This window comes from Lissotriton helveticus, chromosome 10 (assembly GCF_964261635.1).
Source record: "Lissotriton helveticus chromosome 10, aLisHel1.1, whole genome shotgun sequence".
In the NCBI taxonomy this organism is placed as follows: domain Eukaryota; kingdom Metazoa; phylum Chordata; class Amphibia; order Caudata; family Salamandridae; genus Lissotriton; species Lissotriton helveticus.
In genome coordinates, this window is record NC_136071.1 from 536069626 (window position 1) to 536141714 (window position 72089).

At 44.8% G+C, this 72089-nt stretch overlaps 1 long non-coding RNA gene across 1 annotated transcript; it reads right to left on the reverse strand.

Moving 5' to 3' along the window:
• Positions 1-28395: 28395 nt before the first annotated feature.
• Positions 28396-53829, reverse strand: LOC144785384 (uncharacterized). Its single transcript, XR_013601846.1, has 3 exons — positions 53718-53829; positions 42656-42773; positions 28396-28466 (listed from the first exon to the last, which is right to left on the reverse strand). It is a non-coding gene; the product is annotated as an uncharacterized LOC144785384 (long non-coding RNA).
• Positions 53830-72089: the final 18260 nt, after the last annotated feature.

Here is a 72089-nt window from a genome sequence, read left to right on the forward strand (position 1 = left end):
CAAATAATGGCCTAGGTCCTTTCATCTCACCACCTTAGTCTTCAGTTGGGCATCCTGTCTACATTGCTCCCTTTTCTATACCATGATACATGTATCCTATTGCGCACTAGGCAACTGATGGGCCCTCATGTCAGATGACATCCTGCTGTAGCTTTGTGATGTAATGGCACCACTTGACCAATCGCCCTGGGTGAAGATTACACCGGAGGACCAGACATCAGCAATTACACACTAGGTAACTATCTGGGAATATGACTGGGCAGCAAGTATGAGGTGTAATGGGAAAGTACACTGCACCATTGAAAGCATTGGGCTCCTATTTAAAGAGGGCTAGAGTTAGAAGAAGCAACTGATTAGCCCTCATGTCAGAAGACATCCTGCTGTAGCTTTGTGATGTAATGGCACCACTCGACCAATTGCCCTGGGAGACCATTACACAGGAAGGCCAGACATCAGCAATTACACACTCGGTAAGTATCTGGGAATATGACTCCACAGCAAGTAGGAGGTGTAATGGGAGAGTACTGTGCATTATTGAAAGTATTGGGTTCCTATTTAAAGAGGGCTAGAGTTAGAAGAAGCAACTGATTGGCCCTTAATGCAAAAGACATCCTGCTGTAGCTTTGTGATGTAATGGCACCACTTGACCAATCGCCCAGGGTGACGATTGCACCGGAAGACCAGACATGAGCAATTACACACTAGGTGAATATCTGGGAATATGACTGCACAGCAAGTAGGAGGTGTAACGGGAAAGTACACTGCACCATTGAAAGCATTGGGCTCCTATTTAAAGAGGGCTAGAGTTAGAAGAAGCAACTGATTAGCCCTCATGTCAGAAGACATCCTGCTGTAGCTTTGTGATGTAATGGCACCACTCGACCAATTGCCCTGGGAGACCATTACACCGGAAGGCCAGACATCAGCAATTACACACTCGGTAAGTATCTGGGAATATGACTCCACAGCAAGTAGGAGGTGTAATGGGAGAGTACTGTGCATTATTGAAAGTATTGGGTTCCTATTTAAAGAGGGCTAGAGTTAGAAGAAGCAACTGATTGGCCCTTAATGCAAAAGACATCCTGCTATAGCTTTGTGATGTAATGGCACCACTTGACCAATCGCCCAGGGTGACGATTGCACCGGAAGACCAGACATCAGCAATTATACACTAGGTAAATATCTGGGAAAATGACTCCACAGCAAGTAGGAGGTGTAATGGGAGAGTACTGTGCATTATTGAAAGTATTGGGTTCCTTTTTAAAGAGGGCTAGAGTTAGAAGAAGCAACTGATTGGCCCTTAATGCAAAAGACATCCTGTGGCTTTGTGATGTAATGGCACCACTTGACCAATCGCCCAGGGTGACGATTGCACCGGAAGACAAGACATCAGCAATTATACACTAGGTAAATATCTGGGAAAATGACTCCACAGCAAGTAGGAGGTATAATGGGAGAGTACTGTGCACAATTGAAAGCATTGGGCTCCTATTTAAAGAGGGCTAGAGTTAGAAGAACACAGTTTCTAAACAGCAGTCCATCTTGAGTATCAGAGTCCCACTCATAGAGAGCAGGGAAACAGGTTAAATAGCTTCCATCCAACTGAAAGTAAGTCAACTGCTCTAACCTAAGACACCTCATTCCAGCCTGAAAGATGGTAATTACCTCGGAGGACATATTGCCTGCACAAGTATCTAAAGAAGATTTTGTCAACCACATAGACAGTCATAGTCTTGATAAACTATCATGATGGCCATAGCGTCATCCATATTGCTACCGTTTTAGAAGATTATATTTATGGGGAAGACCCCACTAAAAGGCACTGAGAGCCATCTGATGCTATGAACTTTTTATTAATGGCAAAATGATTAAATGAGATTTTGACTTACCATATATATTGATCGAGGCATGGAGAAGGCTGAGGAATGAGCATTCTTTTTTTTTTCTTTCTCAGCAAGCGGAGAAAAATTCCTCTGCAACATTGCCTCTGCTGGCCATTCAGTATAATCTGCAGATGGAAAAGTCCACTGTTAGTCAATTTTTATAACTTGAATATTTCCAAACCAAATGCAACACTACCAAAAACATGATTTTTATGAAGAGTCAATTATTAGTACTATGGCCTATCTAATATTGTGAAAATCCAAAGCTCACTAAAAATTATAATCTCAATTTAGATTTCAACCTAGCTGACTTCTTTCAATCCTATGCCTCATTTGCTAGTACTCTCTACACAACTCTAGAACCTATATGAGGACTTAGATAGAAAGATCTCTTTGGCAGCCAAGAGATCGCGTACCCTTCTCACAAGAATTATTTTAGGTTATGGTACACTATAGCAATTCAGTGATCTGATAAGGTAAGGGAGGAAGGTTTATGCTACGGTTAGTGGGAATAATAAAAACTATGAATAACAGATTCTAACATCTTCATTTTAGCACATCCCTATCAGTTAACCTATAGAGAACACCAGAATGTTATGATCAACCACTCCTTTATACAAATGTATAAGTCTCAAATAATGGCCTAGGTCCTTTCATCTCACCACCTTAGTCTTCAGTTGGGCATCCTGTCTACATTGCTCCCTTTTCTATACCATGATACATGTATCCTATTGCGCACTAGGCAACTGATGGGCCCTCATGTCAGATGACATCCTGCTGTAGCTTTGTGATGTAATGGCACCACTTGACCAATCGCCCTGGGTGAAGATTACACCGGAGGACCAGACATCAGCAATTACACACTAGGTAACTATCTGGGAATATGACTGGGCAGCAAGTATGAGGTGTAATGGGAAAGTACACTGCACCATTGAAAGCATTGGGCTCCTATTTAAAGAGGGCTAGAGTTAGAAGAAGCAACTGATTAGCCCTCATGTCAGAAGACATCCTGCTGTAGCTTTGTGATGTAATGGCACCACTCGACCAATTGCCCTGGGAGACCATTACACAGGAAGGCCAGACATCAGCAATTACACACTCGGTAAGTATCTGGGAATATGACTCCACAGCAAGTAGGAGGTGTAATGGGAGAGTACTGTGCATTATTGAAAGTATTGGGTTCCTATTTAAAGAGGGCTAGAGTTAGAAGAAGCAACTGATTGGCCCTTAATGCAAAAGACATCCTGCTGTAGCTTTGTGATGTAATGGCACCACTTGACCAATCGCCCAGGGTGACGATTGCACCGGAAGACCAGACATGAGCAATTACACACTAGGTGAATATCTGGGAATATGACTGCACAGCAAGTAGGAGGTGTAACGGGAAAGTACACTGCACCATTGAAAGCATTGGGCTCCTATTTAAAGAGGGCTAGAGTTAGAAGAAGCAACTGATTAGCCCTCATGTCAGAAGACATCCTGCTGTAGCTTTGTGATGTAATGGCACCACTCGACCAATTGCCCTGGGAGACCATTACACCGGAAGGCCAGACATCAGCAATTACACACTCGGTAAGTATCTGGGAATATGACTCCACAGCAAGTAGGAGGTGTAATGGGAGAGTACTGTGCATTATTGAAAGTATTGGGTTCCTATTTAAAGAGGGCTAGAGTTAGAAGAAGCAACTGATTGGCCCTTAATGCAAAAGACATCCTGCTATAGCTTTGTGATGTAATGGCACCACTTGACCAATCGCCCAGGGTGACGATTGCACCGGAAGACCAGACATCAGCAATTATACACTAGGTAAATATCTGGGAAAATGACTCCACAGCAAGTAGGAGGTGTAATGGGAGAGTACTGTGCATTATTGAAAGTATTGGGTTCCTTTTTAAAGAGGGCTAGAGTTAGAAGAAGCAACTGATTGGCCCTTAATGCAAAAGACATCCTGTGGCTTTGTGATGTAATGGCACCACTTGACCAATCGCCCAGGGTGACGATTGCACCGGAAGACAAGACATCAGCAATTATACACTAGGTAAATATCTGGGAAAATGACTCCACAGCAAGTAGGAGGTATAATGGGAGAGTACTGTGCACAATTGAAAGCATTGGGCTCCTATTTAAAGAGGGCTAGAGTTAGAAGAACACAGTTTCTAAACAGCAGTCCATCTTGAGTATCAGAGTCCCACTCATAGAGAGCAGGGAAACAGGTTAAATAGCTTCCATCCAACTGAAAGTAAGTCAACTGCTCTAACCTAAGACACCTCATTCCAGCCTGAAAGATGGTAATTACCTCGGAGGACATATTGCCTGCACAAGTATCTAAAGAAGATTTTGTCAACCACATAGACAGTCATAGTCTTGATAAACTATCATGATGGCCATAGCGTCATCCATATTGCTACCGTTTTAGAAGATTATATTTATGGGGAAGACCCCACTAAAAGGCACTGAGAGCCATCTGATGCTATGAACTTTTTATTAATGGCAAAATGATTAAATGAGATTTTGACTTACCATATATATTGATCGAGGCATGGAGAAGGCTGAGGAATGAGCATTCTTTTTTTTTTCTTTCTCAGCAAGCGGAGAAAAATTCCTCTGCAACATTGCCTCTGCTGGCCATTCAGTATAATCTGCAGATGGAAAAGTCCACTGTTAGTCAATTTTTATAACTTGAATATTTCCAAACCAAATGCAACACTACCAAAAACATGATTTTTATGAAGAGTCAATTATTAGTACTATGGCCTATCTAATATTGTGAAAATCCAAAGCTCACTAAAAATTATAATCTCAATTTAGATTTCAACCTAGCTGACTTCTTTCAATCCTATGCCTCATTTGCTAGTACTCTCTACACAACTCTAGAAACTATATGAGGACTTTGATAGAAAGATCTCTTTGGCAGCCAAGAGATCACGTACCCTTCTCACAGGAATTATTTTAGGTTATGGTACACTATAGCAATTCAGTGATCTGATAAGGTAAGAGAGGAAGGTTTATGCTACAGTTAGTGGGAATAATAAAAACTATGAATAACAGATTCTAACATCTTCATTTTAGCACATCCCTATCAGTTAACCTATAGAGAACACCAGAATGTTATGATCAACCACTCCTTTATACAAATGTATAAGTCTCAAATAATGCCTAGGTCCTTTCATCTCACCACCTTAGTCTTCAGCTGGGCATCCTATCTACATTGCTCCCTTTTCTATACCATGATACATGTATCCTATTGCGTACTAGGCAACTGATGGGCCCTCATGTCAGATGACATCTTGCTGTAGCTTTGTGATGTAATGGCACCACTTGACCAATCGCCCTGGGAGACAATTACACCGGAGGGCCAGACATCAGCAATTACACACTCGGTAAGTATCTGGGAATATGACTCCACAGCAAGTAGGAGGTGTAATGGGAGAGTACTGTACATTATTGAAAGTATTGTGTTCCTATTTAAAGAGGGCTAGAGTTAGAAGAAGCAACTGATGGGCCCTTAATGCAAAAGACATCCTGCTGTAGCTTTGTGATGTAATGGCACCACTTGACCAATCGCCCAGGGTGACGATTGCACCGGAAGACCAGACATGAGCAATTACACACTAGGTGAATTTCTGGGAATATGACTGCACAGCAAGTTGGAGGTGTAATGGGAAAGTACACTGCACCATTGAAAGCATTGGGCTCCTATTTAAAGAGGGCTAGAGTTAGAAAAAGCAACTGATTAGCCCTCATGTCAGAAGACATCCTGCTGTAGCTTTGTGATGTAATGGCACCACTCGACCAATTGCCCTGGGAGACCATTACACCGGAAGGCCAGACATCAGCAATTACACACTCGGTAAGTATCTGGGAATATGACTCCACAGCAAGTAGGAGGTGTAATGGGAGAGTACTGTGCATTATTGAAAGTATTGGGTTCCTTTTTAAAGAGGGCTAGAGTTAGAAGAAGCAACTGATTGGCCCTTAATGCAAAAGACATCCTGTGGCTTTGTGATGTAATGGCACCACTTGACCAATCGCCCAGGGTGACGATTGCACCGGAAGACAAGACATCAGCAATTATACACTAGGTAAATATCTGGGAAAATGACTCCACAGCAAGTAGGAGGTATAATGGGAGAGTACTGTGCACAATTGAAAGCATTGGGCTCCTATTTAAAGAGGGCTAGAGTTAGAAGAACACAGTTTCTAAACAGCAGTGCATCTTGAGTATCAGAGTCCCACTCATAGAGAGCAGGGAAACAGGTTAAATAGCTTCCATCCAACTGAAAGTAAGTCAACTGCTCTAACCTAAGACACCTCATTCCAGCCTGAAAGATGGTAATTACCTCGGAGGACATATTGCCTGCACAAGTATCTAAAGAAGATTTTGTCAACCACATAGACAGTCATAGTCTTGATAAACTATCATGATGGCCATAGCGTCATCCATATTGCTACCGTTTTAGAAGATTATATTTATGGGGAAGACCCCACTAAAAGGCACTGAGAGCCATCTGATGCTATGAACTTTTTATTAATGGCAAAATGATTAAATGAGATTTTGACTTACCATATATATTGATCGAGGCATGGAGAAGGCTGAGGAATGAGCATTCTTTTTTTTTTCTTTCTCAGCAAGCGGAGAAAAATTCCTCTGCAACATTGCCTCTGCTGGCCATTCAGTATAATCTGCAGATGGAAAAGTCCACTGCAATTTTTATAACTTGAATATTTCCAAACCAAATGCAACACTACCAAAAACATGATTTTTATGAAGAGTCAATTATTAGTACTATGGCCTATCTAATATTGTGAAAATCCAAAGCTCACTAAAAATTATAATCTCAATTTAGATTTCAACCTAGCTGACTTCTTTCAATCCTATGCATCATTTGCTAGTACTCTCTACACAACTCTAGAACCTATATGAGGACTTAGATAGAAAGATCTCTTTGGCAGCCAAGCGATCGCGTACCCTTCTCACAAGAATTATTTTAGGTTATGGTACACTATAGCAATTCAGTGATCTGATAAGGTAAGGGAGGAAGGTTTATGCTACGGTTAGTGGGAATAATAAAAACTATGAATAACAGATTCTAACATCTTCATTTTAGCACATCCCTATCAGTTAACCTATAGAGAACACCAGAATGTTATGATCAACCACTCCTTTATACAAATGTATAAGTCTCAAATAATGGCCTAGGTCCTTTCATCTCACCACCTTAGTCTTCAGTTGGGCATCCTGTCTACTTTGCTCCCTTTTCTATACCATGATACATGTATCCTATTGCGCACTAGGCAACTGATGGGCCCTCATGTCAGATGACATCCTGCTGTAGCTTTGTGATGTAATGGCACCACTTGACCAATCGCCCTGGGTGAAGATTACACCGGAGGACCAGACATCAGCAATTACACACTCGGTAAGTATCTGGGAATATGACTCCACAGCAAGTAGGAGGTGTAATGGGAGAGTACTGTGCATTATTAAAAGTATTGGGTTCCTATTTAAAGAGGGCTAGAGTTAGAAGAAGCAACTGATTGGCCCTTAATGCAAAAGACATCCTGCTGTAGCTTTGTGATGTAATGGCACCACTTGACCAATCGCCCAGGGTGACGATTGCACCGGAAGACCAGACATGAGCAATTACACACTCGGTAAGTATCTGGGAATATGACTCCACAGCAAGTAGGAGGTGTAATGGGAGAGTACTGTGCATTATTGAAAGTATTGGGTTCCTATTTAAAGAGGGCTAGAGTTAGAAGAAGCAACTGATTGGCCCTTAATGCAAAAGACATCCTGCTGTAGCTTTGTGATGTAATGGCACCACTTGACCAATCGCCCAGGGTGACGATTGCACCGGAAGACCAGACATGAGCAATTACACACTAGGTGAATATCTGGGAATATGACTGCACAGCAAGTAGGAGGTGTAACGGGAAAGTACACTGCACCATTGAAAGCATTGGGCTCCTATTTAAAGAGGGCTAGAGTTAGAAGAAGCAACTGATTAGCCCTCATGTCAGAAGACATCCTGCTGTAGCTTTGTGATGTAATGGCACCACTCGACCAATTGCCCTGGGAGACCATTACACCGGAAGGCCAGACATCAGCAATTACACACTCGGTAAGTATCTGGGAATATGACTCCACAGCAAGTAGGAGGTGTAATGGGAGAGTACTGTGCATTATTGAAAGTATTGGGTTCCTATTTAAAGAGGGCTAGAGTTAGAAGAAGCAACTGAGTGGCCCTTAATGCAAGAGACATCCTGCTGTGGCTTTGTGATGTAATGGCACCACTTGACCAATCGCCCAGGGTGACGATTGCACCGGAAGACAAGACATCAGCAATTATACACTAGGTAAATATCTGGGAAAATGACACCACAGCAAGTAGGAGGTATAATGGGGGAGTACTGTGCACAATTGAAAGCATTGGGCTCCTATTTAAAGAGGGCTAGAGTTAGAAGAACACAGTTTCTAAACAGCAGTCCATCTTGAGTATCAGAGTCCCACTCATAGAGAGCAGGGAAACAGGTTAAATAGCTTCCATCCAACTGAAAGTAAGTCAACTGCTCTAACCTAAGACACCTCATTCCAGCCTGAAAGATGGTAATTACCTCGGAGGACATATTGCCTGCACAAGTATCTAAAGAAGATTTTGTCAACCACATAGACAGTCAAAGTTTTGATAAACTATCATGATGGCCATAGCGTCATCCATATTGCTACCGTCTTAGAAGATTATATTTATTGGGAAGACCCCACTAAAAGGCACTGAGAGCCATCAGATGCTATGAACTTTTTATTAATGGCAAAATGATTAAATGAGATTTTGACTTACCATATATATTGATCGAGGCATGGAGAAGGCTGAGGAATGAGCATTCTTTTTTTTTTCTTTCTCAGCAAGCGGAGAAAAATTCCTCTGCAACATTGCCTCTGCTGGCCATTCAGTATAATCTGCAGATGGAAAAGTCCACTGTTAGTCAATTTTTAGACCTTGAATATTTCCAAACCAAATGCAACACTACCAAAAACATGATTTTTATGAAGAGTCAATTATTAGTACTATGGCCTATCTAATATTGTGAAAATCCAAAGCTCACTAAAAATTATAATCTCAATTTAGATTTCAACCTAGCTGACTTCTTTCAATCCTATGCCTCATTAGCTAGTACTCTCTACACAACTCTAGAACCTATATGAGGACTTTGATAGAAAGATCTCTTTGGCAGCCAAGAGATCGCGTACCCTTCTCACAGGAATTATTTTAGGTTATGGTACACTATAGCAATTCAGTGATCTGATAAGGTAAGAGAGGAAGGTTTATGCTACAGTTAGTGGGAATAATAAAAACTATGAATAACAGATTCTAACATCTTCATTTTAGCACATCCCTATCAGTTAACCTTTAGAGAATACCAGAATGTTATGATCAACCACTCCTTTAAACAAATGTATGTCTCAAATAATGCCTAGGTCCTTTCATCTCACCACCTTAGTCTTCAGCTGGGCATCCTATCTACATTGCTCCCTTTTCTATACCATGATACATGTATCCTATTGCGTACTAGGCAACTGATGGGCCCTCATGTCCGATGACATCTTGCTGTAGCTTTGTGATGTAATGGCACCACTTGACCAATCGCCCTGGGTGAAGATTACACAGGAGGACCAGACATCAGCAATTACACACTAGGTAACTATCTGGAAATATGACTGCGCAGCAAGTAGGAGGTGTAATGGGAAAGTACACTGCACCATTGAAAGCATTGGGCTCCTATTTAAAGAGGGCTAGAGTTAGAAGAAGCAACTGATTATCCCTCATGTCAGAAGACATCCTGCTGTAGCTTTGTGATGTAATGGCACCACTTGACCAATCGCCCTGGGAGACCATTACACCGGAAGGCCAGACATCAGAAATTACACACTCGGTAAGTATCTGGGAATATGACTCCACAGCAAGTAGGAGGTGTAATGGGAGAGTACTGTGCATTATTGAAAGTATTGGGTTCCTATTTAAAGAGGGCTAGAGTTAGAAGAAGCAACTGATTGGCCCTTAATGCAAAAGACATCCTGCTATAGCTTTGTGATGTAATGGCACCACTTGACCAATCGCCCAGGGTGACGATTGCACCGGAAGACCAGACATCATCAATTATACACTAGGTAAATATCTGGGAAAATGACTCCACAGCAAGTAGGAGGTGTAATGGGAGAGTACTGTGCATTATTGAAAGTATTGGGTTCCTTTTTAAAGAGGGCTAGAGTTAGAAGAAGCAACTGATTGGTCCTTAATGCAAAAGACATCCTGCTGTAGCTTTGTGATGTAATGGCACCACTTGACCAATCGCCCAGGGTGACGATTGCACCGGAAGACCAGACATCAGCAATTACACACTAGGTAACTGTTAGACCTAGGGAATCCTAGACTACATAGGGTAGCCTGGCACAGAGGGGAAACAGCTAACCTCCAAGGCTTTTGTGTAGTACTTACAGAACCCACTCACAGTAACTCAATGTCTTACCGCTAAAATAAATGACGCCACACCAATATAGAAAAATATGGACTGCTTTATAAAAATTTCTATGTACCTTAGCAGTATCAAATTTCTGTTCATTAAACAGCTCCGAATTTGTTTATCAGCGTATGCACAATTTTTGTACAGCATCAATTATTCAACACATTACTGTTAGATTGTAGAACAATACTTTTTAACACCAATTCATAGGATTCCAACTAGTCTAAAGAAAGAATCCGGTTCCTTCAGGTTTTAAATTCCTTAGCTTAACTCAGTAGATTAAGATTCCCCAATTTCACTGGGATGTCTCTAATAGCAATTGTTTACCACACAGATTTTCTCAGCTTGTTTAAATACTGTACACTGGCAATAACAGTTCCCACATAGGCAGGGCAGATTAAACTGGCATCAGGTTACTGGGGGACTTCTGTCTAGCTTACTCGGTTGAGTTAACCAATCTAGTTACCCAGAAAACTGCCAACCTTTACACTTCTGTTTTCATCCCTCCTTCTCCTTGTTCACGAGGGTTTCCCCCTCCCAATGGCTTCCCTGAATCATGTTATTGACCAGCCAGTGGTTGCCCTAGTTTGTTCAAGTTTTCAATGTCACAGGCTCATTTACGCTTGGTCCAGCTTAACACTCGCTGGTGCACTCCCTGCTGCACAGAGTTCCTTTGCCTTGTTTGCCCACCAGGGACCGTGGCGCAGGCTTCCCGCCCCTTGCCAGCCCCGGTTCCCTGCTTACTTGTTGAAAGGGAGTCTGTATGCTCCAGTTCACCGTCCGCTGTCACCAGCGCTGCTGATCCGCATCCACTCCCCTCTCAGGCCAAACCGCTCCTTCACAAGGCCTGGGGGAAGGGGAGGACGCTCTCGCTGACGACGCGCTGACTACACCTCACCTCAGCTCTTCTCAGCGGTGCCGCAGCCAGGCTTGCCGTAGTCCTGCACTTCCGCCTCTGCACGGGAGATTAGTGTCTCCTCTGCAGCGGCGCCGTCTGCCTCAGGACGCTGACAGGCGCTCCTCCGGATCCGCCCGCTAGCAGGATACACTCCGCTGTTGCTCTGCCCCTCTCTCCTGGGGGTAGTGACTCCCTCGCCCTAAGTCCATCGCAAGACTGGGCTGCCAATTTCTCCCTTACTCCTCAATCCCGCTCCACACTCAGGCTCACACCTCGGGCAGCTCTTGTCGGGACAGCGCCTCACAGCCTGCAAGAGATTAGTGAACACTACGGGGTTTCAGAATGGGAGGTTCTCAGTCCTGACGAGGGTTGTGAAACTTCCTCAGATCTCGGGGCTCGTTGTCTCTATCGGGTCCCGGCAGTTCCCCCTGCCCAGCCCACCAGTAGACTTGTGAGATTACCCTCGAGTTAAGGGGTGGATTTTAGAAACTCGCGTGGACCTTTTGCCCAACTTAAACGAGTGTAAGACAGTGGGGCCAGGTCCCTGGTTAGCGGGTCGGTGGCAGCAGTAAGGCAGCAAACCCTAAGAAAGGAAGTCAACCCTCTGTGCGTCCTAGCACTCTAGCGCCACAGCCTGAACTCCAACTGCTCTCAGGTCACCCCTAGTCACCTCTCTACAAAATGGCCGCCCTGGCCACTGGCCTTTTATAACCTGGTCTCAGACCATTGGAACCTGCTAGAGGGTTCCAGAACTTTTCCTATACAGTCCAATGGGTCTTTCTCACTGAAGTGTCCGTTATGGCAGTTGCTGGACACCATTTTAGGTCTCAAGGTTTTCTCTCAATTTTGATGAGGAAGGCTAGGCCTCACAAAGTAAGGAAAAAGAATAGCGTCAAGGAACACCTAGCCCCCCCCGTCAACATTAAAAATTCCTGGTGAATAATAAAAGTAAGGAAAACACGAGGAGGTCAAGGGTGACAAAATAAATAATAAGTGTGAGGGAACTCACAGGGGCAGACAGGTCTAACACCCGTCCCCCCCAGCTGAAAGTGGGGAGAGCTACCCAACCCCTTGGGAGTTCTCAGCACTAAGGCGGAAATACCTAGAGAGACCGTCTGCATTGGCATGGTTCACTCCAGGCCGATGTTCCACCCGGAAGTCCATTCCCTGTAGGGAGATGGACCATCCTCACAACTTGGGATTCTCCCCCTTCATTTGCATCAGCCAACGAAGGGGCCGGTGGTCGGTCTGAACCAGGAAGTGCGAGCCAAATAGGTATGGACGCAACTTCTTCAGAGCCCAAACCACCGCAAAGGCTTCCCACTCTATAGTACTCCTGTAGTAATAAATCACTACTAGATGAGGGTTCCAAGATAAGGTTTATTAGAAATAGATAAGACAAGTGCTCCCGGCTTGGCGGCTTAATCTCACCTCTAACATTCTAACCCGCACTCCAGGATGTAGCGCGGATCATACCAAGTGGTCAGTGAAAGGAAGGGGGGAAACGGGGAATGGGGGAAAGAGTAAGGTTACAACACACCTCCCTCACTAGGGAAAATGGGGAACGAAGAGCGGGGGACTCCACGCAAGGGGTGCGGGAAGGATGGGAGAAAAAAAGGGAGAGGGAGATTGGTACAGCACAGCAACATTGGGTCGAAGGCAGAGGACCCCATGCTATAGTCTAAATAAAAGAACAATAAAGACTTCACCCTTAACTGTGATACATCAGCTATGAACAGTTTGTTTTTGATTGACATGGCTAGGGAACATAGTTATTTGATCCCTAGGCATGTCCTATTAGGATTTCATGAGTAGCCCCTGTCCACATATTTATCTGCAGGAAGCAGGATAATGCTCTTTAACATTCAGGATGCAGTAGGTGAAGTTATCAGATTAAATCAACCGACGTTAAACAACTGTAACTGTCTGGTGCAACGAGGGTGTGCACCGTTATGGTGTGGGCAATACAATTCAATGAATGCACGGGGTTGCGCTTAAGGCATCCTGACATGAGTGGAACACAGGTATATATATATCACATCCTTTTCACCCTTGGCTCCCCTATGTCTGAGCTTGCCACACAGTCTATTTCTCCCTTGGATTCCCAACTCCTCATGCTAGAATTACCATCCCCTTCCGGAAGATTGAGAAAGGCTGTACTGTTCTTTTCCCTAGGCAGTAGCTTGGGCCAGGACACACCCCGAAGACTACCTCTGACAAAATAAGCCTCTCTTTCCATGTCCTTATCCATGCCTGGACTAGGCCTTCTTCTGCCCTCATTTCCTTGGCCATAACCAGTATTACAACCTTTATAGCATTTGGTTTCCAACTGCCCCCGATCACTTGCATTAGCCTCATAAGCCATAAGTATGTCCTCCTGTTCCCTCTTGGGCTTGCCATAAAAGAACTTATCTGTGTTTTCTGGACCATTACACTTCGGCTCCCTCCAATGATCATAGAATGGACCCCTTTTCCCTTCCATGACTTTCAATGGAGATCCTTTTAGGTTTCTCTGCGTTTTCTTACTCTCACTCTCCATCATACCATAATCGAACCCTTGTATGTATAAATCTTTGTTCTCTCCTTTTGACTCCATGTAACTTGAACCCCTCTCTCTTTCCAGGTCAAAATTGTCCACATACTCCTCTGACATCTTGGTCCTGAACCCGGCCGACTCATTTCTTTGCCGCATTTCCATGACTTTCAATGGAGATCCTTTTAGGTTTCTCTGCGTTTTCTTACTCTCACTCTCCATCACACCATAATCGAACCCTTGTATGTATAAATCTTTGTTCTCTCCTTTTGACTCCATGTAACTTGCACCCCTCTCTCTTTCCAGATCAAAATTGTCCACATACTCCTCTGACATCTTGGTCCTGAACCCAGCCAACTCATTTCTTTGCCGCATCTCATTGCACTTGGACTGGTTACTCTTATACATCTGCCATCCTCGTTCTTTGGCTGTGGTATTTAAACACTCCACCTCCCTTTCAAAATTTCCATCTGTCTCAACTTTTTGTTTCCTACTGTCCTTTCTCTCTAGTTTCTTACGTATTTCTCTTTCCTCCACCTGACTTTGATACACGTTTTGTCTCTTGTTATGTTCATCCCTAATAGGTTCTTTTCCCCACTCTTTTTTTCTTGCAGCTCTTTCAAATACTGTATAACTCTTAGATGGCTGCATGCGACCATTAACAGTTTCACCTCTAGTATCTTGTATGCTTTGAATCCGTGCCTGCTCATTCCTGTGTCCTTTTATTTTTTTCTCCAATGCAATCCTCAACTTCTGTTGATCTCTCCACCCTAGCATGTTGACACCACCTTCCGTTATGTATATAGTACTCCTCGTATTGTTTTTTTTATAAACTACGTCCATGACTCTGTAGCCAATAGCCTGTATATCCTTCCCTGCATACGTTTTCAGGACTACGTTGGCCTCTTTCAATTCATTACCGTATTTTTTTGCAAATTTTCTGTCCCAATCACTCTTGCTTACCACACTATATCTTGAACCAGAGTCTGTGATCATTTCTGTCTCAATTTCACCTATAATAACGGTACATCTCTGAAATATCTTACTGGCATTAACTTCCTCTTTGCCCTCCATTCTTTCCTTGAACCCTTCATCACTTTGTGCCTTTCCACACGTGGCTTGTATATAATATTCATCCCACACATTCAATATGTTCTCATAAATATTTCTATCAGTTCCTTCCATGAATACCTTCTCCATATTGTGATACATTTTCCTTCCTCCCGTACCTAAGCTGTGAAGTAAAATTTCCGCCTTTACTTCCGGTGAAAGAGATGCTTCCTCTTCCTCCCAGACGGACAAATAGTTTTCAAAATACACTTTCCACTCCCTCCAATCTGCAATGTTATTATTAACCTCCTCCATGAACGGCACAGGTGGAGGGAGATTGTACATTCGGCCCCACTCCATGTTTAGTGCGCTGCAATACACCAGAATTACACAGGAAGATGCCACCACCCCAGAAATACAGCGCCACGGTACCCAAACTGGACACTGCGGAGCACCGAGCTAAAGAAATTAACCACGTTGCCCACTTGTACCACCCGGGATATTAAGCACTAGTGTTTGACAGGTAAGGGGATTCCGACAAGGCTTCTAGAAAGAGTGCTAGGATATCCCTTCAGAAAAATGACATGAAAAAAATAAACCCTGGCTGGTTTGCTGATGTGGGATGATCTGGTTAGTGACCACAGAGGACAGGGGGGTGGATGGTGCTATGGCGTACCCTTAAAAAGAATAACGGCTCTCAGCCCCACCCTCTTCCTCAGAGAGGTATGGTATTTACTGTGCTGTTTATATTGCGTAAGTATTGACAGAGGCTCGTGAAATGTGAGGAGACGTGACTGAAATGCGCGCTGCTTCGCGCTGAGGTACTCGCAGAGTGTAGAACTCCTCTCACACCACGCGTTGCAAGCTCCGAGTTCGTTAGCTGTTCATCAGTAGACGAGCGGTGCACAGCATGTGTCCCGATCTTTCACCAATTCAGCCGCCCGCCCTTAAAGCGATCGCCTCCCTAACGTCGTCCTCGCCTTCGCGCTCTTCACCTCTGCGCCAACTGTGCCCAATCAGACACACGAACTAGGTCTGAAGCGCGCTGATCCTTAGAGTCGAACCGCAACTCCCTTCAAAGCTTAAGGGCTGGTCGGAAGCGAGGTGCCCGACACGACACCCGAATTTAATTCCCAACCTCCTTGACAGTTTTCCTTATGCCAATACACGAGGATAGAGACAGGGTAACTGCGTCTGATTACTCTACTAGAGGTGCTTAGTTTTCCGCTTTCACAAGGGGTAGGTGGTCGCTTCTTATGTCACATCACCGCATTGGCTCCAATAATATTACTTTCATTTCTTTCTTCTTTGACAGCAATGAATTCACCCCAGGGAGAAGACAACCACTGTCCCTGGCGCAGTTTTCCTTTACTCCCTTCCTCAATAATCTCAGATAATTATGTCACTCAAAGTACTGCCACGGTTAATCTTCAGTCACTGGAACAAAAGCTCGCTAAACTTTCTGTCCCTCAGATATTTTCTCATACAGCTACAATGCACTGCCACCGTACAGTTTCATAAGTCTTCGACACAATATGTTCCGTTCAGCGCTCCTCTTAGTGTTTCAAAGGCTCAACGCAAATATGCAGTACAGCTTGGTCCCCTACGGTTAATCTTCCTCCCAAATAAATATAAGAATACTTCCAGATTCTCCGAGACTTTTAATTACTCGCCTCCATTAATTCTGGGAGTTAGGGGTTAATGGCTTCCCAATGCTGTCACTCACTAATGCCTCGAACACTTGGCGCTCACCTCAAAACAGTTTCTTTCACGTTGTTATAGAAGTGACTTCATTCCTTGCTCCGCTCCCTTCACCTCACGCAGCTTCAAGGGCTCTCCTCATAGACTTGTGCGACTCCCTCGGAACCTCCTGGAATACTTCCACCTCTCTTTATTTTCTCCAAAGTTCACACAGGAAGTAGTTTAGGCTACGAGGTCCTCCTTCTAATGCCCGTTTACAGGACCGGAACTTCCCGTCGACAACTCTGCGTTTGCTCGGAACAAGACCTGCTCCGTCTTCTTCTCACAAGAGTTCCCTGCTTTTCGCAGACAGCATGACAGTCCTCACAAACCACGGAGGGGACTAAGCATGGTGCCAAGGGAGGCCCCCTCAAAACCAGAAGCGGAACACTGCTGCCATGAGTCGTCCGCTTCACATCGACCTCGACAGCTTCACTCCTTCACTCACGCTCATTACCGGCAACTCGTTAGACCGAATTTTCATTCATCAACTGGGTGAGTCTTCCTTGTTAACTTTCCTCCGCTCAAGCATCAAATCTATCCAGGGGGGAGGCACCACACTGACCCTGGCTCACCATCCCGTCCTCGTCGCCATAAATGTAGTAATAAATCACTACTAGATGAGGGTTCCAAGATAAGGTTTATTAGAAATAGATAAGACAAGTGCTCCCGGCTTGGCGGCTTAATCTCACCTCTAACATTCTAACCCGCACTCCAGGATGTAGCGCGGATCATACCAAGTGGTCAGTGAAAGGAAGGGGGGAAACGGGGAATGGGGAAAAGAGTAAGGTTACAACAACTCCACCTCTGTTCCCTGGGGAGTAGTCTCCTGGATAGGAAGACCACGGGTTGATCCAAGCCCTCATCATTTAGTTGCGATAACACCGGCCCAATGCCATGTTCTGATGCATCTGTTTGGACAATGAACTCTCGGGAAAAATCAGGTGCCCTAAGTATTGGAGCAGTACACAATGCTTGTTTCAAAGTCACAAAGGCTCGCTGACAAGCCTCCGTCCAAACTACCCGTCGGGGTTGTTTCTTAGAAGTAAGTTCAGTGAGGGGGGCCACAATGGTGCCATACCCCTTCACGAAGCGACGGTAGTATCCAGTGAGGCCCAGGAAGGCTCGGACCTCAGTTTGAGTCTTGGGGGGCTCCCAGGCCATGATAGCCTCGATCTTTGCTTGGAGGGGCTGCACCGTTCCCCTGCCCACCAAGTGGCCTAGGTACACCACCGACCCCTGCCCAATCTGACACTTGCTGGCCTTGATTGTCAAGCCAGCCTGCTTCAGGGCCTGGAGAACAGCTTGCAAATGTTGCAAGTGGTCCTCCCAACTGCTACTGAATACAGCAATGTCATCCAGATAAACAGCAGAGAAAGCCTCCATTCCAGAGAGGACCTTGTTCACCAGCCGCTGAAAAGTGGCAGGAGCGTTCTTGAGCCCGAAGTGCATCACACAGAACTGGTAGTGACCCTCAGGCGTGGAGAAGGCTGACCTTTCCTTTGCTCCATCAGTAAGGGAAATCTGCCAGTACCCTGAAGTGAGGTCAAAGGTACTCAAGTATTGGGCAGCTCCCAGCCGGTCAATGAGTTCATCCCCCCTTGGGATCGGATGCGCATCAGTCTTTGTTACTGAATTCAGCCCTCGGTAATCCACACAGAACCTCAATTCGGGTGTGGCGCCCGGCGGGGCAGCTTTTGGTACCAAAACCACCGGACTGGACCAAGGGCTACTAGAAGGCTCGATCACTCCTAGCTCCAGCATCTTAGCGACTTCGCTATGGATGCTGGCCTTCACCTTGTCGGACAGCCGGTAGATCTTAGACTTCACAGGTGGGCTGTCTCCTGTGTCCACATCATGGGTACACAGGTGGGTTCTTCCCGGGACAAGGGAGAACAGTGAGGAAAATTGCTCCAGGATCTGGCGGCAATCTCTCTGCTGTTCAGGAGTCAGGGATGGTGAGAGATTCACTCCCTCCACCGATCCATCCTTTTCTTGAGACGAGAAAAGATCAGGGAGAGGTTCGCTTTCCTCTTCCTCTGCTCCATCGGTCACCATCATTAAGACAACCTCGGGCCTCTCATGGTGTGGCTTGAGGCTATTGGCATGAAGCACCCGGTGGGGCTGTCTCGGGGGCTTGAGGTCCACCAAGTATGTGGCCTTACCCTTTTTCTCCAATACCTCAAAGGGGCCTGTCCAACGATCCTGGAGGGCATTTAGCTCTCCAGGTTCCATCACCCACACTTTTTGTCCAGGCTCCAGTTCCACTGGGTGAGCATTGTGGTCATACCACTCCTTCATTACTGCTTGGCTGGCTTCCAAGTTGTCAGAAGCTTGCTTCCACAACTTGGCCATTTGGCTCCGGAAGGCCAGCATGTAGCTCACCACGTCCTGGGGAAGCTTCCTGGGAGTCTTTTCCCATCCGTCCTTCACCAGGCTGAGAGGACCCCGTACAGGGTGCCCATACAGAAGTTCGAAGGGGCTGAAGCCCACTCCCTTTTGTGGCACTTCCCTGTAAGAAAACAAGAGACAGGGTAGGAGGACGTCCCATTTCTTCCGCAGGCTCTCAGGCAGACTTCTTATCATGCCTTTCAAGGTCTTATTAAACCTTTCCACAAGACCATTGGTCTGTGGTTGATAAGGAGTGGTAAACCGGTAGGTAACACCACACTCCTTCCACATAGCCCGCATGTAAGCTGATAGGAAGTTGGTCCCCCTGTCGGACACAACCTCCTTGGGGAAACCCACTCGGGTGAAGATCCCCATCAGGGCCCTTGCCACTGCAGGTGCAGTGATGGTCCTCAGAGGAATTGCCTCTGGGTACCTTGTGGCATGATCCACTAGAACCAGGATGAACCTGTGACCAGCTGAAGTCGGTGGATCTAATGGCCCTACAATGTCGATGCCCACCCTTTCAAAGGGGGTGCTAACGACTGGAAGTGGTTCCAGGGGAGCTTTCAGCTTCACCCCTGTTTTCCCACTGGCTTGGCAAGACACACACGTCCGACAGTAGGTATCAGACGCCACTCTCATCCGAGGCCAGTAAAAGTGGGGGACAAGCCGGGCAAAGGTCTTGTCCTGTCCCAAGTGACCTGCCAAGGGTATCTCGTGAGCCAGTTCTAGAAGAAAGGCTCTAAAACATTGAGGGACCACCAAGGCCCTGGAGTAACCATGTCTGGGTGCCTTGGGCTCACTGTAGAGGAGTCCTTCCTCCCAGTAAATTTGGTAGTTCCCTACAACGTTCCCTGCTGCCTGGGCTTTGGCCTGTTGCCGCAGCCCCTCAAGAGTAGGACACTCCTTCTGAGCTTTGCAGAATTCCTCCCTGGAAGGACCTCCCTCCACATGCCACTCAGCGGGGATGGGTAGGTTCTCCAAGGAAATAACATTCTCCTCCGTGGACTCCAGATCCACCTCCGCAGGTGGCCTATCTATCTCACGAGGTAGAGATGTTGAGGCAGGTTCCTCCTGCCTACTGTCCTTCTCTTCTCTGGCAGCTGGCTGGGCCATTGTTCCAGGCTCCAGCGTAAGCGAACTCCCCCTCCGGGTAGTCGCGGACCTTGTGCTGACACAGGCCCAGTCAGGTGTACCCAGCATCTCAGAATGAGTCCGGTATTCCACCTCCCTCCAAGCATTGTGCTCCATGTCATTTCCTAACAGGCAATCAACAGGCACGGCAGGGCTTACCGCAACTCGAAGTGAACCTGCAACCCCTCCCCACTCAAAGGGTACCTCGGCCACGGGATAGTGGCCCAATCTGCTGTCAGCCATCACAGCGGGATGGAGTACATTTGGAATGACCTGCTCTGGAGGCACCAGATGACTTCTCACCATAGTCATACTGGCTCCTGTGTCTCACAGGGCCTCCCCTCTATGGCCATTGATGGTGACCCATTGCTCATACTTTGTAGTATTTGATGGCAATTGGGTCTTTGGAACCATCTCCTTATCTCCCAGGGACACTAAAGTGACACCCGCCCGCTCCCCTCCCTTACCGAAGGGCATCTCCTCCCCGAGCACTACACTAGTTATTCCCGGGGCTTTTCCTCCAGTGGGAGGGGGTGGTCTTTTTGGGCATCTCACATCTCCTTTATAGTGTCCCACACCACCACACTCGAAGCAATGGACAACCCTTGGCTCCTGGCTTTGGCCAGGATTAGGGTTTCGGGGTGGGTTAGCCTTAGGGATGAATCCTCTGCCCCTTCCCTGAGAAGTATTTTGTGGACCTTTTGAGAACTCCCTCTTATTATCTCCCCCCTCTTTCTTCTGGGGGTGCCCTGTCCAGACTTCTGGGAATCCCCTCCAGTCCCCTTCGAGGACACCCGGGTACTAGCCCAGATGTCCGCCTCCTCAGCAAGCTTCCTGGGGCTGGTCAGCTTGCTGTCCACCAGGTGTTGACGCAGCTCGGGAAAACATTTCTCGAGTAGGTGTTCCTTGAGTATGAGGTCATATAAACCTTCATAGTCCCCTACCTCGCTGCCTTTCACCCAACCCTCCAAGGCTTTTTTTGCATAATCCAAGAAATCCACCCAATTTTGTGTGCTTAATTTGTGACTCCCCCTAAACTTCTGACGGTATTTTTCCGGGGTTAGCCCAAACTTTTTCAACAGCGCCACTTTCATTGTAGGGTAGTGGGTTTGCTCATCCCGCTCCAGGGCCAACAATGTATCCCTGCCAGCAGGTGGCATGTACTTATACAGCCCACCCCCCCAGTGGGTTTCCAAGATCCCATGGGCCCTTAAGGAGACCTCATAGGCGGCTAGCCACTTGGCAATATCATCACCTGGGGTGTAACTAGCAATGACATCCTTGGGCAAATAGGGTCTGGGTTCTCTGGTGATCTTTGTTTTCGCTGCCACCATTGTTAGGATTGGGGGACCCTAATGTTAAGGCTTTAAGGTCTAGCTCCTTTAGTGTGAGTTCGTGGGCCAACCTCCTGCTCTCCTTCTCCATTTCTAATCTAGCTAACTCCAATTTCAGTCTCCTCTTTTCCCTCCTGTCCTCCAGCTCGGCTTCAGTAAGGCTCCTCACTGAGACACTGCTGCCCAACCCTAGAAAGTGACCTGGGACCTGTCAGCAGATTCCCCCCTTCAGTTTGGTACAGCAGGACTGCCCCAAGGACAGTGTCTCTATCACTCTCTTCTGTTTCCTGTTCCTCCTCTGGGTGAGCTTCCACCCATGCCCTCAAGCTTGTCTGCAACTCGCTTTTCTTGGCACCTTTCTTGAAGAACACCCCCTGTCGTTGACACCATTCTCTAAGTTGGGCCACAGTGTAGGTCTCTATCTCTTCAAGGTTCAATTCCATTTTTCAAATAGGGTTTCAAATGGACACTCAGGAGAGAACTTAAGAAGTGTAATTTGAGGACAACCTCCACCCACCACCAGGAGTAAATTTGGAAAATCAAAATATAAATTAGGAGACCCGTGGTGGGCCCGTGGTAAGCACTGCATTACTACTAAGTGAGTGTAAGCACAAATCCTTTATCCCACCGCTGAAACACCAATTATGTTAGACCTAGGGAATCCTAGACTACATAGGGTAGCCTGGCACAGAGGGGAAACAGCTAACCTCCAAGGCTTTTGTGTAGTACTTACAGAACCCACTCACAGTAACTCAATGTGTTACCGCTAAAATAAATGACGCCACACAAATATAGAAAAATATGGACTGCTTTATAAAAATTTCTATGTACCTTAGCAGTATCAAATTTCTGTTCATTAAACAGCTCCGAATTTGTTTATCAGCGTATGCACAATTTTTGTACAGCATCAATTATTCAACACATTACTGTTAGATTGTAGAACAATACTTTTTAACACCAATTCATAGGATTCCAACTAGTCTAAAGAAAGAATTCGGTTCCTTCAGGTTTTAAATTCCTTAGCTTAACTCAGTAGATTAAGATTCCCCAATTTCACTGGGATGTCTCTAATAGCAATTGTTTACCACACAGATTTTCTCAGCTTGTTTAAATACTGTACACTGGCAATAACATTTCCTACATAGGCAGGGCAGATTAAACTGGCATCAGGTTACTGGGGGACTTCTGTCTAGCTTACTCGGTTGAGTTAACCAATCTAGTTACCCAGAAAAGTGCCAACCTTTACACTTCCGTTTTCCTCCCTCCTTCTCCTTGTTCACGAGGGTTTCCTTCTCCCAATGGCTTCCCTGAATCACGTTATTGACCAGCCAGTGGTTGCCCTAGTTTGTTCAAGTTTTTAATGTCACAGGCTCATTTACGCTTGGTCCATCTTAACACTCGCTGGTGCACTCCCTGCTGCACAGAGTTCCTTTGCCTTGTTTGCCCACCAGGGACCGTGGCGCAGGCTTCCCGTCCCTTGCCAGCCCCGGTTCCCTGCTTACTTGTTGAAAGGGAGTCTGTAAGCTCCAGTTCACCGTTCGCTGTCACCAGCGCTGCTGATCCGCATCCACTCCCCTCTCAGGCCAAACCGCTCCTTCACAAGGCCTGGGGGAAGGGGAGGACGCTCTCGCTGACGACGTGCTGACTGCACCTCACCTCAGCTCTTCTCAGCGGTGCCGCAGCCAGGCTTGCGTTAGTCCTGCACTTCCGCCTCTGCGCGGGAGATTAGTGTCTCCTCTGCAGCGGTGCCGTCTGCCTCAGGACGCTGACAGGCGCTCCTCCGGATCCGCCCGCTAGCAGGATACACTCTGCTGTTGCTCTGCCCCTCTCTCCTGGGGGTAGTGACTCCCTCGCCCTAAGTCCTGCGCAAGACTGGGCTGCCAATCTCTCCCTTACTCCTCAATCCCGCTCCACACTCAGGCTCACACCTCGGGCAGCTCTTGTCGGGACCGCGCCTCACAGCCTGCAAGAGGTTAGTGAACACTACGGGGGTTTCAGAATGGGAGGTTCTCAGTCCTGACGAGGGTTGTGAAACTTCCTCAGATCTCGGGGCTCGTTGTCTCTATCGGGTCCCGGCAGTTCCCCCTGCCCAGCCCACCAGTAGACTTGTGAGATTACCCTCGAGTTAAGGGGTGGATTTTAGAAACTCGCGTGGACCTTTTGCCCAACTTAAATGAGTGTAAGACAGTGGGGCCAGGTCCCTGGTTAGCGGGTCGGTGGCAGCAGTAAGGCAGCAAACCCTAAGAAAGGAAGTCAACCCTCTGTGCGTCCTAGCCCTCTAGCGCCACAGCTTGAACTCCAACTGCTCTCAGGTCACCCCTAGTCACCTCTCTACAAAATGGCCGCCCTGGCCACTGGCCTTTTATAACCTGGCCTCAGACCACTGGAACCTGCTAGAGGGTTCCGGAACTTTCCCTATACAGTCCAATGGGTCTTTCTCACTGAAGTGTCCGTTATGGCAGTTGCTGGACACCATTTTAGGTCTCAAGGTTTTCTCTCAATTTTGATGAGGAAGGCTAGGCCTCACTAAGTAAGGAAAAAGAATAGCGTCAAGGAACACCTAGCCCCCCCCGTCAACATTAAAAATTCCTGGTGAATAATAAAAGTATGGAAAACACTAGGAGGTCAAGGGTGACAAAATAAATAATAAGTGTGAGGGAACTCACAGGGGCAGACAGGTCTAACAGTAACTATCTGGGAATATGACTGCGCAGCAAGTAGGAGGTGTAATGGGAAAGTACACTGCACCATTGAAAGCATTGGGCTCCTATTTAAAGAGGGCTAGAGTTAGAAGAAGCAACTGATTAGCCCTCATGTCAGAAGACATCCTGCTGTAGCTTTGTGATGTAATGGCACCACTTGACCAATCGCCCTGGGAGACCATTACACCGGAGGGCCAGACATCAGCAATTACACACTCGGTAAGTATCTGGGAATATGACTCCACAGCAAGTAGGAGGTGTAATGGGAGAGTACTGTACATTATTGAAAGTATTGGGTTCCTATTTAAATAGGGCAAGAGTTAGAAGAAGCAACTGATTGGCCCTTAATGCAAAAGACATCCTGCTGTAGCTTTGTGATGTAATGGCACCACTTGACCAATCGCCCTGGGAGACCATTACACCGGAAGGCCAGACATCAGCAATTACACACTCGGTAAGTATCTGGGAATATGACTCCACAGCAAGTAGGAGGTGTAATGGGAGAGTACTGTGCATTATTGATAGTATTGGGTTCCTATTTAAAGAGGGCTAGAGTTAGAAGAAGCAACTGATTGGCCCTTAATGCAAAATACATCCTGCTATAGCTTTGTGATGTAATGGCACCACTTGACCAATCGCCCAGGGTGACGATTGCACCGGAAGACCAGACATCAGCAATTATACACTAGGTAAATATCTGGGAAAATGACTCCACAGCAAGTAGGAGGTGTAATGGGAGAGTACTGTGCATTATTGAAAGTATTGGGTTCCTATCTAAAGAGGGCTAGAGTTAGAAGAAGCAACTGATTGGCCCTTAATGCAAAAGACATCCTGCTGTAGCTTTGTGATGTAATGGCACCACTTGACCAATCGCCCAGGGTGACGATTGCACCAGAAGACCAGACATGAGCAATTACACACTAGGTGAATATCTGGGAATATGACTGCACAGCAAGTAGGAGGTGTAATGGGAAAGTACACTGCACAATTGAAAGCATTGGGCTCCTATCTAAAGAGGGCTAGAGTTAGAAGAAGCAATTGATTAGCCCTCAGGTCAGAAGACATCCTGCTGTAGCTTTGTGATGTAATGGCACCACTTGACCAATCGCCCTGGGAGACCATTACACCGGAGGGCCAGACATCAGCAATTATTCACTAGGTAAATATCTGGGAAAATGACTGCACAGCAAGTAGGAGGTGTAATGGGAAAGTACTCTGCACCATTGAAAGCATTGGGCTCCTATTTAAAGAGGGCTAGAGTTAGAAGAACACAGTTTCTAAACAGCAGTCCATCTTGAGTATCAGAGTCCCACTCACAGAGAGCAGGGAAACAGGTTAAATAGCTTCCATCCATCTGAAAGTAAGTCAACGGCTCTAACCTAAGACACCTCATTCCAGCCTGAAAGATGGTAATTACCTCGGAGGACATATTGCCTGCACAAGTATCTAAAGAAGATTTTGTCAACCACAAAGACAGTCAAAGTCTTGATAAACTATCATGATGGCCATAGCGTCATCCATATTGCTACCGTCTTAGAAGATTATATTTATTGGGAAGACCCCACTAAAAGGCACTGAGAGCCATCAGATGCTATGAACTTTTTATTAATGGCAAAATGATTAAATGAGATTTTGACTTACCATATATATTGATCGAGGCATGGAGAAGGCTGAGGAATGAGCATTCTTTTTTTTTTCTTTCTCAGCAAGCGGAGAAAAATTCCTCTGCAACATTGCCTCTGCTGGCCATTCAGTATAATCTGCAGATGGAAAAGTCCACTGTTAGTCAATTTTTAGAACTTGAAGATTTCCAAACCAAATGCAACACTACCAAAAACATGATTTTTATGAAGAGTCAATTATTAGTACTATGGCCTATCTAATATTGTGAAAATCCAAAGCTCACTAAAATTTATAATCTCAATTTAGATTTCAACCTAGCTGAATTCTTTCAATCCTATGCCTCATTTGCTAGTACTCTCTACACAACTCTAGAACCTATATGAGGACTTTGATAGAAAGAGCTCTTTGGCAGCCAAGAGATCGCGTACCCTTCTCACAGGAATTATTTTATGTTATGGTACACTATAGCAATTCAGTGATCTGATAAGGTAAGGGTGGAAGGATTATGCTACGGTTAGTGGGAATAATAAAAACTATGAATAACAGATTCTAACATCTTCATTTTAGCACATCCCTATCAGTTAACCTTTAGAGAACACCAGAATGTTATGATCAACCACTCCTTTAAACAAATGTATATGTCTCAAATAATGGCCTAGGTCCTTTCATCTCACCACCTTAGTCTTCAGCTGGGCATCCTATCTACATTGCTCCCTTTTCTATACCATGATACATGTATCCTATTGCGTACTAGGCAACTGATGGGCCCTCATGTCAGATGACATCCTGCTGTAGCTTTGTGATGTAATGGCACCACTTGACCAATCGCCCTGGGTGAAGATTACACCAGAGGACCAGACATCAGCAATTACACACTAGGTAACTATCTGGGAATATGACTGCGCAGAAAGTAGGAGGTGTAATGGGGAAGGACACTGCACCATTGAAAGCATTGGGCTCCTATTTAAAGAGGGCTAGAGTTAGAAGAAGCAACTGATTAGCCCTCATGTCAGAAGACATCCTGCTGTAGCTTTGTGATGTAATGGCACCACTTGACCAATCGCCCTGGGAGACCATTACACCGGAAGGCCAGACATCAGCAATTACACACTCGGTAAGTATCTGGGAATATGACTCCACAGCAAGTAGGAGGTGTAATGGGAGAGTACTGTGCATTATTGAAAGTATTGGATTCCTATTTAAAGAGGGCTAGATTTAGAAGAAGCAACTGATTGGCCCTTAATGCAAAAGACATCCTGCTGTAGCTTTATGATGTAATGGCACCACTTGACCAATCGCCCAGGGTGTCGATTGCACCGGAAGACCAGACATCAGCAATTATACACTAGATAAATATCTGGGAAAATGACTCCACAGCAAGTAGGAGGTGTAATGGGAGAGTACTGTGCATTATTGAAAGTATTGGGTTCCTTTTTAAAGGGGGCTAGAGTTAGAAGAAGCAACTGATAGGCCCTTAATGCAAAAGACATCCTGCTGTAGCTTTGTGATGTAATGGCACCACTTGACCAATCGCCCAGGGTGACGATTGCACCGGAAGACCAGACATGAGCAATTACACACTAGGTGAATATCTGGGAATATGACTGCACAGCAAGTAGGAGGTGTAATCGGAAAGTACACTGCACCATTGAAAGCATTGGGCTCCTATTTAAAGAGGGCTAGAGTTAGAAGAAGCAACTGATTAGCCCTCATGTCAGAAGACATCCTGCTGTAGCTTTGTGATGTAATGGCACCACTTGACCAATTGCCATGGGAGACCATTACACCGGAGGGCCAGACATCAGCAATTATACACTAGGTAAATATCTGGGAAAATGACTCCACAGCAAGTAGGAGGTGTAATGGGAGAGTACTGTACATTATTGAAAGTATTGGGTTCCTATTTAAAGAGGGCACGAGTTAGAAGAAGCAACTGATTGGCCCTTAATGCAAAAGACATCCTGCTGTAGCTTTGTGATGTAATGGCACCACTTGACCAATCGCCCAGGGTGAGGATTGCACCGGAAGACCAGACATCAGCAATTACACACTCGGTAAGTATCTGGGAATATGACTCCACAGCAAGTAGGAGGTGTAATGGGAGAGTACTGTGCACCATTGAAAGCATTGGGCTCCTATTTAAAGAGGGCTAGAGTTAGAAGAACACAGTTTCTATACAGCAGTCCATCTTGAGTATCAGAGTCCCACTCACAGAGAGCAGGGAAACAGGTTAAATAGCTTCCATCCATCTGAAAGTAAGTCAACTGCTCTAACCTAAGACACCTCATTCCAGCCTGAAAGATGGTAATTACCTCAGAGGACATATTGCCTGCACAAGTATCTAAAGAAGATTTTGTCAACCACATAGACAGTCAAAGTCTTGGTAAACTATTGTGATGGCCATAGCGTCATCCATATTGCTACCGTTTTAGAAGATTATATTTATGGGGAAGACCCCACTAAAAGGCACTGAGAGCCATCAGATTCTATGAACTTTTTATTAATGGCAAAATGATTAAATGAGATTTTGACTTACCATATATATTGATCGAGGCATGGAGAAGGCTGAGGAATGAGTTTTCTTTTTTTTTCTATCTCAGCAAGCGGAGAAAAATTCCTCTGCAACACTGCCTCTGCTGGCCATTCAGTATAATCTGCAGATGGAAAAGTCCACTGTTAGTCAATTTTTAGAACTTGAATATTTCCAAACCAAATGCAACACTACCAAAAACATGATTTTTATGAAGAGTCAATTATGAGTACTATGGCCTATCTAATATTGTGAAAATCCAAAGCTCACTAAAATTTATAATCTCAATTTAGATTTCAACCTAGCTGAATTCTTTCAATCCTATGCCTCATTTGCTAGTACTCTCTACACAACTCTAGAACCCATATGAGGACTTTGATAGAAAGATCTCTTTGGCAGCCAAGAGATCGCGTACCCTTCTCACAGGAATTATTTTAGGTTATGGTACACTATAGCAATTCAGTGATCTGATAAGGTAAGGGTGGAAGGTTTATGCTACGGTTAGTGGGAATAATAAAAACTATGAATAACAGATTCTAACATCTTCATTTTAGCACATCCCTATCAGTTAACCTTTAGAGAACACCAGAATGTTATGATCAACCACTCCTTTAAACAAATGTATATGTCTCAAATAATGGCCTAGGTCCTTTCATCTCACCACCTTAGTCTTCAGCTGGGCATCCTATCTACATTGCTCCCTTTTCTATACCATGATACATGTATCCTATTGCGTACTAGGCAACTGATGGGCCCTCATGTCAGATGACACCCTGCTGTAGCTTTGTGATGTAATGGCACCACTTGACCAATCGCCCTGGGTGAAGATTACACCGGAGGACCAGACATCAGCAATTACACACTAGGTAACTGTTAGACCTAGAGAATCCTAGACTACATAGGGTAGCCTGGCACAGAGGGGAAACAGCTAACCTCCAAGGCTTTTGTGTAGTACTTACAGAACCCACTCACAGTAACTCAATGTCTTACCGCTAACATAAATGACGCAACACCAATATAGAAAAATATGGACTGCTTTATAAAAATTTCTATGTACCTTAGCAGTATCAATTTTCTGTTCATTAAACAGCTCCGAATTTGTTTATCAGCGTATGCACAATTTTTGTACAGCATCAATTATTCAACACATTACTGTTAGATTGTAGAACAATACTTTTTAACACCAATTCATAGGATTCCAACTAGTCTAAAGAAAGAATCCGGTTCATTCAGGTTTTAAATTCCTTAGCTTAACTCAGTAGATTAAGATTCCCCAATTTTACTGGGATGTCTCTAATAGCTATTGTTTACCACACAGATTTTCTCAGCTTGTTTAAATACTGTACACTGGCAATAACATTTCCCACATAGGCAGGGCAGATTAAACTGGCATCAGGTTACTGGGGGACTTCTGTCTAGCTTACTCGGTTGAGTTAACCAATCTAGTTATCCAGAAAAGTGCCAACCTTTACACTTCCGTTTTCCTCCCTTCTTCTCCTTGTTCACGAGGGTTTCCCACTCCCAATGGCTTCCCTGAATCACGTTATTGACCAGCCAGTGGTTGCCCTAGTTTGTTCAAGTTTTCAATGTCACAGGCTCATTTACGCTTGGTCCAGCTTAACACTCGCTGGTGCACTCCCTGCTGCACAGAGTTCCTTTGCCTTGTTTGCCCACCAGGGACCGTGGCGCAGGCTTCCCGTCCCTTGCCAGCCCCGGTTCCCTGCTTACTTGTTGAAAGGGAGTCTGTAAGCTCCAGTTCACCGTTCGCTGTCACCAACGCTGCTGATCCGCTTCCACTCCCCTCTCAGGCCAAACCGCTCCTTCACAAGGCCTGGGGGAAGGGGAGGACGCTCTCGCTGACGACGCGCTGACTACACCTCACCTCAGCTCTTCTCAGCGGTGCCGCAGCCAGGCTTGCCGTAGTCCTGCACTTCCGCCTCTGCGCGGGAGATTAGTGTCTCCTCTGCAGCGGCGCCGTCTGCCTCAGGACGCTGACAGGCGCTCCTCCGGATCCGCCCGCTAGCAGGATACACTCCGCTGTTGCTCTGCCCCTCTCTCCTGGGGGTAGTGACTCCCTCGCCCTAAGTCCATCGCAAGACTGGGCTGCAAATCTCTCCCTTACTCCTCAATCCCGCTCCACACTCAGGCTCACACCTCGGGCAGCTCTTGTCGGGACAGCGCCTCACAGTCTGCAAGAGGTTAGTGAACACTACGGGGGTTTCAGAATGGGAGGTTCTCAGTCCTGACGAGGGTTGTGAAACTTCCTCAGATCTCGGGGCTCGTTGTCTCTATCGGGTCCCGGCAGTTCCTCCTGCCCAGCCCACCAGTAGACTTGTGAGATTACCCTCGAGTTAAGGGGTGGATTTTAGAAACTCGCGTGGACCTTTTGCCCAACTTAAACGAGTTAAGGACAGTGGGGCCAGGTCCCTGGTTAGCGGGTCGGTGGCAGCAGTAAGGCAGCAAACCCTAAGAAAGGAAGTCAACCCTCTGTGCGTCCTAGCCCTCTAGCGCCACAGCCTGAACTCCAACTGCTCTCAGGTCACCCCTAGTCACCGCTCTACAAAATGGCCGCCCTGGCCACTGGCCATTTATAACCTGGCCTCAGACCACTGGAACCTGCTAGAGGGTTCCAGAACTTTCCCTATACAGTCCAATGGGTCTTTCTCACTGAAGTGTCCGTTATGGCAGTTGCTGGACACCATTTTAGGTCTCAAGGTTTTCTCTCAATTTTGATGAGGAAGGCTAGGCCTCACAAAGTAAGGAAAAAGAATAGCGTCAAGGAACACTTAGCCCCCCCGTCAACATTAAAAATTCCTGGTGAATAATAAAAGTAAGGAAAACACGAGGAGGTCAAGGGTGACAAAATAAATAATAAGTGTGAGGGAACTCACAGGGGCAGTCAGGTCTAACACGCGTCCCCCCCAGCTGAAAGTGGGGAGAGCTACCCAACCCCTTGGGAGTTCTCAGCACTAAGGCGGAAATACCTAGAGAGAACGTCTGCATTGGCATGGTTCACTCCAGGCCGATGTTCCACCCGGAAGTCCATTCCCTGTAGGGAGATGGACCATCTTAACAACTTGGGATTCTCCCCCTTCATTTGCATCAGCCAACGAAGGGGCCGGTGGTCGGTCTGAACCAGGAAGTGCGAGCCAAATAGGTATGGACGCAACTTCTTCAGAGCCCAAACCACCGCAAAGGCTTCCTGCTCTATAGTACTCCACCTCTGTTTCCTGGGGAGTAGTCTCCTGGATAGGAAGACCACGGGTTGATCCAAGCCCTCATCATTTAGTTGCGATAACACCGCTCCAATGCCATGTTCTGATGCATCTGTTTGGACAATGAACTCTCGGGAAAAATCAGGTTCCCTAAGTAGTGGAGCAGTACCAATGCTTGTTTCAAAGTCACAAAGGCTCGCTGACAAGCCTCCGTCCAAACTACCCGTCGGGGTTGTTTCTTAGAAGTAAGTTCAGTGAGGGGGGCCACAATGGTGCCATACCCCTTCACGAAGCGACGGTAGTATCCAGTGAGGCCCAGGAAGGCTCGGTCCTCAGTTTGAGTCTTGGGGGGCTCCCAGGCCATGATAGCCTCGATCTTTGCTTGGAGGGGCTGCACCGTTCCCCTGCCCACCAAGTGGCCTAGGTACACCACCGACCCCTGCCCAATCTGACACTTGCTGGCCTTGATTGTCAAGCCAGCCTGCTTCAGGGCCTGGAGAACAGCTTGCAAATGTTGCAAGTGGTCCTCCCAACTGCTACTGAATACAGCAATGTCATCCAGATAAACAGCAGAGAAAGCCTCCATTCCAGAGAGGACCTTGTTCACCAGCCGCTGAAAAGTGGCAGGAGCGTTCTTGAGCCCGAAGTGCATCACACAGAACTGGTAGTGACCCTCAGGCGTGGAGAAGGCTGACCTTTCCTTTGCTCCATCAGTAAGGGAAATCTGCCAGTACCCTGAAGTGAGGTCAAAGGTACTCAAGTATTGGGCAGCTCCCAGCCGGTCAATGAGCTCATCCCCCCTTGGGATCGGATGCGCATCAGTCTTTGTTACTGAATTCAGCCCTCGGTAATCCACACAGAACCTCAATTCGGGTGTGGCGCCCGGCGGGACAGCTTTTGGTACCAAAACCACCGGACTGGACCAAGGGCTGCTAGAAGGTTCGATCACTCCTAGCTCCAGCATCTTAGCGACTTCGCTATGGATGCTGGCCTTCACCTTGTCTGACAGCCGGTAGATCTTAGACTTCACAGGTGGGCTGTCTCCTGTGTCCACATCATGGGTACACAGGTGGGTTCTTCCCGGGACAAGGGAGAACAGTGAGTAAAATTGCTCCAGGATCTGGCGGCAATCTCTCTGCTGTTCAGGAGTCAGGGATGGTGAGAGATTCACTCCCTCCACCGACCCATCCTTTTCTTGAGACGAGAAAAGATCAGGGAGAGGTTCGCTTTCCTCTTCCTCTGCTCCATCGGTCACCATCATTAAGACAACCTCGGGCCTCTCATGGTGTGGCTTGAGGCGATTGGCATGAAGCATCCGGTGGGGCTGTCTCGGGGGCTTGAGGTCCACCAAGTATGTGGCCTTACCCTTTTTCTCCAATACCTCAAAGGGGCCTGTCCAACGATCCTGGAGGGCATTTAGCTCTCCAGGTTCCATCACCCACACTTTTTGTCCAGGCTCCAGTTCCACTGGGTGAGCATTGTGGTCATACCACTCCTTCATTACTGCTTGGCTGGCTTCCAAGTTGTCAGAAGCTTGCTTCCACAACTTGGCCATTTGGCTCCGGAAGGCCAGCATGTAGCTCACCACGTCCAGGGTAAGCTTCCTGGGAGTCTTTTCCCATCCGCCCTTCACCAGGCTGAGAGGACCCCGTACAGGGTGCCCATTCAGAAGTTCGAAGGGGCTGAAGCCCACTCCCTTTTGTGGCACTTCCCTGTAGGAAAACAAGAGACAGGGTAGGAGGACGTCCCATTTCCTCCGCAGGCTCTTAGGCAGACTTCTTATCATGCCTTTCAAGGTCTTATTAAACCTTTCCACAAGACCATTGGTCTGTGGGTGATAAGGAGTGGTAAACCGGTAGGTAACACCACACTCCTTCCACATAGCCCGCATGTAAGCTGATAGGAAGTTGGTCCCCCTGTCGGACACAAACTCCTTGGGGAAACCCACTCGGGTAAAGATCCCCATCAGGGCCCTTGCCACTGCAGGTGCAGTGATGGTCCTCAGAGGAATTGCCTCTGGGTACCTTGTGGCATGATCCACTAGAACCAGGATGAAACTGTGACCAGCTGAAGTCGGTGGATCTAATGGCCCTACAATGTCGATGCCCACCCTTTCAAAGGGGGTGCTAACGACTGGAAGTGGTTCCAGGGGAGCTTTCAGCTTCACCCCTGTTTTCCCACTGGCTTGGCAAGACACACACGTCCGACAGTAGGTATCAGACGCCACTCTCATCCGTGGCCAGTAAAAGTGGGGGACAAGCCGGGCAAAGGTCTTGTCCTGTCCCAAGTGAACTGCCAAGGGTATCTCGTGAGCCAGTTCTAGAAGAAAGGCTCTAAAACATTGAGGGACCACCAAGGCCCTGGAGGAACCATGTCCGGGTGCCTTGGGCTCACTGTAGAGGAGTCCTTCCTCCCAGTAAATCTGGTAGTTCCCTACAACGTTCCCTGCTGCCTGGGCTTTGGCCTGTTGCCGCAGCCCCTCAAGAGTAGGACACTCCTTCTGAGCTTTGCAGAATTCCTCCCTGGAAGGACCTCCCTCCACATGCCACTCAGCGGGGATGGGCAGGTTCTCCAAGGAAATAACATTCTCCTCCGTGGACTCCAGATCCACCTCCGCAGGTGGCCTATCTATCTCACGAGGTAGAGTTGTTGAGGCAGGTTCCTCCTGCCTACTGTCCTTCTCTTCTCTGGCAGCTGGCTGGGCCATTGTTCCAGGCTCCAGCGTAAGTGAACTCCGCCTCCGGGTAGTCGCGGACCTTGTGCTGACACAGGCCCAGTCAGGTGTACCCAGCATCTCAGAATGAGTCCGGTATTCCACCTCCCTCCAAGCATTGTGCTCCATGTCATTTCCTAACAGGCAATCAACAGGCACGGCAGGGCTTACCGCAACTCGAAGTGAACCTGCAACCCCTCCCCACTCAAAGGGTACCTCGGCCACGGGATAGTGGCCCAATCTGCTGTCAGCCATCACAGCGGGATGGAGTACATTTGGAATGACCTGCTCTGGAGACACCAGATGACTTCTCACCATAGTCATACTGGCTCCTGTGTCTCTCAGAGCCTCCCCTCTATGGCCATTGATGGTGACCCATTGCTCATACTTTGTAGTATTTGATGGCAATTGGGTCTTTGGAACCATCTCCTTATCTCCCAGGGACACTAAAGTGACACCCGCCCGCTCCCCTCCCTTACCCAAGGGCATCTCCTCCCCGAGCACTACACTAGTTATTCCCGGGGCTTTCCTCCAGTGGGAGGGGGTGGTCTTTTTCGGCATCTCACATCTCCTTTATAGTGTCCCACACCACCACACTCGAAGCAATGGACAACCCTTGGCTGCTGGCTTTGGCCAGGATTAGGGTTTCGGGGTGGGTTAGCCTTAGAGATGAATCCTCTGCCCCTTCCTTGAGAAGTATTTTGTGGACCTTTTGAGAACTCCCTCTTGTTATCTCCCCCCTCTTTCTTCTGGGGGGCGCCCTGTCCAGACTTCTGGGAATCCCCTCCAGTCCCCTTCGAGGACACCCGGGTACTAGCCCAGATGTCCGCCTCCTCAGCAAGCTTCCTGGGGCTGGTCAGCTTGCTGTCCACCAGGTGTTGACGCAGCTCGGGAAAACATTTCTCGAGTAGGTGTTCCTTGAGTATGAGGTCATATAAACCTTCATAGTCCCCTACCTCGCTGCCTTTCACCCAACCCTCCAAGGCTTTTTTTGCATAATCCAAGAAATCCACCCAATTTTGTGTGCTTAATTTGTGACTCCCCCTAAACTTCTGACGGTATTTTTCCGGGGTTCGCCCAAACTTTTTCAACAGCGCCACTTTCATTGTAGGGTAGTGGGTTTGCTCATCCCGCTCCAGGGCCAACAATGTATCCCTGCCAGCAGGTGGCATGTACTTATACAGCCCACCCCCCCAGTGGGTTTCCAAGATCCCTTGGGCCCTTAAGGAGACCTCATAGGCGGCTAGCCACTTGGCAATATCATCACCTGGGGTGTAACTAGCAATGACATCCTTGGGCAAATAGGGTCTGGGTTCTCTGGTGATCTCTTTGTTTTTGCTGCCACCATTGTTAGGATTGGGGGACCCTAATGTTAAGGCTTTAAGGTCTAGCTCCTTTAGTGTGAGTTTGTGGGCCAACCTCCTGCTCTCCTTCTCCATTTCTAATCTAGCTAACTCCAATTTCAGTCTCCTCTCTTCCCTCCTGTCCTCCAGCTCGGCTTCAGTAAGGCTCCTCACTGAGACACTGCTGCCCTCCCTTGAAAGTGACCTGGGACCTGTCAGCAGATTCCCCCCTTCAGTTTGGTACAGCAGGCCTGCCCCAAGGACAGTGTCTCTATCACTCTTTTCTGTTTCCTGTTCCTCCTCTGGGTGAGCTTCCACCCATGCCCTCAAGCTTGTCTGCAACTCGCTTTTCTTGGCACCTTTCTTGAAGAACACCCCCTGTCGTTGACACCACTCTCTAAGTTGGGCCACAGTGTAGGTCTCTATCTCTTCAAGGTTCAATTCCATTTTTCAAATAGGGTTTCAAATGGGCACTCAGGAGAGAACTTAAGAAGTGTAATTGGAGGACAACCTCCACCCACCACCAGGAGTAAATTTGGAAAATCAAAATATAAATTAGGAGACCGCTTGGAGAAAACTCCAGGTGTGGGCCCGTGGTAAGCACTGCGTTACTACTAAGTGAGTGTAAGCACAAATCCATTATCCCACCGCTGAAACACCAATTATGTTAGACCTAGGGAATCCTAGACTACATAGGGTAGCCTGCCACAGAGGGGAAACAGCTAACCTCCAAGGCTTTTGTGTAGTACTTACAGAACCCACTCACAGTAACTCAATGTCTTACCGCTAAAATAAATGACGCCACACCAATATAGAAAAATATGGACTGCTTTATAAAAATTTCTATGTACCTTAGCAGTATCACATTTCTGTTCATTAAACAGCTCCGAATTTGTTTATCAGCGTATGCACAATTTTTGTACAGCATCAATTATTCAACACATTACTGTTAGATTGTAGAACAATACTTTTTAACACCAATTCATAGGATTCCAACTAGTCTAAAGAAAGAATCCGGTTCCTTCAGGTTTTAAATTCCTTAGCTTAACTCAGTATATTAAGATTCCCCAATTTCACTGGGATGTCTCTAATAGCAATTGTTTACCACACAGATTTTCTCAGCTTGTTTAAATACTGTACACTGGCAATAACATTTCCCACATAGGCAGGGCAGATTAAACTGGCATCAGGTTACTGGGGGACTTCTGTCTAGCTTACTCGGTTGAGTTAACCAATCTAGTTACCCAGAAAAGTGCCAACCTTTACACTTCCGTTTTCCTCCCTCCTTCTCCTTGTTCACGAGGGTTTCCCCTCCCAATGGCTTCCCTGAATCACGTTATTGACCAGCCAGTGGTTGCCCTAGTTTGTTCAAGTTTTCAATGTCACAGGCTCATTTACGCTTGGTCCAGCTTAACACTCGCTGGTGCACTCCCTGCGGCACAGAGTTCCTTTGCCTTGTTTGCCCACCAGGGACCGCGGCGCAGGCTTCCCGTCCCTTGCCAGCCCCGGTTCCCTGTTTACTTGTTGAAAGGGAGTCTGTAAGCTCCAGTTCACCGTTCGCTGTCACCAGCGCTGCTGATCCGCATCCACTCCCCTCTCAGGCCAAACCGCTCCTTCACAAGGCCTGGGGGAAGGGGAGGACGCTCTCGCTGACGACGCGCTGACTGCACCTCACCTCATCTCTTCTCAGCGGTGCCGCAGCCAGGCTTGCCGTAGTCCTGCACTACCGCCTCTGCGCGGGAGATTAGTGTCTCCTCTGCAGCGGCGCCGTCTGCCTCAGGATGCTGACAGGCGCTCCTCCGGATCCGCCCGCTAGCAGGATACACTCCGCTGTTGCTCTGCCCCTCTCTCCTGGGGGTAGTGACTCCCTCGCCCTAAGTCCTGCGCAAGACTGGGCTGCCAATCTCTCCCTTACTCCTCAATCCCGCTCCACCCTCAGGCTAACACCTCGGCCAGCTCTTGTCGGGACAGCGCCTCACAGCCTGCAAGAGGTTAGTGAACACTACGGGGGTTTCAGAATGGGAGGTTCTCAGTCCTGACGAGGGTTGTGAAACTTCCTCAGATCTCGGGGCTCGTTGTCTCTATCGGGTCCCGGCAGTTCCCCCAGCCCACCAGTAGACTTGTGAGATTACCCTCGAGTTAAGGTATGGATTTTAGAAACTCGCATGGACCTTTTGCCCAACTTAAACGAGTGTAAGACAGTGGGGCCAGGTCCCTGGTTAGCGGGTCGGTGGCAGCAGTAAGGCAGCAAACCCTAAGAAAGGAAGTCAACCCTCTGTGCTTCCTAGCCCTCTAGCGCCACAGCCTGAACTCCAACTGCTCTCAGGTCACCCCTAGTCACCTCTCTACAAAATGGCCGCCCTGGCCACTGGCCTTTTATAACCTGGCCTCAGACCACTGGTACCTGCTAGAGGGTTCCAGAACTTTCCCTATACAGTCCAATGGGTCTTTCTCACTGAAGTGTCCGTTATGGCAGTTGCGGGACACTATTTTAGGTCTCAAGGTTTTCTCTCAATTTTGATGAGGAAGGCTAGGCCTCACAAAGTAAGGAAAAAGAATAGCGTCAAGGAACACTTAGCCCCCCCCCGTCAACATTAAAAATTCCTGGTGAATAATAAAAGTAAGGAAAACACGAGGAGGTCAAGGGTGACAAAATAAATAATAAGTGTGAGGGAACTCACAGGGGCAGACAGGTCTAACAGTAACTATCTGGGAATATGACTGCGCAGCAAGTAGGAGGTGTAATGGGAAAGTACACTGCACCATTGAAAGCATTGGGCTCCTATTTAAAGAGGGCTAGAGTTAGAAGAAGCAACTGATTAGCCCTCATGTCAGAAGACATCCTGCTGTAGCTTTGTGATGTAATGGCACCACTTGACCAATCGCCCTGGGAGACCATTACACCGGAGGGCCAGACATCAGCAATTACACACTCGGTAAGTATCTGGGAATATGACTCCACAGCAAGTAGGAGGTGTAATGGGAGAGTACTGTACATTATTGAAAGTATTGGGTTCCTATTTAAATAGGGCAAGAGTTAGAAGAAGCAACTGATTGGCCCTTAATGCAAAAGACACCCTACTGTAGCTTTGTGATGTAATGGCACCACTTGACCAATCGCCCAGGGTGACGATTGCACCGGAAGACCAGACATGAGCAATTACACACTAGGTGAATATCTGGGAATATGACTGCACAGCAAGTAGGAGGTGTAATGGGAAAGTACACTGCACCATTGAAAGCATTGGGCTCCTATTTAAAGAGGGCTAGAGTTAGAAGAACACAGTTTCTAAACAGCAGTCCATCTTGAGTATCAGAGTCCCACTCACAGAGAGCAGGGAAACAGGTTAAATAGCTTCCATCCATCTGAAAGTAAGTCAACTGCTCTAACCTAAGACACCTCATTCCAGCCTGAAAGATGGTAATTACCTCGGAGGACATATTGCCTGCACAAGTATCTAAAGAAGATTTTGTCAACCACATAGACAGTCAAAGTCTTGATAAACTATCATGATGGCCATAGCGTCATCCATATTGCTACTGTCTTAGAAGATTATATTTATTGGGAAGACCCCACTAAAAGGCACTGAGAGCCATCAGATGCTATGAACTTTTTATTAATGGCAAAATGATTAAATGAGATTTTGACTTACCATATATATTGATCGAGGCATGGAGAAGGCTGAGGAATGAGCATTCTTTTTTTTTTCTTTCTCAGCAAGCGGAGAAAAATTCCTCTGCAACATTGCCTCTGCTGGCCATTCAGTATAATCTGCAGATGGAAAAGTCCACTGTTAGTCAATTTTTAGAACTTGAATATTTCCAAACCAAATGCAACACTACCAAAAACATGATTTTTATGAAGAGTCAATTATTAGTACTATGGCCTATCTAATATTGTGAAAATCCAAAGCTCACTAAAATTTATAATCTCAATTTAGATTTCAACCTAGCTGACTTCTTTCAATCCTATGCCTCATTTGCTAGTACTCTCTACACAACTCTATAACCTATATGAGGACTTAGATAGAAAGATCTCTTTGGCAGCCAAGAGATCGCGTACCCTTCTCACAGGAATTATTTTAGGTTATGGTACACTATAGCAATTCAGTGATCTGATAAGGTAAGGGTGGAAGGTTTATGCTACGGTTAGTGGGAATAATAAAAACTATGAATAACAGATTCTAACATTTTCATGTTAGCACATCCCTATCAGTTAACCTATGGAGAACACCAGAATGTTATGATCAACCACTCCTTTAAACAAATGTATATGTCTCAAATAATGGCCTAGGTCCTTTCATCTCACCACCTTAGTCTTCAGCTGGGCATCCTATCTACATTGCTCCCTTTTCTATACCATGATACATGTATCCTATTGCGTACTAGGCAACTGATGGGCCCTCATGTCAGATGACATCCTGCTGTAGCTTTGTGATGTAATGGCACCACTTGACCAATCGCCCTGGGAGACCATTACACCGGAGGGCCAGACATCAGCAATTACACACTCGGTAAGTATCTGGGAATATGACTCCACAGCAAGTAGGAGGTGTAATGGGAGAGTACTGTACATTATTGAAAGTATTGGGTTCCTATTTAAATAGGGCAAGAGTTAGAAGAAGCAACTGATTGGCCCTTAATGCAAAAGACACCCTACTGTAGCTTTGTGATGTAATGGCACCACTTGACCAATCGCCCAGGGTGACGATTGCACCGGAAGACCAGACATGAGCAATTACACACTAGGTGAATATCTGGGAATATGACTGCACAGCAAGTAGGAGGTGTAATGGGAAAGTACACTGCACCATTGAAAGCATTGGGCTCCTATTTAAAGAGGGCTAGAGTTAGAAGAACACAGTTTCTAAACAGCAGTCCATCTTGAGTATCAGAGTCCCACTCACAGAGAGCAGGGAAACAGGTTAAATAGCTTCCATCCATCTGAAAGTAAGTCAACTGCTCTAACCTAAGACACCTCATTCCAGCCTGAAAGATGGTAATTACCTCGGAGGACATATTGCCTGCACAAGTATCTAAAGAAGATTTTGTCAACCACATAGACAGTCAAAGTCTTGATAAACTATCATGATGGCCATAGCGTCATCCATATTGCTACTGTCTTAGAAGATTATATTTATTGGGAAGACCCCACTAAAAGGCACTGAGAGCCATCAGATGCTATGAACTTTTTATTAATGGCAAAATGATTAAATGAGATTTTGACTTACCATATATATTGATCGAGGCATGGAGGAGGCTGAGGAATGAGCATTCTTTTTTTTTTGCTTTCTCAGCAAGCGGAGAAAAATTCCTCTGCAACATTGCCTCTGCTGGCCATTCAGTATAATCTGCAGATGGAAAAGTCCACTGTTAGTCAATTTTTAGAACTTGAATATTTCCAAACCAAATGCAACACTACCAAAAACATGATTTTTATGAAGAGTCAATTATTAGTACTATGGCCTATCTAATATTGTGAAAATCCAAAGCTCACTAAAATTTATAATCTCAATTTAGATTTCAACCTAGCTGACTTCTTTCAATCCTATGCCTCATTTGCTAGTACTCTCTACACAACTCTAGAACCTATATGAGGACTTAGATAGAAAGATCTCTTTGGCAGCCAAGAGATCGCGTACCCTTCTCACAGGAATTATTTTAGGTTATGGTACACTATAGCAATTCAGTGATCTGATAAGGTAAGGGTGGAAGGTTTATGCTACGGTTAGTGGGAATAATAAAAACTATGAATAACAGATTCTAACATTTTCATGTTAGCACATCCCTATCAGTTAACCTATGGAGAACACCAGAATGTTATGATCAACCACTCCTTTAAACAAATGTATATGTCTCAAATAATGGCCTAGGTCCTTTCATCTCACCACCTTAGTCTTCAGCTGGGCATCCTATCTACATTGCTCCCTTTTCTATACCATGATACATGTATCCTATTGCGTACTAGGCAACTGATGGGCCCTCATGTCAGATGACATCCTGCTGTAGCTTTGTGATGTAATGGCACCACTTGACCAATCGCCCTGGGTGAAGATTACACCGGAGGACCAGACATCAGCAATTACACACTAGGTAACTATCTGGGAATATGATTGCGCAGCAAGTAGGAGGTGTAATGGGAAAGTACACTGCACCATTGAAAGCATTGGGCTCCTATTTAAAGAGGGCTAGAGTTAGAAGAAGCAACTGATTAGCCCTCATGTCAGAAGACATCCTGCTGTAGCTTTGTGATGTAATGGCACCACTTGACCAATCGCCCTGGGAGACCATTACACCGGAGGGCCAGACATCAGCAATTACACACTCGGTAAGTATCTGGGAATATGACTCCACAGCAAGTAGGAGGTGTAATGGGAGAGTACTGTACATTATTGAAAGTATTGGGTTCCTATTTAAAGAGGGCAAGAGTTAGAAGAAGCAACTGATTGGCCCTTAATGCAAAAGACATCCTGCTGTAGCTTTGTGATGTAATGGCACCACTTGACCAATTGCCCAGGGTGACGATTGCACCGGAAGACCAGACATCAGCAATTACACACTCGGTAAGTATCTGGGAATATGACTCCACAGCAAGTAGGAGGTGTAATGGGAGAGTACTGTGCACCATTGAAAGCATTGGGCTCCTATTTAAAGAGGGCTAGAGTTAGAAGAACACAGTTTCTAAACAGCAGTCCATCTTGAGTATCAGAGTCTCACTCATAGAGAGCAGGGAAACAGGTTAAATAGCTTCCATCCATCTGAAAGTAAGTCAACTGCTCTAACCTAAGACACCTCATTCCAGCCTGAAAGATGGTAATTACCTCGGAGGACATATTGCCTGCACAAGTATCTAAAGAAGATTTTGTCAACCACATAGACAGTCATAGTCTTGATAAACTATCATGATGGCCATAGCGTCATCCATATTGCTACCGTCTTAGAAGATATTTATTGGGAAGACCCCACTAAAAGGCACTGAGAGCCATCAGATTCTATGAACTTTTTATTAATGGCAAAATGATTAAATGAGATTTTGACTTACCATATATATTGATCGAGGCATGGAGAAGGCTGAGGAATGAGCTTTCTTTTTTTTTCTTTCTCAGCAAGCGGAGAAAAATTCCTCTGCAACACTGCCTCTGCTGGCCATTCAGTATAATCTGCAGATGGAAAAGTCCACTGTTTTTAGAACTTGAATATTTCCAAACCAAATGCAACACTACCAAAAACATGATTTTTATGAAGAGTCAATTATTAGTACAATGGCCTATCTAATATTGTGAAAATCCAAAGCTCACTAAAAATTATAATCTCAATTTAGATTTCAACCTAGCTGACTTCTTTCAATCCTATGCCTCATTTGCTAGTACTCTCTACACAACTCTAGAACCTATATGAGGACTTAGATAGAAAGATCTCTTTGGCAGCCAAGAGATCGCGTACCCTTCTCACAGGAATTATTTTAGGTTATGGTACACTATAGCAATTCAGTGATCTGATAATGTAAGGGAGGAAGGTTTCTGCTACGGTTAGTGGGAATAATAAAAACTATGAATAACAGATTCTAACATCTTCATTTTAGCACATCCCTATCAGTTAACCTATAGAGAACACCAGAATGTTATGATCAACCACTCCTTTATACAAATGTATAAGTCTCAAATAATGGCCTAGGTCCTTTCATCTCACCACCTTAGTCTTCAGCTGGGCATCCTGTCTACATTGCTCCCTTTTCTATACCATGATACATGTATCCTATTGCGTACTAGGCAACTGATGGGCCCTCATGTCAGATGACATCCTGCTGTAGCTTTGTGATGTAATGGCACCACTTGACCAATCGCCCTGGGTGAAGATTACACCGGAGGACCAGACATCAGCAATTACACACTAGGTAACTATCTGGAAATATGACTGGGCAGCAAGTATGAGGTGTAATGGGAGAGTACTGTGCATTATTGAAAGTATTGGGTTCCTATTTAAAGAGGGCTAGAGTTAGAAGAAGCAACTGATTGGCCCTTAATGCAAAAGACATCCTGCTGTAGCTTTGTGATGTAATGGCACCACTTGACCAATCGCCCAGGGTGACGATTGCACCGGAAGACCAGACATCAGCAATTATACACTAGGTAAATATCTAGGAAAATGACTCTACAGCAAGTAGGAGGTGTAATGGGAGAGTACTGTGCATTATTGAAAGTATTGGGTTCCTTTTTAAAGAGAGCTAGAGTTAGAAGAAGCAACTGATTAGCCCTCATGTCAGAAGACATCCTGCTGTAGCTTTGTGATGTAATGGCACCACTTGACCAATCGCCCTGGGAGACGATTGCACCGGAAGACCAGACATGAGCAATTACACACTAGGTGAATATCTGGGAATATGACTGCACAGCAAGTAGGAGGTGTAACGGGAAAGTACACTGCACCATTGAAAGCATTGGGCTCCTATTTAAAGAGCAAGTAGGAGGTGTAAGAAATGCGTTACTTACCTGTAACAGCAGTTATCCAGTATTGGTGTCTTTCATAGATTCACATGCCTGAATCATTCCCCGTCGTCGAGATGGGAGCCCTGGTAATAGAAAAGTAATGTCCTATAGACATACATAGAGAAAAGTAGGCCTAAAGGTCTTGCCTTAGTAGCCTATCTGTGTCCTTTTGTAAAAAGGACCAAATTCCTGAAGGTAGCCAATCAGCTACCACCTCCCTCTAGAACCTTCCTGCCAGGAGCCTCAGTCTCTCAGATTTTCGTACGCACCAAGCTAGGTAGACGTAATATATGTCCTGAAGTGAGAGATGAGTCCTTCCTGGGGAGGTGGGAGGGTTGCATGTTAATCTATGAAAGACACCAATACTGGATAACTGCTGTTACAGGTAAGTAACGCATTTCTTATCCAGTATTATGGGTGTCTTTCATAGATTCACATGCCTGAATCAGAATAGCAAGCAATACATTATGCACATTTGTGATGGGACATAAGAATTAGTCTGAGATAAAACATATCATGCGACTATATACCATCAGTAATACAATGAATAAAGTAAATAAATGTGCATACCATTGCAGGACGGTGGGAAGAAGGAGGGCTCATCTCACTGGAATAGATGGCGAAGTACAGCCTGGCCCACAGCTGCATCCTGCATCAGTTCCGTATCCAGGCAGTAGTGCCTGGTAAATGTATACGGCGATTTCCAGGTCGCTGCTCTGCAAATGTCCAGAATCGGTACTCCAGCGAATAGTGCTGCCGATGTGGACACAGCCCTTGTGGAATGCGCCCGGACTGTGGAATGTAATGGACGTCTGGCTTTGTCATGGCAAAAGGCAATTGCCGCTGATATCCATCGGGAAATGCTTAGCTTAGAGAGTGGCATGCCTTTTCTAGGTCTGCTGAAGGCAATGAAAAGTTGATTTGTTTTTCTGAAATGTTTCGTTTTGTCCAGTTAAAATTTTAGACATCTCTTGAGGTCCAAAGAATGGAGAGATCTTTCAGCCATAGTACTGGGGTTCGGGAAGAATGAGCGAAGTACAAGTGGTTCATTGAGATGGAAGTCCAAGGGGACTTGAGGAATGAAGCGAGGATTGGTTCTTAAAATTACTCTGTCCTCTCTGAATTGCATGAAAGGATCTTGTATTGAAAGCGCTTGTAACTCACTGACCCTTCTTGCTGATGTTAAGGCCAAAAGAAGTGCAGTTTTCCATGAGATGTATTTGAGATCAGCCCTATGTATGGGCTCAAATGGATGCTTCATCAATTGGTTGAGTACTATGTTAAGGTGCCACGTTGGTGGTATACGTCTTGGCCTTGGAAAAGATCTATATAGTCCTTTAAGGAATTGCTTTATCAGCCTGTTGGACCATAGTGAGGGACCTCTTGAACTCCTTGTAAAGCGTGAGATTGCTGCCAGATGTACTCTAATGGAGGCATGTGCAAGCCCTGTTTGTGCCAGATGTAGTAAATAAGGCAGTATTTGCTCTGGAGTGATTCTGAAAGGATGGATATTGTTGTCTGAACACCAAACACAAAAGCGTTTCCATTTCAAGGAATAAGTTTTGTTTGTACTGACAGCTCTTGCTTTAGCTAGGACATCCTTGCACTCCTGCGGGATGTTTAGGTGACAGAATTCTCTGTACTCAGGAGCCACGCCGATAATCTGAGAGATTTCAGATTCGGGTGGAGTACTTGGCCTTTGGACATTGAGAGAAGAGTTGGATGTTGATGTAGTTGGATTGATGGTCGAACAGAAAGGCGACGGAGGTCCGTGAACCAATGTTGTCTCGGCCAGTATGGGGCAATGAGAATCAAGGTGCAGTGCTCCATTTTCATTTTCCGAATGACTCTGGTTATCAGGGGAAATGGCGGAAATGCGTACGCAAACACGTTGCGCCATGCGATGGAAAATGCATTTCCTAGTGACCTCGGTTGGGGATGCCAGCTTGCGAAGCTGTGGCATTTGGCGTTCTCCCTGGTGGCGAAGAGGTCTATGTGCGGTTTCCCCCATGCCGAGAAGATGTCGTTGAGAACTTGTTGGTCCAGTTCCCACTCGTGGGACAGTGACCTCTGTCTGCTGAGAGCGTCCGCTATTACGTTGTCTTTTCCTGGGACATACTCTGCTGTTAATGTGATGTTGTTGAGCAGTAGCCAGTTCCAGATTTTTTGCGATTCGCGAGACAGTGTCAGTGAACGCGTCCCTCCCTGCTTGTTCAAGTAGTGCATTGTGGTTGTGTTGTCCGTTCGCACAAGCACTGCTGAGTTTTTGATGCGAGGGAGGAATGCCTGTAGAGAGTGAAGAACTGCTCTCAGTTCTAGGAGGTTGATATGTAGAGTCCTCTCCCTGTCCGTCCATTTGCCACTGATTTGCAGATCCTGAAGGACTGCACCCCAACCTTCCAGAGAAGCGTCTGTTGTTATGACGTGTGGAGTTGCTGGTATCAAGAACGTTAGACCTTTGGATAAGTTCTTGTTCGTTTTCCACCACAGCAAAGCCTCGGTTATCTGTGGAGTGATGACTATGTGATCCTCGAAAGAGTCTGTACATTGGGTCCACTGTTTGTTCAGAGCCTTCTGAAGGGGGCGCATTCTGAGCCGACAGTGAGGGATGAGAAGTATGCAAGAAGACATCATCCCTAGAAGGGATTTGAAAGTTCGGACTTTGATGGACCTTTTTGAAGACACTGCGGTAGCTAGAGCCATCAGTTTGTGTTTTCGTTCTTGAGACGGGAAGGCTTTGGAAGAAATGGTGTTTAGAGTTGCCCCCAGGAATGTTATAATTCTGGTGGGTTGTAAGGTTGATTTCTTGTAGTTGAGAGTTAAACCTAGGTGCTGGAAAATATTGAGACAGGCGGTTGAAGACAGCTGTGCGTCTGTGAGAGATGGTGCTTTCACCAACCAGTCGTCTAGATAGGGGAAGACCTGGTGATTCTGCTGTCTCAGAAAAGCTGCCACTGGAGCCAGGCATTTCGTAAAAATGCGTGGCGCTGATTTGAGGCCAAATGGTAGGACACAGAATTGGTAGTGTTGACCTGCCACTTCGAAGCGAAGAAATTTTCTGTGGCGAATGTGTATTGGGATATGGTAATATGCGTCTTGCAGGTCCAAGGACGTCATATAGTCTCCTTCCTCTAGGGATCCTAAGATTTCCTGGATCGTCACCATTCGAAACGATTGGCTCTTTAGGAAGGCATTGAGTGCCCTGAGATCGAGAATGGGCCTCCATTTCTTCTTTTTCTGCTTAATTAAAAAGAAGCGGGAATAAAATCCCTTCCCTTTCTGAGCGGATGGAACTCGTTCTATTGCTCCCTTCTTCAGCATTGAAGAGATTTCTTGTAGAAGCAAACAAAGGTGCCTGTGTGGTAGTTTGCGAGGAGGAGTTAACGGTGGGAGTGAGTCGAATTCCAATGTGTGACCGTGCTGGATTAATTGGAGAACCCACCGATCCGTCGTTATCGATCTCCAGTTGTGGAGGAAATGTGTCAATTTTCCTCCAATCTTGAGAGGACACGACGGTGTGGGGAGTGTCTGCGGGAAGAGGTCATTGTCGTCCGCCGGTCGTTTTCTTCTGGGATTTGCCCCTGAAGTTCGATCTCCCGTAGGAGGTCTGACGACCTTGTTGTTGCTGTCGCTGCTGATATTGTGAGCGATTTTGGTTGTAGGAGTAAGAGGATCTTCCCTGATATGATCCTCTGTATGCGGGCTGACCTTGTCCTCTGTTCCCTCGAAAGGACTGAGTTTTGAATTGTAAAGTCCCGAGAGCTCTTGCAGTGTCAGTGTCTTTCTTGATCGTCTGCAAGGCTTCATCTATTTTTGCCCCAAATAGATGTTGTCCGTCGTAGGGCATGTCCAAAACTTTGGTTTGGACTTCCTGACGGAAGGACGTTGCTTTGAGCCATCCTTGTCTGCGCAAAACAGCTGCGCCTGCCAGCTGTCTAAAGCCTGTCATGGCGACATCCACAGCTGAATCAATGATCTCCGATGCGGACATCTGTCCTTCTTTAAGGAGTGACTGGACTTCTTCCTTCAAATCTTCGGGCACATCCGCCAGATATGGAACGACATCTTCCCATAATTGTCGATATTATCTGCCTAGCAGAGCAATGGCGTTGGCCACCTTTACCGTCATGGCTGACGTTGTGGAGAAGCGTTTGCCGATGCCATCTAATTTTCTGCCCTCTTTGTCTGGTGGTGCTGACAGTGGCGAGGATGGATTTCTGGAATTCTTTTGAGCGGCTTGGGTGACTACCGAATCCGGCTTGGGATGTGTATTAAGGCAAACAGGTGCAGATGTTGGTGCCTTATACTTTTTATCCAGTCTAGGCACCACTATTGAAACAGAAGCAGGCGTTTGCATGAGTTGCTGACCTTGTTCCCAGATGTAGTCTAATATGGGAATTGACCTCGCCGATTTCTTTATAGGATCTTTAAAGTCATAGAGAAAACAATCCGTTTCCTTTGATTCCATGGTCATGTGGAATCTAATGGCCGCTCTCTCAATCAAATTGTGGAATCCGCCGATATCCACTGGTGGAGAGTCTGAAGTGTTGGGTTCCGGCGTGGCTGGAGAATGAGCGACGTAATCCTCGCCGTCTCTGTTATGTGAAAGGTCGTCTCGAACATCTCCTTCTTCAGGAACATCTTCTTCTTCTTCTTCAGAAGATTGAATGTTATGTACCGCTTCACTTTCCTGCGGCATAACCAAAGGTGGTGGTCGTGACTTTGGGGATTGCTGTGGTCTGGACGACTCGCGAGGCTTCTCTTTGGAAGAGGCTGCTGGAGATTCTGGGAATCGTTTTTTGTAGTCTGTGATTAAGAATTGTAAGTCAGAGACTATTTCAGCCGGCAGGCATACCATCGGAGTAACCCGAGTATGTTCTTGGATCTGCGTAGTTTCCTCCGTAAAGATGACATCATCTCCGTCATCGTCAGTACTCTGGCATTTGACATTGAGATCCGACGGACTGGTAGCCTGTTTGAAGTGGTCGTCATCAGATTCATCAGTTTGCAATAAGCAAGCTGGAGGTAGTGTCTGAACCCTACTGGGCGATGTTAATTCTGGTGTAATAGGGAGTTTGGTGATCATTTTTGATGGAATCAACTCCGCTTTTTTCCATGGCGTCGACGATGTCGTCGTCGACGATGAGGTCGTCGACGGTGTCGTCGACGGTAATGATGACAATCTTTTGTCGGGCGTCGACGGTTCTCTCGTCGTCGTCGCTGTCGTCGGCGATGTGATCGTCGACGGTGTGGTCGTCGGCGCAATCTTCGCCGTCGTCGATGCGGTCGTCGACGGTACTCTCGTAGACGAAGATGTTCTCGTTGACGATGTTGTCTTAGTCGTCGTCGGTGCTTTCGTCGTCGGTGGCGACTTTGGCGTCGACGACACACCGGATGTCGACGGAATCTTCGTCGACGGTGAAGGTGTCGTCGTCTTTTGTTTTATCGTAGTCGTCGATGTCCTCGTCGTCGATGGTGACGTCGACGAAGCTTTAACAAATGACTGCTGCTTTTTAATCAGTACAATTGACGACTGTGGCTTACCCATCATCGACGATTGGGTGGTCGTCGTCGTTGAAGCAAAGGCGGACGACGCCATCGTCGTCGAAACCGTCGTCGTCGACGTGGAGACATATGTGGTTGTTCGTGAAGAAAACGTCGACGCGGTCGTCGACGAAGACTGCGATGGCTTTTTGAAGGTTGTGGGCTCCTTCACAGACGTGTCTGATCTTAGCTCAGAAGACTTAGTAGTAGTCTTTTTGTGAGGGACGTCTGAATGGCTAGGGGAAGCATCCCTTGGCCTTTTCAAGGACAGTTTTGAAGAAACTGAAGCCATTTCACTGCCCTCCGAGGACAGCACATCATCATCTCTGGTCTTGAGTCTGTTTAACCAGAGGAGCAGTCTTCCTTCTCTATCTTTGAGAGTTTTAGTAGAGAATGTTCTGCAAATCCTACATTCCTTGACAGAATGATCCGGATAAAGACAGTAGAGACAAGTCTCATGTTTGTCATCAATGTGCAGTCTCTTCTTGCCACAAGAGGAACAGGCTCTAAATAGTCCTTTCTTCTGTTGTTCAGCCATAGTAGAAGTAAATAATCCAAGTTTTCTGTTGAAAAAGTGAGAAATTCAAGAAACCTGAGGAGAGCTCAGGTGGGGACTCCCAAGCACAACGTGCGGTAGAAAATCTGAGAGACTGAGGCTCCTGGCAGGAAGGTTCTAGAGGGAGGGGGTAGCTGATTGGCTACCTTCAGGAATTTGGTCCTTTTTACAAAAGGACACAGATAGGCTACTAAGGCAAGACCTTTAGGCCTACTTTTCTCTACGTATGTCTATAGGACATTACTTTTCTATTACCGGGGCTCCCATCTCGACAACGGGGAATGATTCAGGCATGTGAATCTATGAAAGACACCCATAATACTGGATAATGGGAAAGTACACTGCACCATTGAAAGCATTGGGCTCCTATTTAAAGAGGGCTAGAGTTAGAAGAAGCAACTGATTAGCCCTCATGTCAGAAGACATCCTGCTGTAGCTTTGTGATGTAATGGCACCACTTGACCAATCGCCCAGGGTGACGATTGCACCGGAAGACCAGACATGAGCAATTACACACTAGGTGAATATCTGGGAATATGACTGCACAGCAAGTAGGAGGTGTAATGGGAAAGTACACTGCACCATTGAAAGCATTGGGCTCCTATTTAAAGAGTACTAGAGTTAGAAGAAGCAACTGATTAGCCCTCATGTCAGAAAACATCCTGCTGTAGCTTTGTGATGTAATGGCACCACTTGACCAATCGCCCTGGGAGACCATTACACCGGAGGGCCAGACATCAGCAATTATACACTAAGTAAATATCTGGGAAAATGACTGCACAGCAAGTAGGAGGTGTAATGGGAAAGTACTCTGCACCATTGAAAGCATTGGGCTACTATTTAAAGAGGGCTAGAGTTAGAAGAACACAGTTTCTAAACAGCAGTCCATCTTGAGTATCAGAGTCCCACTAACAGAGAGCAGGGAAACAGGTTAAATAGCTTCCATCCATCTGAAAGTAAGTCAACTGCTCTAACCTAAGACACCTCATTCCAGCCTGAAAGATGGTAATTACCTCGGAGGACATATTGCCTCCACAAGTATCTAAAGAAGATTTTGTCAACCACATAGACAGTCAAAGTCTTGATAAACTATCATGATGGCCATAGCGTCATCCATATTGCTACCGTCTTAGAAGATATTTATTGGGAAGACCCCACTAAAAGGCACTGAGAGCCATCAGATGCTATGAACTTTTTATTAATGGCAAAATGATTAAATGAGATTTTGACTTACCATATATATTGATCGAGGCATGGAGAAGGCTGAGGAATGAGCATTCTTGTTTTTTTTCTTTCTCAGCAAGCGGAGAAAAATTCCTCTGCAACATTGCCTCTGCTGGCCATTCAGTATAATCTGCAGATGGAAAAGTCCACTGTTAGTCAATTTTTAGAACTTGAATATTTCCAAACCAAATGCAACACTACCAAAAACATGATTTTTATGAAGAGTCAATTATTAGTACTATGGCCTATCTAATATTGTGAAAATCCAAAGCTCACTAAAAATTATAATCTCAATTTAGATTTCAACCTAGCTGACTTCTTTCAATCCTATGCCTCATTTGCTAGTACTCTCTACACAACTCTAGAACCTATATGAGGACTTTGATAGAAAGATCTCTTTGGCAGCCAAGAGATCGCGTACCCTTCTCACAGGAATTTTTTTAGGTTATGGTACACTATAGCAATTCAGTGATCTGATAAGGTAAGGGAGGAAGGTTTATGCTACGGTTAGTGGGAATAATAAAAACTATGAATAACAGATTCTAACATCTTCATTTTAGCACATCCCTATCAGTTAACCTATAGAGAACACCAGAATGTTATGATCAACCACTCCTTTAAACAAATGTATATGTCTCAAATAATGGCCTAGGTCCTTTCATCTCACCACCTTAGTCTTCAGCTGGGCATCCTATCTACATTGCTCCCTTTTCTATACCATGATACATGTATCCTATTGCGTACTAGGCAACTGATGGGCCCTCATGTCAGATGACATCTTGCTGTAGCTTTGTGATGTAATGGCACCACTTGACCAATCGCCCTGGGTGAAGATTACACTGGAGGACCAGACATCAGCAATTACACACTAGGTAACTATCTGGGAATATGACTGCGCAGCAAGTAGGAGGTGTAATGGGAAAGTACACTGCACCATTGAAAGCATTGGGCTCCTATTTAAAGAGGGCTAGAGTTAGAAGAAGCAACTGATTAGCCCTCATATCAGAAGACATCCTGCTGTAGCTTTGTGATGTAATGGCACCACTTGACCAATCGCCCTGGGAGACCATTACACCGGAAGGCCAGACATCAGCAATTACACACTCGGTAAGTATCTGGGAATATGACTCCACAGCAAGTAGGAGGTGTAATGGGAGAGTACTGTGCATTATTGAAAGTATTGGGTTCCTATTTAAAGAGGGCTAGAGTTAGAAGAAGCAACTGATTGGCCCTTAATGCAAAAGACATCCTGCTATAGGTTTGTGATGTAATGGCACCACTTGACCAATCGCCCAGGGTGACGATTGCACCGGAAGACCAGACATCAGCAATTATACACTAGGTAAATATCTGGGAAAATGACTCCACAGCAAGTAGGAGGTGTAATGGGAGAGTACTGTGCATTATTGAAAGTATTGGGTTCCTTTTTAAAGAGGGCTAGAGTTAGAAGAAGCAACTGATTGGTCCTTAATGCAAAAGACATCCTGCTGTAGCTTTGTGATGTAATGGCACCACTTGACCAATCGCCCAGGGTGACGATTGCACCGGAAGACCAGACATGAGCAATTACACACTAGGTGAATATCTGGGAATATGACTGCACAGCAAGTAGGAGGTGTAATGGGAAAGTACACTGCACCATTGAAAGCATTGGGCTCCTATTTAGAGAGGGCTAGAGTTAGAAGAAGCAACTGATTAGCCCTCATGTCAGAAGATATCCTGCTGTAGCTTTGTCATGTAATGGCACCACTTGACCAATCGCCCTGGGAGACCATTACACCGGTGGGCCAGACATCAGCAATTATTCTCTAGGTAAATATCTGGGAAAATGACTGCACAGCAAGTAGGAGGTGTAATGGGAAAGTACTCTGCACCATTGAAAGCATTGGGCTCCTATTTAAAGAGGGTTAGAGTTAGAAGAACACAGTTTCTAAACAGCAGTCCATCTTGAGTATCAGAGTCCCACTCACAGAGAGCAGGGAAACAGGTTAAATAGCTTCCATCCATCTGAAAGTAAGTCAACTGCTCTAACCTAAGACACCTCATTCCAGCCTGAAAGATGGTAATTACCTCGGAGGACATATTGCCTGCACAAGTATCTAAAGAAGATTTTGTCAACCACATAGACAGTCAAAGTCTTGATAAACTATCATGATGGCCATAGCGTCATCCATATTGCTACCGTTTTAGAAGATTATATTTATGGGGAAGACCCCACTAAAAGGCACTGAGAGCCATCAGATTCTATGAACTTTTTATTAATGGCAAAATGATTAAATGAGATTTTGACTTACCATATATATTGATCGAGGCATGGAGAAGGCTGAGGAATGAGCTTTCTTTTTTTTTCTTTCTCAGCAAGCGGAGAAAAATTCCTCTGCAACACTGCCTCTGCTGGCCATTCAGTATAATCTGCAGATGGAAAAGTCCACTGTTAGTCAATTTTTAGAACTTGAATATTTCCAAACCAAATGCAACACTACCAAAAACATGATTTTTATGAAGAGTCAATTATTAGTACTATGGCCTATCTAATATTGTGAAAATCCAAAGCTCACTAAAAATTATAATCTCAATTTAGATTTCAACCTAGCTGACTTCTTTCAATCCTATGCCTCATTTGCTAGTACTCTCTACACAACTCTAGAACCTATATGAGGACTTAGATAGAAAGATCTCTTTGGCAGCCAAGAGATCGCGTACCCTTCTCACAAGAATTATTTTAGGTTATGGTACACTATAGCAATTCAGTGATCTGATAAGGTAAGGGAGGAAGGTTTATGCTACGGTTAGTGGGAATAATAAAAACTATGAATAACAGATTCTAACATCTTCATTTTAGCACATCCCTATCAGTTAACCTATAGAGAACACCAGAATGTTATGATCAACCACTCCTTTATACAAATGTATAAGTCTCAAATAATGGCCTAGGTCCTTTCATCTCACCACCTTAGTCTTCAGTTGGGCATCCTGTCTACTTTGCTCCCTTTTCTATACCATGATACATGTATCCTATTGCGCACTAGGCAACTGATGGGCCCTCATGTCAGATGACATCCTGCTGTAGCTTTGTGATGTAATGGCACCACTTGACCAATCGCCCTGGGTGAAGATTACACCGGAGGACCAGACATCAGCAATTACACACTAGGTAACTATCTGGGAATATGACTGGGCAGCAAGTATGAGGTGTAATGGGAAAGTACACTGCACCATTGAAAGCATTGGGCTCCTATTTAAAGAGGGCTAGAGTTAGAAGAAGCAACTGATTAGCCCTCATGTCAGAAGACATCCTGCTGTAGCTTTGTGATGTAATGGCACCACTCGACCAATTGCCCTGGGAGACCATTACACCGGAAGGCCAGACATCAGCAATTACACACTCGGTAAGTATCTGGGAATATGACTCCACAGCAAGTAGGAGGTGTAATGGGAGAGTACTGTGCATTATTGAAAGTATTGGGTTCCTATTTAAAGAGGGCTAGAGTTAGAAGAAGCAACTGATTGGCCCTTTATGCAAAAGACATCCTGCTGTAGCTTTGTGATGTAATGGCACCACTTGACCAATCGCCCAGGGTGACGATTGCACCGGAAGACCAGACATGAGCAATTACACACTAGGTGAATATCTGGGAATATGACTGCACAGCAAGTAGGAGGTGTAACGGGAAAGTACACTGCACCATTGAGAGCATTGGGCTCCTATTTAAAGAGGGCTAGAGTTAGAAGAAGCAACTGATTAGCCCTCATGTCAGAAGACATCCTGCTGTAGCTTTGTGATGTAATGGCACCACTCGACCAATTGCCCTGGGAGACCATTACACCGGAAGGCCAGACATCAGCAATTACACACTCGGTAAGTATCTGGGAATATGACTCCACAGCAAGTAGGATGTGTAATGGGAGAGTACTGTGCATTATTGAAAGTATTGGGTTCCTATTTAAAGAGGGCTAGAGTTAGAAGAAGCAACTGATTGGCCCTTAATGCAAAAGACATCCTGCTGTGGCTTTGTGATGTAATGGCACCACTTGACCAATCGCCCAGGGTGACGATTGCACCGGAAGACAAGACATCAGCAATTATACACTAGGTAAATATCTGAGAAAATGACTCCACAGCAAGTAGGAGGTATAATGGGAGAGTACTGTGCACAATTGAAAGCATTGGGCTCCTATTTAAAGAGGGCTAGAGTTAGAAGAACACAGTTTCTAAACAGCAGTCCATCTTGAGTAACAGAGTCCCACTCATAGAGAGCAGGGAAACAGGTTAAATAGCTTCCATCCAACTGAAAGTAAGTCAACTGCTCTAACCTAAGACACCTCCTTCCAGCCTGAAAGATGGTAATTACCTCGGAGGACATATTGCCTGCACAAGTATCTAAAGAAGATTTTGTCAACCACATAGACAGTCATAGTCTTGATAAACTATCATGATGGCCATAGCGTCATCCATATTGCTACCGTTTTAGAAGATTATATTTATGGGGAAGACCCCACTAAAAGGCACTGAGAGCCATCTGATGCTATGAACTTTTTATTAATGGCAAAATGATTAAATGAGATTTTGACTTACCATATATATTGATCGAGGCATGGAGAAGGCTGAGGAATGAGCATTCTTTTTTTTTTCTTTCTCAGCAAGCGGAGAAAAATTCCTCTGCAACATTGCCTCTGCTGGCCATTCAGTATAATCTGCAGATGGAAAAGTCCACTGTTAGTCAATTTTTAGAACTTGAATATTTCCAAACCAAATGCAACACTACCAAAAACATGATTTTTATGAAGAGTCAATTATTAGTACTATGGCCTATCTAATATTGTGAAAATCCAAAGCTCACTAAAAATTATAATCTCAATTTAGATTTCAACCTAGCTGACTTCTTTCAATCCTATGCCTCATTTGCTAGTACTCTCTACACAACTCTAGAACCTATATGAGGACTTAGATAGAAAGATCTCTTTGGCAGCCAAGAGATCGCGTACCCTTCTCACAAGAATTATTTTAGGTTATGGTACACTATAGCAATTCAGTGATCTGATAAGGTAAGGGAGGAAGGTTTATGCTACGGTTAGTGGGAATAATAAAAACTATGAATAACAGATTCTAACATCTTCATTTTAGCACATCCCTATCAGTTAACCTATAGAGAACACCAGAATGTTATGATCAACCACTCCTTTATACAAATGTATAAGTCTCAAATAATGGCCTAGGTCCTTTCATCTCACCACCTTAGTCTTCAGTTGGGCATCCTGTCTACTTTGCTCCCTTTTCTATACCATGATACATGTATCCTATTGCGCACTAGGCAACTGATGGGCCCTCATGTCAGATGACATCCTGCTGTAGCTTTGTGATGTAATGGCACCACTTAACCAATCGCCCTGGGTGAAGATTACACCGGAGGACCAGACATCAGCAATTACACACTAGGTAACTATCTGGGAATATGACTGGGCAGCAAGTATGAGGTGTAATGGGAAAGTACACTGCACCATTGAAAGCATTGGGCTCCTATTTAAAGAGGGCTAGAGTTAGAAGAAGCAACTGATTAGCCCTCATGTCAGAAGACATCCTGCTGTAGCTTTGTGATGTAATGGCACCACTCGACCAATTGCCCTGGGAGACCATTACACCGGAAGGCCAGACATCAGCAATTACACACTCGGTAAGTATCTGGGAATATGACTCCACAGCAAGTAGGAGGTGTAATGGGAGAGTACTGTGCATTATTGAAAGTATTGGGTTCCTATTTAAAGAGGGCTAGAGTTAGAAGAAGCAACTGATTGGCCCTTAATGCAAAAGACATCCTGCTGTGGCTTTGTGATGTAATGGCACCACTTGACCAATCGCCCAGGGTGACGATTGCACCGGAAGACAAGACATCAGCAATTATACACTAGGTAAATATCTGGGAAAATGACTCCACAGCAAGTAGGAGGTATAATGGGAGAGTACTGTGCACAATTGAAAGCATTGGGCTCCTATTTAAAGAGGGCTAGAGTTAGAAGAACACAGTTTCTAAACAGCAGTCCATCTTGAGTATCAGAGTCCCACTCATAGAGAGCAGGGAAACAGGTTAAATAGCTTCCATCCAACTGAAAGTAAGTCAACTGCTCTAACCTAAGACACCTCATTCCAGCCTGAAAGATGGTAATTACCTCGGAGGACATATTGCCTGCACAAGTATCTAAAGAAGATTTTGTCAACCACATAGACAGTCATAGTCTTGATAAACTTTCATGATGGCCATAGCGTCATCCATATTGCTACCGTTTTAGAAGATTATATTTATGGGGAAGACCCCACTAAAAGGCACTGAGAGCCATCTGATGCTATGAACTTTTTATTAATGGCAAAATGATTAAATGAGATTTTGACTTACCATATATATTGATCGAGGCATGGAGAAGGCTGAGGAATGAGCATTCTTTTTTTTTTCTTTCTCAGCAAGCGGAGAAAAATTCCTCTGCAACATTGCCTCTGCTGGCCATTCAGTATAATCTGCAGATGGAAAAGTCCACTGTTAGTCAATTTTTAGAACTTGAATATTTCCAAACCAAATGCAACACTCCCAAAAACATGATTTTTATGAAGAGTCAATTATTAGTACTATGGCCTATCTAATATTGTGAAAATCCAAAGCTCACTAAAAATTATAATCTCAATTTAGATTTCAACCTAGCTGACTTCTTTCAATCCTATGCCTCATTTGCTAGTACTCTCTACACAACTCTAGAACCTATATGAGGACTTAGATAGAAAGATCTCTTTGGCAGCCAAGAGATCGCGTACCCTTCTCACAAGAATTATTTTAGGTTATGGTACACTATAGCAATTCAGTGATCTGATAAGGTAAGGGAGGAAGGTTTATGCTACGGTTAGTGGGAATAATAAAAACTATGAATAACAGATTCTAACATCTTCATTTTAGCACATCCCTATCAGTTAACCTATAGAGAACACCAGAATGTTATGATCAACCACTCCTTTATACAAATGTATAAGTCTCAAATAATGGCCTAGGTCCTTTCATCTCACCACCTTAGTCTTCAGTTGGGCATCCTGTCTACTTTGCTCCCTTTTCTATACCATGATACATGTATCCTATTGCGCACTAGGCAACTGATGGGCCCTCATGTCAGATGACATCCTGCTGTAGCTTTGTGATGTAATGGCACCACTTGACCAATCGCCCTGGGTGAAGATTACACCGGAGGACCAGACATCAGCAATTACACACTAGGTAACTATCTGGGAATATGACTGCACACCAAGTATGAGGTGTAATGGGAAAGTACACTGCACCATTGAAAGCATTGGGCTCCTATTTAAAGAGGGCTAGAGTTAGAAGAAGCAACTGATTAGCCCTCATGTCAGAAGACATCCTGCTGTAGCTTTGTGATGTAATGGCACCACTCGACCAATTGCCCTGGGAGACCATTACACCGGAAGGCCAGACATCAGCAATTACACACTCGGTAAGTATCTGGGAATATGACTCCACAGCAAGTAGGATGTGTAATGGGAGAGTACTGTGCATTATTGAAAGTATTGGGTTCCTATTTAAAGAGGGCTAGAGTTAGAAGAAGCAACTGATTGGCCCTTAATGCAAAAGACATCCTGCTGTGGCTTTGTGATGTAATGGCACCACTTGACCAATCGCCCAGGGTGACGATTGCACCGGAAGACAAGACATCAGCAATTATACACTAGGTAAATATCTGGGAAAATGACTCCACAGCAAGTAGGAGGTATAATGGGAGAGTACTGTGCACAATTGAAAGCATTGGGCTCCTATTTAAAGAGGGCTAGAGTTAGAAGAACACAGTTTCTAAACAGCAGTCCATCTTGAGTATCAGAGTCCCACTCATAGAGAGCAGGGAAACAGGTTAAATAGCTTCCATCCAACTGAAAGTAAGTCAACTGCTCTAACCTAAGACACCTCATTCCAGCCTGAAAGATGGTAATTACCTCGGAGGACATATTGCCTGCACAAGTATCTAAAGAAGATTTTGTCAACCACATAGACAGTCATAGTCTTGATAAACTATCATGATGGCCATAGCGTCATCCATATTGCTACCGTTTTAGAAGATTATATTTATGGGGAAGACCCCACTAAAAGGCACTGAGAGCCATCTGATGCTATGAACTTTTTATTAATGGCAAAATGATTAAATGAGATTTTGACTTACCATATATATTGATCGAGGCATGGAGAAGGCTGAGGAATGAGCATTCTTTTTTTTTTCTTTCTCAGCAAGCGGAGAAAAATTCCTCTGCAACATTGCCTCTGCTGGCCATTCAGTATAATCTGCAGATGGAAAAGTCCACTGTTAGTCAATTTTTAGAACTTGAATATTTCCAAACCAAATGCAACACTACCAAAAACATGATTTTTATGAAGAGTCAATTATTAGTACTATGGCCTATCTAATATTGTGAAAATCCAAAGCTCACTAAAAATTATAATCTCAATTTAGATTTCAACCTAGCTGACTTCTTTCAATCCTATGCCTCATTTGCTAGTACTCTCTACACAACTCTAGAACCTATATGAGGACTTAGATAGAAAGATCTCTTTGGCAGCCAAGAGATCGCGTACCCTTCTCACAAGAATTATTTTAGGTTATGGTACACTATAGCAATTCAGTGATCTGATAAGGTAAGGGAGGAAGGTTTATGCTACGGTTAGTGGGAATAATAAAAACTATGAATAACAGATTCTAACATCTTCATTTTAGCACATCCCTATCAGTTAACCTATAGAGAACACCAGAATGTTATGATCAACCACTCCTTTATACAAATGTATAAGTCTCAAATAATGGCCTAGGTCCTTTCATCTCACCACCTTAGTCTTCAGTTGGGCATCCTGTCTACTTTGCTCCCTTTTCTATACCATGATACATGTATCCTATTGCGCACTAGGCAACTGATGGGCCCTCATGTCAGATGACATCCTGCTGTAGCTTTGTGATGTAATGGCACCACTTGACCAATCGCCCTGGGTGAAGATTACACCGGAGGACCAGACATCAGCAATTACACACTAGGTAACTATCTGGGAATATGACTGGGCAGCAAGTATGAGGTGTAATGGGAAAGTACACTGCACCATTGAAAGCATTGGGCTCCTATTTAAAGAGGGCTAGAGTTAGAAGAAGCAACTGATTAGCCCTCATGTCAGAAGACATCCTGCTGTAGCTTTGTGATGTAATGGCACCACTCGACCAATTGCCCTGGGAGACCATTACACCGGAAGGCCAGACATCAGCAATTACACACTCGGTAAGTATCTGGGAATATGACTCCACAGCAAGTAGGAGGTGTAATGGGAGAGTACTGTGCATTATTGAAAGTATTGGGTTCCTATTTAAAGAGGGCTAGAGTTAGAAGAAGCAACTGATTGGCCCTTTATGCAAAAGACATCCTGCTGTAGCTTTGTGATGTAATGGCACCACTTGACCAATCGCCCAGGGTGACGATTGCACCGGAAGACCAGACATGAGCAATTACACACTAGGTGAATATCTGGGAATATGACTCCACAGCAAGTAGGAGGTATAATGGGAGAGTACTGTGCACAATTGAAAGCATTGGGCTCCTATTTAAAGAGGGCTAGAGTTAGAAGAACACAGTTTCTAAACAGCAGTCCATCTTGAGTAACAGAGTCCCACTCATAGAGAGCAGGGAAACAGGTTAAATAGCTTCCATCCAACTGAAAGTAAGTCAACTGCTCTAACCTAAGACACCTCCTTCCAGCCTGAAAGATGGTAATTACCTCGGAGGACATATTGCCTGCACAAGTATCTAAAGAAGATTTTGTCAACCACATAGACAGTCATAGTCTTGATAAACTATCATGATGGCCATAGCGTCATCCATATTGCTACCGTTTTAGAAGATTATATTTATGGGGAAGACCCCACTAAAAGGCACTGAGAGCCATCTGATGCTATGAACTTTTTATTAATGGCAAAATGATTAAATGAGATTTTGACTTACCATATATATTGATCGAGGCATGGAGAAGGCTGAGGAATGAGCATTCTTTTTTTTTTCTTTCTCAGCAAGCGGAGAAAAATTCCTCTGCAACATTGCCTCTGCTGGCCATTCAGTATAATCTGCAGATGGAAAAGTCCACTGTTAGTCAATTTTTAGAACTTGAATATTTCCAAACCAAATGCAACACTACCAAAAACATGATTTTTATGAAGAGTCAATTATTAGTACTATGGCCTATCTAATATTGTGAAAATCCAAAGCTCACTAAAAATTATAATCTCAATTTAGATTTCAACCTAGCTGACTTCTTTCAATCCTATGCCTCATTTGCTAGTACTCTCTACACAACTCTAGAACCTATATGAGGACTTAGATAGAAAGATCTCTTTGGCAGCCAAGAGATCGCGTACCCTTCTCACAAGAATTATTTTAGGTTATGGTACACTATAGCAATTCAGTGATCTGATAAGGTAAGGGAGGAAGGTTTATGCTACGGTTAGTGGGAATAATAAAAACTATGAATAACAGATTCTAACATCTTCATTTTAGCACATCCCTATCAGTTAACCTATAGAGAACACCAGAATGTTATGATCAACCACTCCTTTATACAAATGTATAAGTCTCAAATAATGGCCTAGGTCCTTTCATCTCACCACCTTAGTCTTCAGTTGGGCATCCTGTCTACTTTGCTCCCTTTTCTATACCATGATACATGTATCCTATTGCGCACTAGGCAACTGATGGGCCCTCATGTCAGATGACATCCTGCTGTAGCTTTGTGATGTAATGGCACCACTTAACCAATCGCCCTGGGTGAAGATTACACCGGAGGACCAGACATCAGCAATTACACACTAGGTAACTATCTGGGAATATGACTGGGCAGCAAGTATGAGGTGTAATGGGAAAGTACACTGCACCATTGAAAGCATTGGGCTCCTATTTAAAGAGGGCTAGAGTTAGAAGAAGCAACTGATTAGCCCTCATGTCAGAAGACATCCTGCTGTAGCTTTGTGATGTAATGGCACCACTCGACCAATTGCCCTGGGAGACCATTACACCGGAAGGCCAGACATCAGCAATTACACACTCGGTAAGTATCTGGGAATATGACTCCACAGCAAGTAGGAGGTGTAATGGGAGAGTACTGTGCATTATTGAAAGTATTGGGTTCCTATTTAAAGAGGGCTAGAGTTAGAAGAAGCAACTGATTGGCCCTTAATGCAAAAGACATCCTGCTGTGGCTTTGTGATGTAATGGCACCACTTGACCAATCGCCCAGGGTGACGATTGCACCGGAAGACAAGACATCAGCAATTATACACTAGGTAAATATCTGGGAAAATGACTCCACAGCAAGTAGGAGGTATAATGGGAGAGTACTGTGCACAATTGAAAGCATTGGGCTCCTATTTAAAGAGGGCTAGAGTTAGAAGAACACAGTTTCTAAACAGCAGTCCATCTTGAGTATCAGAGTCCCACTCATAGAGAGCAGGGAAACAGGTTAAATAGCTTCCATCCAACTGAAAGTAAGTCAACTGCTCTAACCTAAGACACCTCATTCCAGCCTGAAAGATGGTAATTACCTCGGAGGACATATTGCCTGCACAAGTATCTAAAGAAGATTTTGTCAACCACATAGACAGTCATAGTCTTGATAAACTTTCATGATGGCCATAGCGTCATCCATATTGCTACCGTTTTAGAAGATTATATTTATGGGGAAGACCCCACTAAAAGGCACTGAGAGCCATCTGATGCTATGAACTTTTTATTAATGGCAAAATGATTAAATGAGATTTTGACTTACCATATATATTGATCGAGGCATGGAGAAGGCTGAGGAATGAGCATTCTTTTTTTTTTCTTTCTCAGCAAGCGGAGAAAAATTCCTCTGCAACATTGCCTCTGCTGGCCATTCAGTATAATCTGCAGATGGAAAAGTCCACTGTTAGTCAATTTTTAGAACTTGAATATTTCCAAACCAAATGCAACACTCCCAAAAACATGATTTTTATGAAGAGTCAATTATTAGTACTATGGCCTATCTAATATTGTGAAAATCCAAAGCTCACTAAAAATTATAATCTCAATTTAGATTTCAACCTAGCTGACTTCTTTCAATCCTATGCCTCATTTGCTAGTACTCTCTACACAACTCTAGAACCTATATGAGGACTTAGATAGAAAGATCTCTTTGGCAGCCAAGAGATCGCGTACCCTTCTCACAAGAATTATTTTAGGTTATGGTACACTATAGCAATTCAGTGATCTGATAAGGTAAGGGAGGAAGGTTTATGCTACGGTTAGTGGGAATAATAAAAACTATGAATAACAGATTCTAACATCTTCATTTTAGCACATCCCTATCAGTTAACCTATAGAGAACACCAGAATGTTATGATCAACCACTCCTTTATACAAATGTATAAGTCTCAAATAATGGCCTAGGTCCTTTCATCTCACCACCTTAGTCTTCAGTTGGGCATCCTGTCTACTTTGCTCCCTTTTCTATACCATGATACATGTATCCTATTGCGCACTAGGCAACTGATGGGCCCTCATGTCAGATGACATCCTGCTGTAGCTTTGTGATGTAATGGCACCACTTGACCAATCGCCCTGGGTGAAGATTACACCGGAGGACCAGACATCAGCAATTACACACTAGGTAACTATCTGGGAATATGACTGCACACCAAGTATGAGGTGTAATGGGAAAGTACACTGCACCATTGAAAGCATTGGGCTCCTATTTAAAGAGGGCTAGAGTTAGAAGAAGCAACTGATTAGCCCTCATGTCAGAAGACATCCTGCTGTAGCTTTGTGATGTAATGGCACCACTCGACCAATTGCCCTGGGAGACCATTACACCGGAAGGCCAGACATCAGCAATTACACACTCGGTAAGTATCTGGGAATATGACTCCACAGCAAGTAGGATGTGTAATGGGAGAGTACTGTGCATTATTGAAAGTATTGGGTTCCTATTTAAAGAGGGCTAGAGTTAGAAGAAGCAACTGATTGGCCCTTAATGCAAAAGACATCCTGCTGTGGCTTTGTGATGTAATGGCACCACTTGACCAATCGCCCAGGGTGACGATTGCACCGGAAGACAAGACATCAGCAATTATACACTAGGTAAATATCTGGGAAAATGACTCCACAGCAAGTAGGAGGTATAATGGGAGAGTACTGTGCACAATTGAAAGCATTGGGCTCCTATTTAAAGAGGGCTAGAGTTAGAAGAACACAGTTTCTAAACAGCAGTCCATCTTGAGTATCAGAGTCCCACTCATAGAGAGCAGGGAAACAGGTTAAATAGCTTCCATCCAACTGAAAGTAAGTCAACTGCTCTAACCTAAGACACCTCATTCCAGCCTGAAAGATGGTAATTACCTCGGAGGACATATTGCCTGCACAAGTATCTAAAGAAGATTTTGTCAACCACATAGACAGTCATAGTCTTGATAAACTATCATGATGGCCATAGCGTCATCCATATTGCTACCGTTTTAGAAGATTATATTTATGGGGAAGACCCCACTAAAAGGCACTGAGAGCCATCTGATGCTATGAACTTTTTATTAATGGCAAAATGATTAAATGAGATTTTGACTTACCATATATATTGATCGAGGCATGGAGAAGGCTGAGGAATGAGCATTCTTTTTTTTTTCTTTCTCAGCAAGCGGAGAAAAATTCCTCTGCAACATTGCCTCTGCTGGCCATTCAGTATAATCTGCAGATGGAAAAGTCCACTGTTAGTCAATTTTTAGAACTTGAATATTTCCAAACCAAATGCAACACTCCCAAAAACATGATTTTTATGAAGAGTCAATTATTAGTACTATGGCCTATCTAATATTGTGAAAATCCAAAGCTCACTAAAAATTATAATCTCAATTTAGATTTCAACCTAGCTGACTTCTTTCAATCCTATGCCTCATTTGCTAGTACTCTCTACACAACTCTAGAACCTATATGAGGACTTAGATAGAAAGATCTCTTTGGCAGCCAAGAGATCGCGTACCCTTCTCACAAGAATTATTTTAGGTTATGGTACACTATAGCAATTCAGTGATCTGATAAGGTAAGGGAGGAAGGTTTATGCTACGGTTAGTGGGAATAATAAAAACTATGAATAACAGATTCTAACATCTTCATTTTAGCACATCCCTATCAGTTAACCTATAGAGAACACCAGAATGTTATGATCAACCACTCCTTTATACAAATGTATAAGTCTCAAATAATGGCCTAGGTCCTTTCATCTCACCACCTTAGTCTTCAGTTGGGCATCCTGTCTACTTTGCTCCCTTTTCTATACCATGATACATGTATCCTATTGCGCACTAGGCAACTGATGGGCCCTCATGTCAGATGACATCCTGCTGTAGCTTTGTGATGTAATGGCACCACTTGACCAATCGCCCTGGGTGAAGATTACACCGGAGGACCAGACATCAGCAATTACACACTAGGTAACTATCTGGGAATATGACTGGGCAGCAAGTATGAGGTGTAATGGGAAAGTACACTGCACCATTGAAAGCATTGGGCTCCTATTTAAAGAGGGCTAGAGTTAGAAGAAGCAACTGATTAGCCCTCATGTCAGAAGACATCCTGCTGTAGCTTTGTGATGTAATGGCACCACTCGACCAATTGCCCTGGGAGACCATTACACCGGAAGGCCAGACATCAGCAATTACACACTCGGTAAGTATCTGGGAATATGACTCCACAGCAAGTAGGAGGTGTAATGGGAGAGTACTGTGCATTATTGAAAGTATTGGGTTCCTATTTAAAGAGGGCTAGAGTTAGAAGAAGCAACTGATTGGCCCTTAATGCAAAAGACATCCTGCTGTAGCTTTGTGATGTAATGGCACCACTTGACCAATCGCCCAGGGTGACGATTGCACCGGAAGACCAGACATGAGCAATTACACACTAGGTGAATATCTGGGAATATGACTGCACAGCAAGTAGGAGGTGTAACGGGAAAGTACACTGCACCATTGAAAGCATTGGGCTCCTATTTAAAGAGGGCTAGAGTTAGAAGAAGCAACTGATTAGCCCTCATGTCAGAAGACATCCTGCTGTAGCTTTGTGATGTAATGGCACCACTCGACCAATTGCCCTGGGAGACCATTACACCGGAAGGCCAGACATCAGCAATTACACACTCGGTAAGTATCTGGGAATATGACTCCACAGCAAGTAGGATGTGTAATGGGAGAGTACTGTGCATTATTGAAAGTATTGGGTTCCTATTTAAAGAGGGCTAGAGTTAGAAGAAGCAACTGATTGGCCCTTAATGCAAAAGACATCCTGCTGTGGCTTTGTGATGTAATGGCACCACTTGACCAATCGCCCAGGGTGACGATTGCACCGGAAGACAAGACATCAGCAATTATACACTAGGTAAATATCTGGGAAAATGACTCCACAGCAAGTAGGAGGTATAATGGGAGAGTACTGTGCACAATTGAAAGCATTGGGCTCCTATTTAAAGAGGGCTAGAGTTAGAAGAACACAGTTTCTAAACAGCAGTCCATCTTGAGTAACAGAGTCCCACTCATAGAGAGCAGGGAAACAGGTTAAATAGCTTCCATCCAACTGAAAGTAAGTCAACTGCTCTAACCTAAGACACCTCATTCCAGCCTGAAAGATGGTAATTACCTCGGAGGACATATTGCCTGCACAAGTATCTAAAGAAGATTTTGTCAACCACATAGACAGTCATAGTCTTGATAAACTATCATGATGGCCATAGCGTCATCCATATTGCTACCGTTTTAGAAGATTATATTTATGGGGAAGACCCCACTAAAAGGCACTGAGAGCCATCTGATGCTATGAACTTTTTATTAATGGCAAAATGATTAAATGAGATTTTGACTTACCATATATATTGATCGAGGCATGGAGAAGGCTGAGGAATGAGCATTCTTTTTTTTTTCTTTCTCAGCAAGCGGAGAAAAATTCCTCTGCAACACTGCCTCTGCTGGCCATTCAGTATAATCTGCAGATTGAAAAGTCCACTGTTAGTCAATTTTTAGAACTTGAATATTTCCAAACCAAATGCAACACTCCCAAAAACATGATTTTTATGAAGAGTCAATTATTAGTACTATGGCCTATCTAATATTGTGAAAATCCAAAGCTCACTAAAAATTATAATCTCAATTTAGATTTCAACCTAGCTGACTTCTTTCAATCCTATGCCTCATTTGCTAGTACTCTCTACACAACTCTAGAACCTATATGAGGACTTAGATAGAAAGATCTCTTTGGCAGCCAAGAGATCGCGTACCCTTCTCACAAGAATTATTTTAGGTTATGGTACACTATAGCAATTCAGTGATCTGATAAGGTAAGGGAGGAAGGTTTATGCTACGGTTAGTGGGAATAATAAAAACTATGAATAACAGATTCTAACATCTTCATTTTAGCACATCCCTATCAGTTAACCTATAGAGAACACCAGAATGTTATGATCAACCACTCCTTTTTACAAATGTATAAGTCTCAAATAATGGCCTAGGTCCTTTCATCTCACCACCTTAGTCTTCAGTTGGGCATCCTGTCTACTTTGCTCCCTTTTCTATACCATGATACATGTATCCTATTGCGCACTAGGCAACTGATGGGCCCTCATGTCAGATGACATCCTGCTGTAGCTTTGTGATGTAATGGCACCACTTGACCAATCGCCCTGGGTGAAGATTACACCGGAGGACCAGACATCAGCAATTACACACTAGGTAACTATCTGGGAATATGACTGGGCAGCAAGTATGAGGTGTAATGGGAAAGTACACTGCACCATTGAAAGCATTGGGCTCCTATTTAAAGAGGGCTAGAGTTAGAAGAAGCAACTGATTAGCCCTCATGTCAGAAGACATCCTGCTGTAGCTTTGTGATGTAATGGCACCACTCGACCAATTGCCCTGGGAGACAATTACACCGGAAGGCCAGACATCAGCAATTACACACTCGGTAAGTATCTGGGAATATGACTCCACAGCAAGTAGGAGGTGTAATGGGAGAGTACTGTGCATTATTGAAAGTATTGGGTTCCTATTTAAAGAGGGCTAGAGTTAGAAGAAGCAACTGATTGGCCCTTAATGCAAAAGACATCCTGCTGTAGCTTTGTGATGTAATGGCACCACTTGACCAATCGCCCAGGGTGACGATTGCACCGGAAGACCAGACATGAGCAATTACACACTAGGTGAATATCTGGGAATATGACTGCACAGCAAGTAGGAGGTGTAACGGGAAAGTACACTGCACCATTGAAAGCATTGGGCTCCTATTTAAAGAGGGCTAGAGTTAGAAGAAGCAACTGATTAGCCCTCATGTCAGAAGACATCCTGCTGTAGCTTTGTGATGTAATGGCACCACTCGACCAATTGCCCTGGGAGACCATTACACCGGAAGGCCAGACATCAGCAATTACACACTCGGTAAGTATCTGGGAATATGACTCCACAGCAAGTAGGATGTGTAATGGGAGAGTACTGTGCATTATTGAAAGTATTGGGTTCCTATTTAAAGAGGGCTAGAGTTAGAAGAAGCAACTGATTGGCCCTTAATGCAAAAGACATCCTGCTGTGGCTTTGTGATGTAATGGCACCACTTGACCAATCGCCCAGGGTGACGATTGCACCGGAAGACAAGACATCAGCAATTATACACTAGGTAAATATCTGGGAAAATGACTCCACAGCAAGTAGGAGGTATAATGGGAGAGTACTGTGCACAATTGAAAGCATTGGGCTCCTATTTAAAGAGGGCTAGAGTTAGAAGAACACAGTTTCTAAACAGCAGTCCATCTTGAGTAACAGAGTCCCACTCATAGAGAGCAGGGAAACAGGTTAAATAGCTTCCATCCAACTGAAAGTAAGTCAACTGCTCTAACCTAAGACACCTCATTCCAGCCTGAAAGATGGTAATTACCTCGGAGGACATATTGCCTGCACAAGTATCTAAAGAAGATTTTGTCAACCACATAGACAGTCATAGTCTTGATAAACTATCATGATGGCCATAGCGTCATCCATATTGCTACCGTTTTAGAAGATTATATTTATGGGGAAGACCCCACTAAAAGGCACTGAGAGCCATCTGATGCTATGAACTTTTTATTAATGGCAAAATGATTAAATGAGATTTTGACTTACCATATATATTGATCGAGGCATGGAGAAGGCTGAGGAATGAGCATTCTTTTTTTTTTCTTTCTCAGCAAGCGGAGAAAAATTCCTCTGCAACACTGCCTCTGCTGGCCATTCAGTATAATCTGCAGATTGAAAAGTCCACTGTTAGTCAATTTTTAGAACTTGAATATTTCCAAACCAAATGCAACACTCCCAAAAACATGATTTTTATGAAGAGTCAATTATTAGTACTATGGCCTATCTAATATTGTGAAAATCCAAAGCTCACTAAAAATTATAATCTCAATTTAGATTTCAACCTAGCTGACTTCTTTCAATCCTATGCCTCATTTGCTAGTACTCTCTACACAACTCTAGAACCTATATGAGGACTTAGATAGAAAGATCTCTTTGGCAGCCAAGAGATCGCGTACCCTTCTCACAAGAATTATTTTAGGTTATGGTACACTATAGCAATTCAGTGATCTGATAAGGTAAGGGAGGAAGGTTTATGCTACGGTTAGTGGGAATAATAAAAACTATGAATAACAGATTCTAACATCTTCATTTTAGCACATCCCTATCAGTTAACCTATAGAGAACACCAGAATGTTATGATCAACCACTCCTTTATACAAATGTATAAGTCTCAAATAATGGCCTAGGTCCTTTCATCTCACCACCTTAGTCTTCAGTTGGGCATCCTGTCTACTTTGCTCCCTTTTCTATACCATGATACATGTATCCTATTGCGCACTAGGCAACTGATGGGCCCTCATGTCAGATGACATCCTGCTGTAGCTTTGTGATGTAATGGCACCACTTGACCAATCGCCCTGGGTGAAGATTACACCGGAGGACCAGACATCAGCAATTACACACTAGGTAACTATCTGGGAATATGACTGGGCAGCAAGTATGAGGTGTAATGGGAAAGTACACTGCACCATTGAAAGCATTGGGCTCCTATTTAAAGAGGGCTAGAGTTAGAAGAAGCAACTGATTAGCCCTCATGTCAGAAGACATCCTGCTGTAGCTTTGTGATGTAATGGCACCACTCGACCAATTGCCCTGGGAGACCATTACACCGGAAGGCCAGACATCAGCAATTACACACTCGGTAAGTATCTGGGAATATGACTCCACAGCAAGTAGGAGGTGTAATGGGAGAGTACTGTGCATTATTGAAAGTATTGGGTTCCTATTTAAAGAGGGCTAGAGTTAGAAGAAGCAACTGATTGGCCCTTAATGCAAAAGACATCCTGCTGTAGCTTTGTGATGTAATGGCACCACTTGACCAATCGCCCAGGGTGACGATTGCACCGGAAGACCAGACATGAGCAATTACACACTAGGTGAATATCTGGGAATATGACTGCACAGCAAGTAGGAGGTGTAACGGGAAAGTACACTGCACCATTGAAAGCATTGGGCTCCTATTTAAAGAGGGCTAGAGTTAGAAGAAGCAACTGATTAGCCCTCATGTCAGAAGACATCCTGCTGTAGCTTTGTGATGTAATGGCACCACTCGACCAATTGCCCTGGGAGACCATTACACCGGAAGGCCAGACATCAGCAATTACACACTCGGTAAGTATCTGGGAATATGACTCCACAGCAAGTAGGATGTGTAATGGGAGAGTACTGTGCATTATTGAAAGTATTGGGTTCCTATTTAAAGAGGGCTAGAGTTAGAAGAAGCAACTGATTGGCCCTTAATGCAAAAGACATCCTGCTGTGGCTTTGTGATGTAATGGCACCACTTGACCAATCGCCCAGGGTGACGATTGCACCGGAAGACAAGACATCAGCAATTATACACTAGGTAAATATCTGGGAAAATGACTCCACAGCAAGTAGGAGGTATAATGGGAGAGTACTGTGCACAATTGAAAGCATTGGGCTCCTATTTAAAGAGGGCTAGAGTTAGAAGAACACAGTTTCTAAACAGCAGTCCATCTTGAGTATCAGAGTCCCACTCATAGAGAGCAGGGAAACAGGTTAAATAGCTTCCATCCAACTGAAAGTAAGTCAACTGCTCTAACCTAAGACACCTCATTCCAGCCTGAAAGATGGTAATTACCTCGGAGGACATATTGCCTGCACAAGTATCTAAAGAAGATTTTGTCAACCACATAGACAGTCATAGTCTTGATAAACTATCATGATGGCCATAGCGTCATCCATATTGCTACCGTTTTAGAAGATTATATTTATGGGGAAGACCCCACTAAAAGGCACTGAGAGCCATCTGATGCTATGAACTTTTTATTAATGGCAAAATGATTAAATGAGATTTTGACTTACCATATATATTGATCGAGGCATGGAGAAGGCTGAGGAATGAGCATTCTTTTTTTTTTTCTTTCTCAGCAAGCGGAGAAAAATTCCTCTGCAACATTGCCTCTGCTGGCCATTCAGTATAATCTGCAGATGGAAAAGTCCACTGTTAGTCAATTTTTAGAACTTGAATATTTCCAAAC